The following is a 72,089-nucleotide window of genomic DNA, read 5'->3' on the forward strand; positions in this document are numbered from 1 at the left end:
TGTCTGTATGATCCACATGGTGGCCAGCTTGATTGCTGAAGCTTTGATGATGGTTCAATGCACACATTCTGCATCAACCCAAATCTCTCAGTAATGTGCCCTCTCTCAGGCATACTGTATCAACAGACATAAACTGGAAGCCTTCGAGAAAAAAATTTCCACAAAAACCAAACTGGCAGCGTACTGAAACATCTCCATTATTCCACTAATTCATGTTATCATTCAGAAGTGTGCATGCTGGGCCTTCATGCCTGCAAACGTCTTCACTGCATCTTCTACTTTAGCTTTCTGTGCCAGTTCATACTCTAGAAACTGTAGTCGGCCCATTGCACCAGTGCTGTGTTGTTGCCCTGCTGGGATCTTTTAGAATGTCCTCCTCATTGTAACGTTAGCTGCTGGTCAGTATCTGTTGTGGATGAGACACAGCTGCTGTTGCTACCCTTTGGAGCAGAGCCCCCTATGTCAACAGTTGGCTGCAGCGAAGCAAAGTTTCTAGCGGAATCAGTGAGTTGATGATGGTGGATTCTAATGCTCTCTAGCTGAGTTTGAGACAAAACATTTTAAGAAAAAGCCTTTGTGTGGTAGAGTTTTATCATTTAACAGTCAACCGTTATTTTTTTTTTATTTGCAGCTGCACCGTTTTGATCTCTTTAACATGATGCACTTCTTCATCAGTGGATAGCCTCTCATGTGTTGATCATAATTGGTGCGAGTTGTAACTGACCCATTCCTCAACCATTGACAGGATTAGAGGGTAGGATGATGTGCGTTGACTTCAAGATTTAATAGGTCACTTAATACTTTAAAGTGATACATTTGGAAAGGGTCTTCACTGTAGGGTGTGAAATGGTGTTCCACAGCGAGGAGTAGTTGGTTCTCACCTTAAATCGTCTGTTTCACCTATATGGATGAGCTGGCCCTGGGAGGCCTAAAATCATTTGTTCCAGATGTGCAGTCAGCTCATGATTTCAGAATATAAGATGCATATAAAACGTCTCAGAAATGTGAGGATCTCGTTGAGTCTGTCAGGTCTGTTTCATCGTCTCAATTTCTCATTCTGATACAGAACTTCTTAAAAGCTGCCATGCGTCCCACTTGTCAACATGACTCTGCAATTCCACAATGATCCTTAGTGTGGGGAAGTGCTTTGTGGCTTCTATCTTGGAAGACTCGCAATCTGAAGTGGTTGGTGCATTTTGGGTGTTTTATTGTTTTGTGTTGTTTACTTAAAATCAATGTTTGTTTTTGTTTTACATTTTTTCTGTTGTATTAATAATGTATGATTCACGGACACATGGAATATATTACCAATGAGTGTGGTAAAAAAAATGGTACTTTAAGGACCTCAAAATCTCCACTCAGTGTTTTTTAGAGAAGTTAGGTGAATTGCATCGGCAAGCTTTTTGAGCTGAATGGCCTGTTTTTATCACATTAATATTCTAATGTTTTAACATTAACATTGTGCTTCTACATAAGGCTGCTTTCTTGTTGCAGTGATGCTGTTGCATCTACATCAGTTTATGACCTGCTACTTTCCATTATTTAAAAGCGTGGAGTTACAGAACCTTCCCAATTTTAGTTTATGAAAAATAAAGGAAATTATTCTTTATGATCTTTAAAAAAAGAATAACAATTAAGAATTTTTAGTTTTCTCAGCTTTGAGTTTTGCTTTTGCCCAAAAAGTCTGCCTTATCGTTTGGCATTCGTTGTTTAGTGTTTTTAATTCCTGGCTTTGAGATTCCAAACTTTTGCTATTCATCTCCTAATAATCCATCCATCCACTTTCCAACCTGCTGAATCCGAACACAGGGTCACGGGGGTCTGCTGGATCCAATCCCAGCCAACACAAGGCACAAGGCAGGAACCAATCCCGGGCAGGGTGCCAACCCACCGCAGGACACACACAAACACACCCACACACCAAGCACACACTAGGGCCAATTTAGAATCGCCAAACCACCTAACCAGCATGTCTTTGGACTGTGGGAGGAAACCCATGCAGACACGGGGAGAACATGCAAACTCCACGCAGGGAGGACCTGGGAAGCGAACCCAGGTCCCCAGGTCTCCTAACTGCGAGGCAGCAGCGCTACCCACTGCGCCACCGTGCCGCCTCTCCTAATAATACAAATGTCTTTTTTTTTTTTTACATATTTGCTGGTGACAGAAAGCACTTTCCCTCAATTTTCAATGTTGTCCTTAAATATATGATTCACTGCTTAGCTAAAAGGTTCCTTTTGGATCAAATTTACAATTAGTTTTCTGAATTTTGGTTTGTCATGTGGTGGGTCTACGGTGGGCTGGCGCCCTGCCCGGGGTTTGTTTCCTGCCTTGCGTCCTTTGTTGACTGGGATTGGCTCTAGCAGACCCCCGTGACCCTATAGTTAGGATATAGCTGGTTGGATAATGGATGGATGGATGGATGTGATGGGTGAGCCAACATGCTGTATCAGCGCATGCTCCTAACCTTTTTGAATTTAGAAGATCCAAGTATACAATTTTTTTCTCTGTTTAAAACTAAAGAGGTTCAGTTCCCTTACTATGTCCGAGAAGGACATTCCATGGAGTTCAGGAATGCATTTGTTTTCTCACTTCTGCACACCTTCTAGTACTGTGTTGTCTGTTTAGATGTGCTGAATGAGAAGCTGGCTGTCACACTCATGAAATTACAGCGTGATGACCACATGTGTTCTGCGGGTTGGAGGGTGATAGCTGATGTTCCTGTGACATTCACTCAAAATGCAAATGACGGATCTAATGGCTAAATGTGTGAACTTGGGTAGTTCAGTTAAGCAGCCTCTGGTTTGTCCTCCACGTCCTCCTGTCTTCGTCTTTTGTCCACATTGTGATCCTAAGTATGCACTTGTGAACACGTTTGCTGATGCCTCTCCCTCTAAATTCAGTGGACATGTCACCTTAGACATTACGTTTGTGCACAATTTGAACTGTGAGATTTAAAATTCAAATGCATTGCTTGCCATCACTGGTTTTACTCCATTTTGCTATTACTTTAAATTGTATATTATTGGAAAGCATGCTTGTATAATGCTGTGTAGTAACATAAGCAAAAAGGCAGCACAAATTGTGTCTAAATATATATATATATTTACCTTGTCAATGATAATAATAATTAGGATTATACACAATAAAACACTTTCATGTGATGTAAACTAATAGTTTTTACTCTTCACTGAAAATTCTATACAGAAAAAAAATCTGTATTTTAAAATATTTAACAGATGACCAGGTCTTTTCCTTAAAGAAAATTAAACTAATTTCTATCTAATCCCAGAAAAAAAGTGCCACAAAAATTGCACAAATTACTGTCAATATAAACAAACCAAAAATAAAAAAGAAAACTCATTTTTGAATGAGTAAGCCTCTTTATCATAAACAGTCCTTTGAATGACAAGACGCTGTGTGCATAGTGATGGCCTGTGAACATTTCCAACAAGTCCTTGCCAAGCCTGATAAACTGAAGTCCCATAACGCCACTGTCTTCTTTCTTGCTATTCCTAAAAAGAAAGAGAGCCATTCACGTTAGAAATTAAATACAAGCACACGCAAACAAACATAAGCAAAGCGTGCCTCTGTAGAAGGGAAGTTACTCATTTAAAAACTCCATTTGCATTTTCAAAATTTGCTTTTTAAAAAAACTGTAAACTTTTTTTTTTCCTTTTTATAAAACTGAAAAAGCAACCCATTGTTCAAATGTGTGACCTTCTGTTAATTTGGTAGTTTTTAACTTTTTTTTTTTTTGCTCAAAAGCACTTTCAAGCAGCTGCTATTTCTACAGATGGCAGGCAAAGAATTGCTGGTTTATTACCAAAGTCTCTAAAAGAGGAAGTGTTAATGTTCTGGAAGAAAAATACCTGTCAATCATGACTCCTTTCCCCTGAGCGCTGGTGAAATAAAACAGCACCAGAGGTAGGCACCCAAAACATAACAAGAAATGGCTCTGGCTGCCAACTTTGAATGACACTATTAGCTTTTACAAAGACGCCACAGATTAAAATGCTGAGCAGCCTGTGGGTTCTCACGCCCGTGTTGTTGGAGCTATAAAGACTGGCGGGCTTAAAGGTCTGAAACTCGTGATGCTCTTCTCTTTTTTGCTCACTTCCATGTAATGACAGATTGCAATTAGCTAGGCTTGCTGCAGTAAGGACACACTCATCCCAGGTCCTCCCTGCATGGAGTTTGCATGTTCTCCCCATGTCTGCGTGGCTTTTCCACAGGTGCTCTTGTTTCCTCGCACTGTCCAAAGATTTGCAGGTTAGGTGGATCGGTGATGCTAAACTGGCACTAGTGTGTGGTTGATGTGCTCATCACTTGTCCAATACAGTCCCCACAGTGAAGCATGGCGGTGGCAGCATCATGCTGTGGGGGTGTTTTTCAGCTGCAGGGACAGGACGACTGGTTGCAATCGAGGGAAAGATGAATGCGGCCAAGTACAGGGATATCCTGGACAAAAACCTTCTCCAGAGTGCTAAGGACCTCAGACTGGGCCGAAGGTTTACCTTCCAACAAGACAATGACCCTAAGCACACAGCTAAAATAACGAAGGAGTGGCTTTACAACAACTCTGTGACTGTTCTTGAATGGCCCAGCCAGAGCCCTGACTTAAACCCAATTGAGCATCTCTGGAGAGACCTAAAAATGGCTGTCCACCAACGTTTACCATCCAACCTGACAGAACTGGAGAGGATCTGCAAGGAGGAATGGCAGAGGATCCCCAAATCCAGGTGTGAAAAACTTGTTGCATCTTTCCCAAGAAGACTCATGGCTGTATTAGCTCAAAAGGGTGCTTCTACTAAATACTGAGCAAAGGGTCTGAATACTTAGGACCATGTGATATTTCAGTTTTTCTTTTTTAATAAATCTGCAACAATTTCAAAAATTCTTTTTTTGTCTGTCAATATGGGGTGCTGTGTGTACATTAATGAGGGAAAAAAAATATTTAAATGATTTTAGCAAATGGCTGCAATATGACAAAGAGTGAAAAATTGAAGGGGGTCTGAATACTTTCCGTACCCACTGTTTATAAATGTGACTAATAAAAAATATGCAAAAATAGCAAAAGGCATCCCAAAAGTGAACTACACTAAAAATATGAGAACCAATAGCCAAAGCCAAGAACAGAACTTCTAGAAACCAGAGAATTAAAAAGAGAGCTTCCAAAAAATCTTTTAAAAACCTTCATCCGTGCAACACAAGCAGGACAGTAAATGTCTCAGTACAGGTCTGAGGCATCAAAGGCTTAATCCTACCCAGTCAGCCCTACCCCTTAGAATCAACATATAAATGGCAAAATAAATAACAAAGGACACTGATATAATAGGAAAAATGAAAAAGAATTATAAGGACAGAGGCCTTAACATCATCCATCCATCATTGTCCAACCCACTGAATAATAACTACAGGGTCACGGGGTCTCCTGGAGCCAATCCCAGCCAACACAGGGCTCAAGGCAGGAACCAATCCTGGGCAGGGTGCCAACCTACCGCAAGACACACACACACACTAGGGACAATTTAGAATCACCAATCCACCTAACCTGCATGACTTTGGACTGTGGGAGGAAACCGGAGCACCCGGAGGAAACACACGCAGACACGGGGAGAACATGCAAACTCCGTGCAGGGAGGACCTGGGAAGTGAACCCGGGTCTCCTTACTGCGAGGCAGCAATGCTACCACTGCACCACCGTGCCGCCCACCTTATCAGCTATATCAAAATAATTCATAAAAAAATAATCAAATCAAAAAAAAAACAATCAAAAAAACCAAAAATATAGAGGAACCTCTGGATAAACTGTAATAACCAGGGCATAAGCAGCAATAATCAAGTTCCGGGTTTTTGTCATGTTTACATAATATAATGTAATTCTTATATAAATTCATCCTGGGTATGACGTTAATCTGCATACAGCCCTGTATATGTAGGCCCTCCGACCTGCAGGGAAAAACCTGGGGGTTGGATTCAGAATTGGCACTCCAGTACCCATAATAAAACCTCACACTGTTCCATTCCATCTGAACTAATGTGGTACTGAGGTGTCACCCATTGCATGGCTACACTTGGGTCGTAATCTGGGGATCCTGAGTTGATTTGTCATATGGGTTCAGCAATGCACTGTATCACCGTGTGCTCCTAACCTCTTTCCTCTTATCTAAATATTTTTACAGACTAGTGACAGTAGTATGATGCAAGCAACAGACCAAAAAGACAGTGACTGACATCATGCACAGAATGTGTGCAAGATCACATGTAGAATACATACTATATATATATATATATATATATATATATATATATATATATATATATATATATATATATATATATATATATACACATACATGCACGCACACACAAAGATATATATACAGTTAGGCCCATAAATATTTGGACAGAGACAACTTTTTTCTAATTTTGGTTCTGTACATTACCACAGTGAATTTTAAATGAAACAACTCAGATGCAGTTGAAGTGCAGACTTTCAGCTTTAATTCAGTGGGGTGAACAAAACGATTGCATAAAAATGTGAGGCAACTAAAGCATTTTTTAACACAATCCCTTCATTTCAGGGGCTCAAAAGTAATTGGACAAATTAAATAACTGGAAATAAAATGTTCATTTCTAATACTTGGTTGAAAACCCTTTGCTGGCAATGACAGCCTGACATCTTGAACTCATGGATATCACCAGATGCTGGGTTTCCTCCTTTCTAATGCTCTGCCAGGCCTTTACTGCAGCGGCTTTCAGTTGCTGTTTGTTTGTGGGCCTTTCTGTCTGAAGTTTAGTCTTCAACAAGTGAAATGCCTGCTCAGTTGGGTTAAGATCAGGTGACTGACTTGGCCATTCAAGAATTTTCCACTTCTTTGCTTTAATAAACTCCTGGGTTGCTTTAGTTGTATGTTTTGGGTCATTGTCCATCTGTATCATGAAATGCCGCCCAATCAATTTGATTGAATTTAGCTGGATTTGAGCAGACAGTATGTCTCTGAACACCACAGAATTAATTCGGCTGCTTCTGTCCCGTGTCACATCATCAATAAACACTAGTGTCTCAGTGCCACTGGTAGCCATGCATGCCCAAGCCATCACACTGCCTCCACCGTGTTTTACAGATGATGTGGTATGCTTTGGATAATGAGCTGTTCCACGCCTTCTCCATACTTTTTTCTTGCCATCATTCTGGTAGAGGTTGGTCTTGGTTTCATTTGTCCAAAGAATGTTTTTCCAGAACTGTGCTGGCTTTTTTAGATGTTCTTTAGCAAAGTCCAATCTAGCCTTTCTATTCTTGAGGCTTATGGGTGGCTTGTACCTTGCAGTGCACCCTCTGTATTTACTTTCATGCAGTCTTCTCTTTATGGTAGACTTGGATATCGATACGCCTACCCCCTGGAGAGTGTTGTTCACTTGGTTGGCTGTTGTGAAGGGGTTTCTCTTCACCATGGAAATGATTCTGCGATCATCCACCACTGTTCTCTTCCGTGGACGTCCAGGTCTTTTTGCGTTGCTGAGTTCACCAGTGCTTGCTTTCTTTCTCAGGATGTACCAAACTGTAGATTTTGCCACTCGTAATATTGTAGCAATTTCTCGGATGGGTTTTTTCTGTTGTCGCAGCTTAAGGATGGCTTCTTTCACCTGCATGGAGAGCTCCTTTGACCGCATGTTGTCTGTTCACAGCAACATCTTCCACATGCAAGAACCACATCTCAAATCAACTCCAGGCCTTTTATCTGCTTAATTGATAATGAAATAATGACGGACTTGCCCACACCTGCCCATGAAATAGCCTTTGAGTCAATTGTCCAATGACTTTTGAGCCCCTGAAATGAAGGGATTGTGTTAAAAAACACAATGCCTCACATTTTTATGCAATCGTTTTGTTCACCCCACTGAATTAAAAGCTGAAAGTCTGCATTTCAACTGCATCTGAGTTGTTTCATTTAAAATTCATTGTGGTAATGTACAGAACCAAAATTAGAAAAAAGTTGTCTCTGTCCAAATATTTATGGACCTAACCGTATATATTCTACATGTGATCTTGAATGCATTCAGAGTATGATGTTGTTAATATATATTGTTTAAAGAAAATCAGATAACTTTACCAGCAAGGATTAGTTGGTTTGAGCATATTGTAACTGGATGGTGGATAATTCATTTGAGAATGTATGGTGGCTGTAAGCAGAAGACAAAAGAAAGGAGGGAAGGGAGGAAGGCAGAGGCTTAGGTGGAGAGAGATTTAATGGTGCTAAACAGGAATAAATGTATGGCCAACCTCTAACAGCTGGGAAGCAGTCTTAACAGAAAGAAGAAAGACTCCCATTTCATCCCCTGAGTGGCTGAGTGTTGCTATGTGAGCTCTGTGATCAACAGGCACCCTGTCCAGTTATGATGCCCACTTAAAGCTCAATGCTGCCATTCTCTATGACCTTGAAATAGATAAGCAGATTAGAAAATGAACGGATATTTTGTGTTTTAAGCACATTTGTAAATTTGTAAAGTTTTTGAATTTTTAAATGGGAAGTACTTTGTAACACTGAACTGAAATTAAACTTTTCTGAAAACTATAACACAGATGGAAAGAAAACAAGAAAGAAGAAAGCCAGAATATATTTAAATTTTCACTTGCTGCCATATGGGAGCTCAGTACTTCATATACATTTGTGTTGAGATTCTTGCAAAAGTATTATGAGCTAATTTTTAACAAGTTGTGTGTGTTATTTTTTTTTTTTTACCACCTCAGGCATTTGTGCAAAAATGAACTGGAGGTCAACCTGGGCTTCTAAGATAGAGGATTTAGCAACAATGCATTTTACGATCCTCCCACAGACTACCAAGTTGGAGGGCAGGCGATGTCTTCCAAGGTTAAAACAGTCTGAGTGTTTTCAAAGAGGTTATGAACATTCCTGAGGTTAAAAACAATGACCACAGCATCATGCTCAGTGTCTGGAATTAATAACGGTGGTACTGACCATTATTTTTACTCCTCAAATGCACTTTCACTTTCCAGCAATCTACCAGGTGACATATTAAGTCATTAGACTAACTTTGACCGGAGCAAGACATTTAAACCCACACTGTTTGTCAAACCTACTCACCAAATTTCTCCAAAGTAAAATCAACTCCGGGTCCCCAAATATTCACAGTGGTGAGAATAACTTGCTCAACATCCACATTTCTAAATCTTTGGTATGATTACTTTGTCAATATATTTCTTTTAAGTATTTTTAAAATCTGTAATCAGTTTTTCTTTTTTAGTTTAAGTAATTCAATAATTAGATGACTCCACTGAGTCATACATAAATTATAATTTGGCATTTAATTTGCAACTAATTCTGTAGAAAACTTGTTTCCTATTCTCACTAAACAAATATATTTTAATTAAGGCTTCCCCTTCGTTTCAATTTCTTTGCATTAATCATTTTCCCAAGTAGCTGATGTCATTAAAAATACCAAATGCATGATAAGAGATAAAACATACCAACGTGTAAGCAGCAATTAATGCAGACTCCGTACAATCCATGGTTGCTTGCTTTAAAATATTAGAATGATGTGTGGGTGTGTGAATAAGTGTGCCCTGCAGTGGACTGGCACCCCGTCCAGAGTGTGTTCGTGCCTTTTCCCTGATTCTGCTGTGATAGGCTCCAGCTATACTGTGACAGAATCGATGTGATTGGAGAATGAATAAAATAGTTTAGAACTAATCTTTTCTCATAATTAAAAAAATGCATGCCTTTTCCTTCCTGTATCTGCAGGACTTTTTTCCATATTCATTGAATTGTTCAGACTGGACTGTGCTGTACCCAGGAATGGACTGGTTTCTTCTTTTCAGTCAAGACTCTTACTCTCCATGTCATACAGATATATTGGCCTTTTCAAAATGTCAGATCAGTTCCTTATTTCCAGCCACATCTCTGTTGCCCACTATTAACCATATGGAATAAATTATCTGAATCAGAACTGAAACTAATGTGGAAATATGATCAGGGTACATCAGGTAAGCTGATTTGTGTTTTCTATTAAATAAAATAAAGTTAGCATTTTAATACATTCTTGTTTAGCATGGCGCCAGAGAGTGGCGACATGTTGGTCAGACATGAAAGTAAGAATTTAATTGTACTCTGCACTCGTGACAATACTACTACTAGAAACTCTATCCAAAAAGAATATTGTTAAGTTGATTTGGATGGCAGAAGCAAGACGTGAGTATAGGAACAATAAAATAAAAATGAGATTTCTCCAAAGAGTTGTTGTTTTATCTTCCATATGATAGATGGAGAAATTTGGCAGTCCTGTAGAACTTCACTCTGAAGAATCTCTTAGGAACAGATGTGTAAAGGACAGCATGGCCAGCTTGTTGCTACATGAACCATACCAGTTCACACAGGTTACAAATGGATGACCTGACAGATCTTTATATTCAGTATACACTGATCAGCCATAACATTAAAAATAACTGCCTAATATTGTGAACAGCAGGTCCCCGTTGTGCTACCAAAACAGCTTTAACTCACCCAGACATGGAGTCCACAAGAACTCTGATGGTGTCCTGTAGTATCTGGCACCAAGACATTAGGATCAGATCTTTTAAGTCCTGTAAGTTGCAAGGTGGAGCCTCCACGAATTGGACTTGTTCTTCCAGCACATCCCACAGATGCTCAATTGAATTGAGATCTGGGGAATTTAGAGGTCATGTCAACACCTTGAATTCTTTGGCATGATCCTCAAACCATTCCTGAACAATTTTTACAATGTGGCAGGGCACTAAAAGAAACCACTGCCATCAGGGAATACTGCTGCCATGAAGGGATATATGTGGTCTGCAACAATCTTTAAGTAGATGGTACATGTCAAAGTAACATCCACATGAATGCCAGGACCAAAAGAACATTCCCCAGAGCATCACACTGCCTCAGCCGGTCTGCAATCTTCCCACAGTGAAACCTACTACCATCTCTAACCCACGAAAACGACACATTCTCACCTAGCCATCCAGATGATCTAAAAGAAAATGTGGTTCATCGGACCAGGCCACCTTCTTCTATTGCTCCATGGAACAATTTTTATGCTCACATGTCAATTGTAGGTGCTTTTGGTGGTGGACAGGGTCAGCATGAACACAGCATAGCTGCAATGCACAGTGTGTCCTGATACCTTTCTCTCGTGGCTGGCATTACATTTTTCAGCTATTTGTGCTACAGTAGCTCTTCATGGGATCATAGCAGACGTGCTAGCCTTTGCTCCCGACAATGAGACTTTGGTGCCCATGACTATGTCACCAGTTCAGCTGTTGTCCTTCCTGAGACCACTTTTGGTTGGTACTAACCACTGCATAATGGAAACACTCCACAAAACCTGCCATTTTGGAGATGCCCTGACCCAGTTGTCTAGCCATCACAATTTGGCCCTTGTCAAAGTCGCACAGATCCTTACGCTTATCCATTTTTACTGCTTCCAATACATCACCTTCAAGAACTGATTGTTCATTTGCTCTTAATATATACCATCCCTTGACAGGTTCCAATCAATCAATGTTATTCACTTCATCTGTCAGTGGTTTTAATGTTGTGGCTGATCGTTGTGTGTGTGGATGTGTCCCTTCAGACACCACTTCAAAACCATAATCATAATTGAGCCAAGGACTCTAAAATACAGATAGATAGATAGATAGATAGATAGATAGATAGATAGATAGATAGATAGATAGATAGATAGATAGATAGATAGATAGATAGATAGATAGATAGATAGATAGATAGATAGATAGATAGTAAATACAGTGGAACCTCGGTTTGCAAGTAACTTGGTTTACGAGTGTTTTGCAAGACGAGCTAAAATTTTTAATAAATTTTGACTTGATAAACTTGCAATACGAGTAGCATGTACATGCTTTGTCTGCTGAGCGTCATGTGATCACAACTGAGCTGATGGTTCTTCTCTCTCTCTCTCGCTGCTGGATTGTGAGTAATCGTCTCCTATTCTCCGTCTGAGTCAGCGTGCCTCACTCATATAGTTAACATCTGTACGAGCATATACTGTTTACTACAGCATTGTGACTCTGTGTGTGTGCGTGTGTGTGTGTGTGTGCGCATGCGTGCTGTGACATGCGAGTCCCCATTTTGCACCCCAAAACACGAAGCTGAGTCTCAGTACTTTAGCAACACCAGCTTTATTCAGCTTGAAACAGCAACAGTGCGGTTATTTATTGTAGCGGGATCTGCCACTCTCATATACACAGACACTGCAGGCAGGCAGGGCCCTGCGCATTTATAATGTTCCTTGTTCCTTGTATCACCCATCGACGGCAGGCGCTTATAGCATGTCCGCGATCTTTTCGGATTCGCTTTTACGGTGAACTGCTACAGTGCTGGGAGACTGCGATTGCTTTGGGACGCTCTTCTGCATGTTGTCCCGTTGGGTGGAATCCCACAAGAGTTTAGAAACTCACTCACACCAGCCGTGATTCTTTTCAAAGGTAAAGTGCAGGTTAATTTGTTTTATGTATTTTTACTTTATATTTTGTATTAATCATTTTTATATGAATAGTTTTGGGTTGTGGAATGAATCGTCTGAGTTTCCATTATTTCTTATGGGGAAATTCACTTTGATATATGAGTGCTTTGGACTGCGAGCACGTTTCTGGAACAAATTATGCTCGCAAACTGAGGTTCCACTGTATTTACTTTCATTATAAACTAGCCATGCCCTGTGGCTCCACCCACATAGAAGTGAAACAGGACAGTGAGGAGGGCCCTCCCTGGCTCCCTACTCCTGATGTCATGCTTCCCACTCCCCTCGGCCCACAGCCTCTGTCTCAGATAAGTGCGAATATGACGCTCCTGCAAGTGAACTATGATGCTTAGCACAATGAGAGAAGTCACAAAATCAACCGGAATGTTCAAGCAAATTCTAGAAAAAAGCCCAATCCAAATCCGTTAAGTATTTCTCTCATTCACTAGCTAAGCGGAGGTAAGGTATGCCCTAAGGCTGGCGCATGAGTGAGGAGGGCCCCGTCCCCTGCATCTCTATTGGATTTGCGAAAATAAATCAGTACCACAAGCGAACTATGATACTTAGTGCGATGAGAGAGGTCGCAAAATCAACAGGAATGTTCAAGCAAATTCTAGAAAAAAGCTTGATCTAAATCCTTTAGGTAATTCTCTTATTCGCTAGCTAAGCAGAGGTAAGGTACGCCCTAAGGCTAGCACGTGAGTGAGGAGGGTCCCCCCCATCACATCTCAGTGAGATGAGAAAAAATCAACCAGAATATTCAAGCAAATTATAGAAAAAACCTGATCTAGTAGTTCTTTTGTGAAAAGCAGACAGACATAAAGACAGACGTTGGATTTTATATATATATACAGAAGTGACATGCAAAAGAAATAACTCAAAATACAAAATAATTGGTTGAACCTGTTAAAATGTTCCTGGCCATCATTAAAGAGACCTGAAATCCCTTCTGTGTTTTATTGCCTCAACTCTCCTCTTGCTTCTATATCTATTTGTCCTTTAGCATGTAGTGGCTTTTTAGTGCATACCTGGGATGGAGTGTCTCCTAAAGCTTAAAACCAAAAGGCCAGTGCTCCCCCAAGTGGCTCGTGGTGTTCCTAAGACGTGTAGACTCTCCATACAAGATCTTGTGAAGCCTATTTACTCTTCTGGAGAACAACATCTCACATGTGCTAGAAATTACAGCTGTGTTGTCAGCTTCTGACCTGGTTGAATTCTGGTGGTCAGAGCCTATATTTCTTAATTTATAAGTCAGGCCTGAAACTATCTTCTCTCTGTTTCTATGGGAAGAGCAAAATATCCTGCCTCTGATGCCATTATACCACTCTCCCTCTCTTTCTCTGTGTATAAGAATTCCTTATAGGAATTATATATATATATATATATATATATATATATATATATATATATATATATATATATATATATATATATATATATATATATATATATATATATATGATACTGTATATATTCAATTGTATTTCGCATCTCTCCTCACTGAGGTAAAAAGAGGGTCTTGCTTATGGCCTGAACTATTGGCCCCTGCCCTGTCAAATATCATTTGAAGATTTAAGATTCCTTTTTGCCTTTTGCACAAACATACCTAGGAATTCATACTTGATCTGCCCAGTCAGGTACATAAAACATAGTACAGGATACCCATATACAATACCTGACAAATGAGTGCAAGACAATACAAATACAATACAGAACACTGACAAGACTAGGTAGTATGTTGACTGTTGTTGAATGTACTGTATGTTTAATGTAACTTATTCAGATATAACTTATTCAAACTGTAGTGCACATTATTGAGGAGACGGACCGCAGAGTAGTAAAAACTGTTTCTGAACCAAGAGGTGCTAGCTTTGATACCAGCATACTTATGTTCTGATGTCAGTTTGTAAAACAGACTGTGCCATGGGTGACTAGGGTCACACAGAATTGCATCAGTCCTATTTCTGCAGCTTTTGGAATATATGGACTCTGTGGCAGGAAGAGCAGAGCCAGTGATATGCTGTGCCCGCTTCCTCACCCTTTGTAGTGATCTCTTTTTCTGGACTGTTGTGTCCCCATACCAGACTGTGATCCCTCCTGTCATTACATTCTCAGTAGCACTGCGGTAGAAGTTCACCAACATTTGTTTCTTCATACCACACTTCCACAAACATCTGAGGAAATGAAGGCACCACTGTGCCTTTTTGATGATAGCAGTGGTGTTTTGTGACCAGTTTAGTTTCATTTAGTATTTAGTTTCACTTCAGTTTAGTTAATTTTTGTGCAGACCAAGAAATTTGAAACTACCCGCTCTCTCCACCACTGTCCCATCAATACAGACAGTTGAGTTTTTCACCTCTCTCCTCCTGAAGTCCAAAATCATTTCTATAGTTTTATGTTCAAGATGAGTTTGTTGATGTGACACCAGTTCGCCAGACTGTTAATCTCCTGATAGTATGGTGTCTCCACATTATTATTAATGAGACTGTGGTGTCAAATAAGGCTGTGCAGTCATGACTGAAGAGTGAGTGCAGCTTTGGCCTCAGACAGCAGCCTTGTGAAGCTCCAGTGTTCACCATCAGTGGTGATGTTTTGTGGCCAATCCTATTTACATGAATTCTACCCATTAAAAAGTCCAGTAACCAGTTACAAATAGAATTCAGCAGTCACAGTTCCTGGAATTTAGCAACCAGTTTGGTAGGGGTGATGGTATTAAAACCTGAGCTGTACTCAATAAATAGCATCCTTACGTGTTCTGACTATCTAGGTGATGAAGAGCAGTGTGGACAGTCTGCATTACCCACAGATCTGTTTGCAGGGAGTCCATTATACAATATATCCTTGGTGACCTCTTTCTTTCCATGCTCTTAAAATAATGGTTCTTTAATGGAACTTTGTGGTTCTTTAGTGGGTTGTGTGGTTCCTCATAGAACTACTGCTTAAAGAAAGGACCATTTCATTATTGGGAAAGATTCTTTGCATATGAAGTTGGTTCTTTGTGCCTTGAAAAGCTTCCTAATATGTAGAAATAAAGACAGAAATCTTTAATGTTTTTTGGGCTATCTATCAGGAAACTAACAGATTAAGGAAACCATTTACTCATGATTATTTATTCTAAAAAAATAGCATTTTTTTCTGGAACCTTCATGTGGATGGGTCTTTTGGAAACCAAAAATGGTTCCTGTATGGCATTACTGTGAAGAACAACGCTGTTACCTTTATTTTTTAGAGTGCAATCCACTACAATGTATGCTTTTATAGATCATATAGTGATTGTGTGTGTTCAGTAATGTATTTTATTTTCTGGTTTTGATGAATTAAGATGCTCATGCGATAAATCCAAAAATTCATAACATTTTTTTATAAATGAACACAGCAAATTAATTGCAGAAAGGGGAGTTGTAAAGAATTATGGCATACCTACAAAATCTATCTATCTATCTATCTATCTATCTATCTATCTATCTATCTATCTATCTATCTATCTATCTATCTATCTATCTATCTATCTATCTATTCAGTATATTCACTATGTATAATATAGGCAATTTATGTGTACTGTATGTATATTTTAAGCAATGTAAAATTAATAGCAAAGCTTTTCTGACAAACCTCTGTATAAATAAGTCAACATCAAAAATGACATATTTTTAAAAAACTAAATCAGCTTCACTTCTCTAACCGTTTCAAAGTGCAGCCCCAACAAAGGGATTTTTCATGATGGGACTCCCGTCCCTCCCGTCTCCTTCATCCCTCCAATCCCGCCTAGAACAGCTGCTTTCAGTGTTGTTGATGAGTGCTTTTTATTTCAAAGTGTGTGTGTGTGTGTGTGATTTTTTTTTTTTTGAACAGATGGCCAGGAGAGAGCTGGGGAATGTGCCAGCAAGAGCTGGGGAATGTGCCAAGTCCTGCAGTGACTGAGCGCTCTGGGCTCCGGCTCGCGTGCCTTTCCCTGCCCTCTGCCCTGAGTGGCGCCAGCAGGACTTCCCAACGAGCGCTCTGAACATCTGGAGTCTGGGACTGCCAGGAAAAAGCCAACGAGCGAGGGAGGGGAGGAGGGGGGATCGGGGAGGAGAAGAAGTTGGGGAGGGGGCTACTACCGTTAAGTATGAAGGCACGGAGCTCGTGTACACCCTGTAATACTGGATAATGACTTCTGTAATTTTATAAGGCGCCTTTCACCACGGGCAATAGAACAACGCGTTTATAAACCAAGCACGAACACAGAAGTTGACACTTAACATTGTAAACAAATTCGAATGCAAGCTAACCTTGAGGGACGATCACTACCGAGCTTCCATTTGTTTACCAATAAGGCTGCGAACACAGACAGCGTCACAGGTGGCATCAGATGAACTTAAGTAGTCGATAATACGCCACAAAGCCAAGATCGGCAGCCGCCCTGCCCGCACAACACGTCTCGTCCCGCGTGGGAATTCGGTGCTGCTGCACGTCAACTTTACTGCCGGTCCAGTAAAGCCCTGGTAAATACATGAATGATTGTTACGGGCGTCAATGCGCACAGAAACAGCGCTCCTGTTCTGTTAATCAAATGGAAAGTCTCTTTCCACACATACGCTTATTAAAACCAATGTAGCAATTAAAGATCTTAGATTAAGAATAATTAGAGCTGCTGAACCGATTACAGTCTGTGTGGAGCTTGTTTTTTATGAGGGTGATCATTTACTTGTACCAGTACCATGATATTACCTAGCGTCCCGTCCAGGGTTGGCTCCAGTTTTTCAGTCCATGTTACTCGAGTGAGATTCGACTGCCAAAAAAAGAATGTCTCACATTGATGAGTGAATGGAATTTAAGTTCAGCGACAGAGCACTAATAAATAAAATATAAAATGGTACTCAGCATTATCAGCAGGGTGGCTCACAGACTTTGTGGTACAGGGGGTTGATGAGCTACAAAATATATTTTTAAAAAAAAAGGTTTGAAACTCAGGTTGTTGTAAGAAAATATTCTTAAAGTTTTGGCGACCTTCTTTGCAAAACTCATTATTTAATTTATTTATTTTTTATTCAGTTCCCATTATGGTGGGACAGGAAGACTATTTTGGCAGCATCCCTGGACTGAACACGACTTCATTATAAGGACACACTCCAGCATATCCCCATATTCACTCACACTGGGTAAGTCAGTCATGTACTGCATGTGTCATCTGAATATTGGGGAGATGGTCCAGGAAAAAGAATTAGAAATGGCAGTGCAATTCCCACTAGTCAATATAAGCCATACCAATATCTCATCCAGATAATAGTATAGCCTTCAAAACATCTCACAGAATCAACTGTTTTAAGTCCATCTTGATAGAAAGGTATGACGAATGAACACACAAAAGCAACTTTTACAGTGACATGGATAAGAATAAATCTCACAGAACTGTTTTTTAAATAGGTAGCTTAACATTTCTAAGGTAAAAACAAGAAATGTAAGGAATAATTATTAAAGAAAAACACTTGAGGAAAATAATCACCATGGGAAACTGTCTGTAAGTACTGAAAAGCAGAGAAAACTGAGTAAGAAGTTAAAGCAAACAGGAAAACAATGTATCAAAAAGACAATGGACGGCCAGATGAGACGACTGCACAGCTGGCAAAACACCTGGACGGCAGCCAGATGTTCTACGATTTATTATTGCTGGTGGACTGCTAACATATGAGAGCGAAAAGCAAAGCAGAGGCACAGTAGCATGAAGCCAAAAGAATGCTACACAGAGAAGCAGAAGCACCAAAACATCAAATAAGGCAGGAAAATATGGAAAAAATCAAAAGCGCATTTTGCTTTCCACATTAAGCCTTTCTCTTTGTGTTTTGTAGTGCTATAGTTAGAATTTTAAGTAAGACTGCTGGATTTGGTAGTGCTTTAGACTTCAACATATACTGTTGGAAGATGTGAAAAAGGCTTTCCAGATTTGTAGTTTGAACATCTGGATTTTGGAACTGCCTGATGTTCTTTTGAAACAGCTTACATAAAACCTGACAATGTATATAGCTAACAATACTAAATAGTATACGAGCAATATTTCAGAATCTTTCCTAATTAGTCACATAAACATCTGGATTCTTGAAGGAACAAACACATTGTTATATTCACAACACAACTGTGATGCATGCCATGTGCTAGACAAGGTTGCCTCTAAGATGGATGGCTCTGATGCACTATAGCATGGGTTACCTAACATCTGGCACTCTTGGTACGCACTTTATGTATTTACATTTACTTATGTGGCTGATGCCTTTATCCAAAGTGACTTACAACATTTTATGATACAATTGGTTACATTTCTTTTGGTTTTCCAATTGGAGCACTGGCAAGTATCTTCAGCATGGTCACACAGTGTTAGTAGTGGGATATAAACCCACAACCTCAGGGTTTGAAGTCCAAAGCCTATTTATAAGTCACACCACCATGAAAACACATCCATTCACTTTTCCAACTCTCTTTCTCCTTTACAGAGTTTCATGGATCGAAGCCTAACTTGCTTTGTATTCAGAGTGGACATAGACTGGTTGTGTACTGATACGGTGGCAGCCCAATGGTTAGCACTGCTGGCTCATTTACATTTTTTTACTTGGCTGAGACTTTTATCCAAAGCGACTTACAACATTTGAGATACAATTGGTTCAATTTGTTTTCTTTTTTCCATTTGGAGCACAGGCGGGTGAAGTGACTTTGAACCCACAACTTCTTGGTTTGAAGTCCAAAGCCTTAACCACTGTGCCACACTGCCTGACAAAGTCTAACATTTCATGTACACTCGGTTTCAGGCCTATCAAAATATTCCCCTTATATCCAATGTCAACAGAGAGCCACTTCCCATAGCAAGAAGGTTCTACCAAGATTTGACCTTGGATCGCTGGATTCAGAGTCCAGAGTGCTAACCATTACACCATAGAACCAAGATCATGATTTTTTAGCAACGTGAGATTGAATCCCTCACCCAGTTCTCTTCTGTCTGTGGAGTCTGCATTTTCTTCCTTGTCTGTGTGGATTTTCTTGGGGTATTTTGTCTTTCATCTCACATCCTCAAAGGTGGGCTGTGCAGGATAATTGTAGGTTCTAAGCTGGCCTTTGTGCACACGTGAGCGTAGTAGGTGTGTGTGAGTGTGCACTAACTGGCATCCTGTCCAGGAACACTGGGATTGACTGCAGTCCTGCCACAACCCTGAATTAGATCAAGCAGGTTTGACAATATTATGTTGTTATAAATATGGTACTGTTCTTTATAAAGATTAAATATATATGGTATTTAGGATGCACAGATGCATGAAAATTTAGAAAAGTCATTTAACTACTGTATATTCTCACCTTGCTTTTTTCATTATAGAGTCATAGGGAGCCAAAGCTTTCACCTGGAGGAAAGGAATATGTTCTGGACAGGATGCCATCCATCACATGGGACGGGCACCGTTACCTGTGATCATTATAAAGCTCAAATGGAAATGTTTGATGAGGGAGGAAGCTGGTGGACCCAGCATGTGGAAGGATGTGCAAATTCCTTAGGGACAATAACTGGGTAGGTCTGGTTGTTGAGCTTGGGCTCCTGGAAAGGTTGAAGAAGCTTCATTAACCATTGTGCCATCTTGTTGCCAACATGAAAATCATCATAATGGTATTTGTAGAGAGATTCCAGTGAGGAATAGGAAAGCATTTGATAATTCATGGCATTAATGACTATAAATTTGTTAATCCATGTGACTCTTTGAACAATGTCAGAATCTGTATGCCCATTTTATAAAACCCACCTTTTAAATTCTGGGAAAATATCAGTTTTATCAGTTCATTTCCATCCAGGCATCCTTCTCTAATACAAGGACTGCAAGGCTAGTGACATTGGCCTCATATGATTGAGTGTAATATATCTATGGCTGTGCCTTTGAAGATGGTGTTGGTTCCCGCTGTTCCATCGATGATCCTGAACTAATTACGTGGGATGGAAGAAGGATGGATTTAACGATTTAGAGTTGCTGGCTATTGGAACCTAACCTTTTCCCTATGGATCCAAAGCAGGAGCAAGCCCTGTGAGGTCTGTCAGTCAATTGCAAGTCTTGCATTGGGTTGATTCAGCAAGGATAAGGAACCCAAAATTATGTCTTTGAGCTGTCAGTGGCAAACTGCATTTCATTTAGGAGGAACCTCACGAAAATGTGTAAGAAAGCACCTCTGGTCGTAAAGTGGCACCTTCTCAAAAGTGATAACTGCTTATTTATTTTGATATATTATTAATTTTCAATTTTATTTTAAAAATGTATATTCATTTGTGTATTTATTTTCTCAACCTGCCAATTCTAATACTATTATGGAGGTACTGGAGCCTGTTGTGACAACATTGGGTGTAAAGGAAGAGTCAATCATGGACAAGATGCCAGAACAGATCCACCAATTAACACAAAGTAAATGAATTAGCTCTCTGGTGTTTGTTCTAATGAGATTCCAAATATATGCGACCAGGACGTTGCTGTCCCAAGGTCAGATTTTCATATTGTATTTTTACTTGCTTTATAAAGTGCTGTTTGCGTGAAAATGTTTGCGCAAAACAAAACACACATTTTCTCCACCCTCCCAAAAATGTGTTTATTTCCTTCTGTTTTAAAGACTAAGTCTCTCACGCTTGCTGAAACACAGAAAGGCAGGCGAGCAGCCGGTGTTGGTTAAAGCGTTAATGAAAAGATGAAGCGTCCCCCTGACCCGAGTTTTAATCATCCATTGAAACTCCTGCTGATTTATAGTGAGTCGTGACATGTGGATCCAGCAGAATGCAGGGGGAAGTTCAGTTCAAGTTTACAGAACTCCCATTGTCATAAAAACTCCATGCAAACACATGAATCAACTCTTTTATTCACCCATGCCACTTCTGCAGAAAGTTGGACAAGCAATGATTATTTTTGTCTTGCCACTCTGTTTTCCTAAGAGATGAAGGAACACTGTTTGTACCATTTGCTGGATCTAGTTTGATTCTACAGTTAATATGACATAAAATAAAAAAAGAGTAATTATTTATTATCTAATATTGACTCAAACTCTGTGGAAGGATTGTTAGCTCTCTTTACCAGATATTTCAGAATATACAATGAAATATTTATTAGGTAACTAAAATTTAGTTTATAATCATTCAGTGCTGTTAAACATAAATTGGTAACTACAGTGTGCAAAGCCCTGTAGCTTTTTTACTCCAGTTTTGCGACATGACGGATACTGTAACAAGGCAATGTTACAATGTACTGTACAAGAGAACAGTGCAATGCAACACCTAAAAGAGACTGGAAATCACTTATAGTTCAAATAATATACACTGATGACTGCAAATATATAATAAATATAATCTATCATCACAATTTATGGTTTATATTTCAAGACCATAATATAAATTCAGTGATGGTAATTTGACTTCATTGGCCATTAAAGTTTGTGCCCCACTTGTCATTATGCTCACAGCATCCTTGTAGGCCACAGACACCTAAATAAAAGATCTGCTCTTGCCTGGGTGGGTAACATCTCAGTTATTTGTGAGGGTGATCTGGATAGTTCTGTTACAGAGAGTGACACTGATGAAAAGCAAAACCAGGAGTCACTATTTATATTTTAAATATAAAGTTATTATAATCACAATAATTTCTATTGTATTATTAGTGATATTAAGGATACCAAAGATACTTATGCACACTGGCTATGAAACAGGGGATTCATGGGATGTAGAACTGATCAGTTCTTAATTAGAAATTGATTATTGTTGTTAATTAAACCCATTATTCAATTCCATGGCAAGATGGTGCTCTCATTCCACCACAGCAGACATTTCTAAAACTCTTGATTTTCTTTTTTCTAAGAACACCATCAAAATGTTTTGCCTTTCTTTATTTTCAGCTATTGTATGATGGACACAGGTTGCTGGTCATGTGGTGGATCATTTTGTATTTCATTATTAATCATTGAGGGGCTGGAGTCTTAAACAGAAAGACCATTACAATTAAGTGAAAAAGTGAGAAGCAAAAACTGGTTGCTAATTAAAAAAATGGTTAGAATGAAAACCTGTAGCCACGGTAGCCCAGCGTGATCAGAGCTGGACATCCCTGAAATCTGTGATATTGGTAAATTATATATACAGTATATATATATATATAGTGAACTAGACGCTGTATAGCGCCTGACCTGGCACAGACTCACTCGAAGGCACGTGTAAAAACACAAAGACTTTTATTTTCTTCAGTTGGTGGGCACGTCTTCCCCATAATCCCTCCAGCTACAACACAGTCCCAAAAGCACTTAAATCACACAGCACAGTCCTTTTCCTCCTGGCACCACCACTCCTCCCGTCTAGCTTCGTCCTCCACCTCCCAACTCTGGCTCCTGAGTGGTGGTTGCTGGCCCTTTTTATAGCCCACCCGGAAGTGCTCCAGGTGCTTGATCACCTGTTTCTGATTGCACTTCTGGGCGGGGCTGTACAGTTGTCCAGGCCGGCTCCGGGATCCATGCAGCACCCCCTGGCAGCCACCCTAGATCCCAACAGGGCTGTGGAGAACTCCATCTCCCATGGAGCCCTGTGCGAAACTGAGGCACCGTCACCAGCCAGGGAAGCTGCCACCAAGCGTCCCGGGGGAGAAGCCCATGGTTGCTCCCCTAGAACATATGTAGAAGGGGCGTATATATATATATATATATATATATATATATATATATATATATACAGTGGTGTGAAAAACTATTTGCCCCCTTCCTGATTTCTTATTCTTTTGCATGTTTGTCACACAAAATGTTTCTGATCATCAAACACATTTAACCATTAGTCAAATATAACACAAGTAAACACAAAATGCAGTTTTTAAATGATGGTTTTTATTATTTAGGGAGAAAAAAAATCCAAACCTACATGGCCCTGTGTGAAAAAGTAATTGCCCCCTTGTTAAAAAATAACCTAACTGTGGTGTATCACACCTGAGTTCAATTTCCGTAGCCACCCCCAGGCCTGATTACTGCCACACCTGTTTCAATCAAGAAATCACTTAAATAGGAGCTGCCTGACACAGAGAAGTAGACCAAAAGCACCTCAAAAGCTAGACATCATGCCAAGATCCAAAGAAATTCAGGAACAAATGAGAACAGAAGTAATTGAGATCTATCAGTCTGGTAAAGGTTATAAAGCCATTTCTAAAGCTTTGGGACTCCAGTGAACCACAGTGAGAGCCATTATCCACAAATGGCAAAAACATGGAACAGTGGTGAACCTTCCCAGGAGTGGCCGGCCGACCAAAATTACCCCAAGAGCGCAGAGACGACTCATCCGAGAGGTCACAAAAGACCCCAGGACAACGTCTAAAGAACTGCAGACCTCACTTGCCTCAATTAAGGTCAGTGTTCACGACTCCACCATAAGAAAAAGACTGGGCAAAAACGGCCTGCATGGCAGATTTCCAAGATGCAAACCACTGTTAAGCAAAAAGAACATTAGGGCTCGTCTCAATTTTGCTAAGAAACATCTCAATGATTGCCAAGACTTTTGGGAAAATACCTTGTGGACTGATGAGTCAAAAGTTGAACTTTTTGGAAGGCAAATGTCCCATTACATCTGGCGTAAAAGGAACACAGCATTTCAGAAAAAGAACATCATACCAACAGTAAAATATGGTGGTGGTAGTGTGATGGTCTGGGGTTGTTTTGCTGCTTCAGGACCTGGAAGGCTTGCTGTGATAGATGGAACTATGAATTCTACTGTCTACCAAAAAATCCTGAAGGAGAATGTCCGGCCATCTGTTCGTCAACTCAAGCTGAAGCGATCTTGGGTGCTGCAACAGGACAATGACCCAAAACACACCAGCAAATCCACCTCTGAATGGCTGAAGAAAAACAAAATGAAGACTTTGGAGTGGCCTAGTCAAAGTCCTGACCTGAATCCAATTGAGATGCTATGGCATGACCTTAAAAAGGCAGTTCATGCTAGAAAACCCTCAAATAAAGCTGAATTACAACAATTTTGCAAAGATGAGTGGGCCAAAATTCCTCCAGAGCGCTGTAAAAGACTCATTGCAAGTTATCGCAAACGCTTGATTGCAGTTATTGCTGCTAAGGGTGGCCCAACCAGTTATTAGGTTCAGGGGGCAATTACTTTTTCACACAGGGCCATGTAGGTTTGGATTTTTTTTCTCCCTAAATAGTAAACACCATCATTTAAAAACTGCATTTTGTGTTTACTTGTGTTATATTTGACTAATGGTTAAATGTGTTTGATGATCAGAAACATTTTGTGTGACAAACATGCAAAAGAATAAGAAATCAGGAAGGGGGCAAATAGTTTTTCACACCACTGTATATATATATATATATATATATATATATATATATATATATTCCACATCCAGGTAACAAACAAAACACCTGGTATTCTCTTCTCCAGGGCAAAAAATAACTTGATTTACTTGCACTTGGTTTCACAGTATTACAGTTTAGTGGAAGAATCAATGAAAGTCAAATATTCATTCAAGACCAGCATATAAATTGTTGCCACTGCTTTGAAACTCACAATGTCATCTGATAATGCTGTCCTGGGTTCGTGAGTGCCTGTTTGATAGATTAATGAATCAGTACATGAGTGTGCAATGCAACGGACTGGTGTCTTTTCTTCTTGTGCCTTATCTGGTCAGGATAAACTCTCGATAGCCTGTGACTTGGTTCAGAAAATTGGTGTGACGATGGATTCCTTAGATAAATTAATAAAACCTGCCATGTGGATTCAGGTATATGTGAGCCCAGAAGCAGCACCAAGAGGACACCACAATTATGTCACCAATGAAACACTAAAAAATAATGATAAAATAAGTGAACACAGTTTAAATATTCATAAAAAAAGTTTGAGAAGTAAAATTCCGTATTATAACAGACTGATTGACCAGGCAAGGATTATTACCAGTAGTCCACTTTTATACCTTTAGGCCAGGTAAGTGTTTCCTTAATTTTTACATATAGTACAGGTGGATAGTTCTTTCAGCTCTTCATTCTTTTATAAGAAGATGTCTGATGTCTATACTGCATGAGCACTAACCTTTCTGCAATGGGAAAACAACTCTGGAAACCAAATGCAGAGATGTTTTCAGGTTGTTCAAGATTCTTCTAACCAACTATAGACATGTCATCAGGTCAAATGGCCTTGTGTAACAGTTTTGACCAGGTTAGGCCATTCAGCCCAACAAAGCTCTGCTGCTGCCTGGTTGGCTAGCACTCTTTACCATACTTCTTTACATTTTATTCCATATACTGTACTTATGGCTCCTTGTGTGAAGAAAAATGTCCTAACATTTGTATTAAATCTACTCTTAACAAGTTTCTATCTATGTCCAAGAACTTAATTTAAAGTAATAACAGGGATTCACTGTACTAAGTCCTGTCATAATTTAAAAAAAAAGTATAAACTGACATCCCATGTTGAGTTTTGTTCTGGAATCATTGATTGATTTTTTGCTTCCTTGCTTTTGAATAAATAAACTAAAATTGTAACTACACAAATCTTATATCTGATATAGCAGTTTTAATTCATGCAGTTAACTGGGACATGATTACCCAAAGAGTGCAGCAGAATTAAGTTTAGTATCACACTTGTTTGCATATGACCCTGGCAATCTGAGGGGTTCAAGTTCAGCTTGTTAATTATCTCTACTTTTTAAGTAATGATGAAAAATGAATATCTGGCTGTGTTTTTTTTCAGAGTTTCTCTCCAAAACATCTAAAACTAAAGAAAGTGAAGTCAATTTAATAAACAAATGAATCCCATGAAACTTGGTTCATCGACCACACAGTTGAGTAGATTATTGGCAAAATGTTCCCTTCCCAGATGTGACTTAATTGTCAAGAAATAAATGTCAGGATTAAATCAAGTACTTTATTTGCAACAGTAGGACAAACATAACTTGCTTTTTATTTTACTACACATAGCATTTTGCTGTGTAACCTTTGCTTAATTTACTGACTATAATGATATTCTCTGCACTACAATAATTTGGTTTGTTATTTTAGGACAAGTTTTTTCAATAGTGTGACCACTGTGGCTGGTGATTTTCAATATTTCCCTCATTCTACTGTAATAAAAGGGCAGTTTGTACAGATGGTGGAGCACTACAAACCACAAGGAGCAATCATTGATAACAGGCTTCTGGAAGAAGGGGCAAAAACTGCTGTTCTTCGAGTGTAAACTCAATTGTTTTAAAGTTGACAAAACTATAATGATGCTCCTATTAAATCTATAGCCATATTTGATTTTATATAGAGGACTATCCAAACAATATTGTCATAAATGATATGAGAAGTGTGCTGAACGCTTTCCCAGCCAGCATACCATAATGGAAGGACAGTATGGAAGGAAGCATAACCCGACCGGGATGGAAATGAAGCAACATTTCTTACAAAGGGATAAATTAATGGATAAGGTGGAGGAGTTGGTGCATCCAGGGCAGTTCCTCCCCCAGTATGATAGATGGCAGTGTTCCACTAGTGTGAACCCAGTAAGGACAGCTGCAGGGATTGATGGAAGTAGCAGTCATGAGGGACAACCTGTCAGGGTTCTTGGGTGCCTTCAGAGGCTACTGCAGGGAGGACTCCCTGCTTCAGGAGACTTCCATCTGACCTGGAAGTGCTTCCATTGGGCTATGCCCCTGTATTCCCGGGTCTGATATATAAGAGAACTGTCAAGAGTCTTGAAGCAGAAGGCACTGCTCACCCAGAGGAGGAAAAGGTAATTTATTGAAGGATTGTGAAATTGCTCTTGAAAAAATGTATTTTATGCAATAAAAACCTGGGGCTCTATAGTGTGGTGTGTCTGGGGTTTTGGGGCACCGTGGCACCCCCTGTCTTTTATAATAAGCATTGAAATTATTGATTTACAGCAGACCTCTCTCACATACAAAGAAGGCCAACTTGATACTGTCAGAAAATCACCTTCCTCTGTTTCCTAAACCCCCATCACACTGCACTGAAGTTTCCAGACATATTTTAGTGAATTATGGACAGTGGCAGTGCGTACCTGTGACTTCCAGAAGTGTAGTGTAATATACTCATTGACTCAGCTATGCAACAGAATCAGACACCATTCATCCATTATCCAACCCGCTATATCTTAACTACAGGGTCATGGGGGTCTGCTGGAGCCAATCCCAGCCAACACAGGGCGCAAGGCAGGAAACAAACCCCGGGCAGGGCGCCAGCCCACCGCAGGGCGCACACACACACACACACACACACACATACACACACACACACATACACACACACACACACACACACACACACACCAAGCACACACTAGGGACAATTGAGAATCGCCAATGCACCTGTACTGCATGTCTTTGGACTGTGGGAGGAAACTGGAGTACCCGGTGGAAACCCACGCAGACACGGGGAGAACATGCAAACTCCACGCAGGGAGGACCCGGGAAGCGAACCCAGGTCTCCTAACTGCGAGGCAGCAGCTCTACTGCCGACACCATTCATTTTGTCAAAAATTATACTGGTGTGCTGTTGTGACAGTTGACAAGCAACTGGAAGTACAATGCACACAATGTCCACAAAACTGACTAACAAAAACGTAGAACTCAGAAGAGCAATGGTACCCTCAAGAAACAAAGGGTGTTTCTGGGCTGTGCAAATGCAGGACAGGCTTGTGGAACTCTGCAGCCAGCACAGATGTCTATTTGATGTCTCATACTTATGTCTGTTTTGCTCCACATTGATGGGCTGTCAAAATATGATGTTCTTGTGAGAAATCAAGAGGGAGAACCCATGTAGTTGTGTAAAATTACTTCCTCGAAGCAAAGAGATCCATCAACCGCAGTCACTGAGTGTGACATGCTTTCCAACTTGAAGTTATGTAGTGTGACACTGACCTAAGTTTCATTTCTTGCCAGATTTAAGATCCCATGGGTCAAGAACAATATATTTAAGAATTGTTTTATCCCCAGAGCTAAAAGTATTTGAAATTCTAATAATTGTAGGGATCCTGCTGAATTCTGAATTATTATAATGAACAGAATATACTTCAGTTATCTTTCTGGGAAGTTTACTTCTAGCCTTCAAATGCAAACTAAATCCTAGTTTTTCCTATAAAATAATCATTATTTATTGTTTCTTCCATTTACTTTAATCACTCTTCTCTGAGATAATTGGCATTTAGGCAACTAAAATATATTTTCTATGTTTCATTTCTTACTGCACTGTAATGTAAATTATCTTGTGAAGCAGCCTGTACACATAATAGACAATAAGACCTGATTAAAGCAATACAATCCCCTTATGGTCAAAAATAGCCGCTGATACAAGAAGCAAAAGCTTTAATGGACTATCTGATGACAGGTTTTTTGTTTTTTTTTCTGAATAATGCCACCAAAGTGCTTACCTTTCTTTTCTTTGACCTGCCTTCAGCTTGGAGAGTTCTAGTGCACTGATCCACACATTCAGAAAAGCTTAAATTGCTGTGGTCAGATGTGTAATCCAGGTCAGCAAGTTGAGCCAAGGACAAAATGTAGTTACATGCTATCCTCAGGATGGCCAGTTTAGACAGTTTCTGCCCATATGAATAACAAGGTACCTAAAAGGGACAAAATCAAAATTTAGTGATCTAGGGACTGAATTAAACCTTTATTAATTTTAGCTGATGCCTTTTGGCTGAGCACACATATTGAAAATGCCTGCTTTGCTGCCAATGTGGAGTTAGTAAAAGCCAACACAGAACTAAAAAGAAAGCATTCTGTGCTTTATGTGTACATCCCTTGTATACATCCTTTCTTGTTTCTCCCAAGAAGCCATAATACATAAGAAGTAAAACCTTTCCAGAAATCACAGCTGCTTACAACCGTCTCAGCAGAGCCTTGCCATCAAGTTATGTCTTTGGGTTACACTGCAAAGACATCTGGGATTGTGGCTTCATTTTGTAGGTCATTAAAACATAATAATTGGGTTATGGTCAACAAAATGGAATAAGGCTATGCTGGAATATGTAACAGCTCAAACAGTTCATCTACAAAGCTAGTCTTGACTGGACTGATTTCTTTACCATTGATTGCTTTAAGATTTGGGAAAAAAATATATATAAATATGAGTGAACTATATTCTTTCCAGAGAGCATCTTTTACCGCTTCTTATGTGAATCTTTATTTTTTTATATATTCAATCCAGATAAAATGTAATATGAGTCTACAGAAATGAAAAAGCTTGAAAAAATGTTTCGAAGTAATGCTCTTGTTTTTTCAGTTCATTTTGAACATACAAGCACAAATTGATCAACTGTATAAATGAGTACAGTCTAGTGCTTAAGAAGCCGTCAATGGCTGACTGTGTGCATTTGTCCATTCTAGTTAACTTTCCTGTACTCCAATTGGAAAAATGTACGTGTAAACAATTAAAGCACAGCATCATACCTATGAACCACCTCAGGCTGGAATTCAGTGAAGGAAGACCCTATATAAAATGAACAGTGTTCTTTGTCTTGCCACAGTCACTTGGTATGCATAGTGGCATGGAGCAGTCTTTTTGTCATTTTGCTTTCTGTACGGCCATATATTCCCTATTTTACTTATTCATTTTATTTTGATTGAAAAGTGATGAATTCTAAACCAACAGCATCAGATGCCAAATAGGAATCAACCCCAGACAGGGCACCAGTCACTGCAGGTGGGACTCAACCATTAACCACCAACCAGGCAAACTTATAGCATTCTATTAACATAGGCCTCACGTCCTCGGGATATGTGATGAAAACCAAAGTCCCTGGATTGGAGAAGACATGCCTGGTTTGCGATGGTCCTGTATTTACTAAGTGGTATAATCTGTTCTTGCATATTGTCTTGAGAGTTGTCACAGCGTTTTATGCCTGCATTTGGTGAGGAAACCTGTGTAAGAACAAAGTCGTTTCTACTATTGTATTGCATTTCTGAGGTGGCAATGATAGATGGCCTTCAAGCTGAGTGAAGATCATTATTTGTGTTCTGTTTTGTGTATTGTATTTACCCCATTTTTGACACTCATTGCATGCCCAGCCAACCTGAAAGGGGGTCTCTCTAAGAATTGCCTTTCCTGAGATTTCTCCCAACGAGTGCTTTCTTTTATTGTCTTCTTAGGAAGTCGAGGCTGGGAGGTTGTCAAATATATTGCCTGTTAACGCCCAATGAGGCATTCCTTTTCTGTCAAATTGTTGTTGTAGTTATCTCCTCCAGATAATAGTCAGGTCAGAATATTATCTCAGTCTCATGGAGCTGTAGGTAAACAGCACTAACTGCACTGCCTTTCTGCTCTGTTTTGATCAATAATAAAATGTTGTTTTGAAGATAATTTCAACACCATTTGAAGCAATGGTCATTATTGGCTGATATTATGATCTGGTAGATCAAACCCTAAATCTTCTTACCCTCCATCTGCTTTGTCTCTACAACGTCTGACAAATGAAGTACTTTGAGATGATGGTGACCAAGAATCATGTTGTTTAAAATAACTCTTGATTGATTTGTTCCTGCCAAGTAACTTGATACCCTTTATTTATTGACTTTTGCAAAATGATGATACCAGTTTCTGAGGCAAATGTAATGCTTAGTTAGCTATTTTAACGCACATTTTTAACTCTTTTCCTTTGCAATATAATAGACACTTGGAAGCTTACACATTCAAGGATAAAAGAAACAAGTATGAAAACTTGATCCTGTAGATAAGAAATAAAGAGGAAAAGAACATTCAGCTCATCAAAGCTCATTTTTCAGATACTAATTAGACATTTCCTGTTTTTGTTGAACAGGAGGGCTGTAGTACCCAGTTTCATGTGATCACAAAGGCAGCCATGTGATTATATTCTTTTAAGTGAAAAGGTGGAAAAGATGTTTGCTTTTTCCTCCTGTTCTGCATATTTCAAACTTTCACTCTGAAAAATGAACATTGACCGAATTTTTGCATCTTTTTTTACCTTTAAAATAGTAGTAAATGTCATGATGTAGCATTATAAATATATGGTATTAATGTGCCCGTGTACTGTATATATACATAGGAATATACATACAGTATGTTATACATTCACATTATTATTGTATATCTGGCTAACTTACAAGATCAGGATATGCTGCAACTATTTTTTTTTTTACATGGACCACAAGAAGATTCATCGGTGGTTTAAAGTCCAGTACCTTAGTCATTACACCATAAATATGGATTATTCAGTACATACTTATATAGAGTATACAGCATGCACATTATGAGAATTTGTTGTGGAAGGCTTGGTTGGAAAATGGATGTTTGTATCCATATACACTTTACCATTTACATTATTTTTTAAATTTGGAGCACTTAGTATTAAAACATATTTTTATATACAGGTTGCATAGTATTTTTTTTGTTTTGCTGGATTTTATTTTGTGTTTTAATTTAACTATGCTATATATGCAAACTAATATATTATTCTGGGCATGTAAAGGAGGGAACATGTGCTGATAGCGAGTTGCTGCACCCACTACACAATAAACCACCTGGACTGGGACCCGAGTGCAGTGGGTTACACCTCAGTGCCACACTGGAACAGTGAGGTTTGTTACCGTGGCTGGAAGGAGTACTGTATTAAAACAAATTCAGAAATTAGAGATAATTAGAGGATAATTAACGATTATGGTCTTGTTTCTTGAGGTTAAGGGTTGAACAGCTGCCCCAAAAGCACCATATAGACACCTCTTTTTGGGACGAGTTTAGCTCACATTTTTAGAAATGCTTCTCCTGCATCTCCTGGCAAGTCAACCTGGGCATGGTGTTTGAATGGATCCCGTTCAAGACCTCAGTGGAGGAGGCAACTATAAGGAACGGTGGATGAAAAATGTACAGTGCCAGCCACAACAGCAAATGTAGGACCTGTTGATGAAGACCAGTGTGATTGAAGCATCTATTCATTTACTGAATTTATGGTGTCTGTTCCTGTGATCAACTTAAGAGGCTGCTTTCTACACAGATCTAGCTGAAGGATCTCCACCTTTGATTGACAGGTACTAGTGCTGAGGAGGCAGTGGCAGAGGTTCAGGTGGGAACAACTTTGAGGCTGCCTCAGAGATATACTTAAGGAACAGTCAATGAGTCAGAAATGTTAACTACAGTGCCACCTAGGATGTTCCCACCGGAAGCGAGGAAATGCTGGCATCAACAAATGACATCATTATGAGGCACATAAAGCACTTTAAGGAATTCTCAAACTTAGTGACCATGTTTGCCTCTTTGGAGGCAAAGTAGAAGAATCTGATGGAACTGTAACCATTTCTGTGGCTGAGGCCAGTGTGGTGGCTGGGAAATTCAATGGTGGGGATCTTGGTTTGCAGGCTATTTCAAAAACTTGAGACAATGGGACCAATATCCCTAATTTATTAAATCTCTAAATATGGCCAAAAACTGGACCTCAGATCTAGGAGAAGTAATTTGGGTTCTGGAACAGTAACATAATTCTTTGTACTGATTGGCATGAATGTTTAATGGACTGCTTACATGTACCTGTATTTACAATTTCTGGAGAAAGCTTATAACTGAACATCCTGCAGAACAGAATATAAATAAGAATATAATGTTCTGTTCGCATAAAGGTTAAGATGTTGTATTGGAAAAAAAGGGGAACCAAACAGGAGCCCTGGAACATAACTGGTGCTTAGCAAGTCCCTCTTAAAGCCAGTGTTGGTAAACAGAGTCAGAGTCCACCACAGAGTGGTAGATTCAACAGTTTTCTCAGAAAGGAATAATCAAGGCGATTGCAGGTGACAGCAGAGTGTAACAAAGTACCCCTAACCATAACCGATAACTTTTGACGGGCACTTGATCATTTCAATAAGAAGAAATGCTCATAAATTCATTATAACCATGGCTTACATGAAGCACTTTGTCCATGTGGTCCTATTATTTTATCAGGTATTTCATGACCCTGTGCATTTAATGCCTGTGTTTTTTACCCTCTTGTGCCTTTTGTGTTAATTAAATAATTTGTTTAATATTTTGTACTACTACAGAAGCACTTGTTTTCATATCAATAGAGGTAAGTTTGCTCTGCCCCCATTGAGTGCTTCAGACACTTGAAGTTACAACGTCATATAAACAAGCCAACCACTCTGCTTGTTGAACTAGAATTAAGTTATTTCACATTAAAATGTAAAGCCTCTGATAGAAATTCCGGAGGAATTCTACTATGTGATATGCTCCTGGTGAGTATGTGTTTGTGCCTCCCACAATGGACTGGGATTTTAGAACTTCAGAACTTCTAGGCATGGCCATTTGGTTACCATTACTGGCTTACAGCACTAAAGTTCTTCCTTTCGAGGTTTGGCACAGGTGCTGTCTGTAGAATTTCTGTATATTCCACATCCCAAACATGTGCAGGTTACCTGGACTGACAATTTTAAACTGATTACTGTATATAGTATGATGTGCGGAGTCCAGGTTAAGGGGAGGATATGCCATATAGCAAGCTGGTTAGACCTCATCCACAGGTGTTCAGTTTTGGTTTCCATATTACTAAAAAAGACAACAGTGCTGGAGAAAGTCTAGAGGAGAGTGACTAAGCTGATTTCAGAACTAAGAGGTATGAGGTGTGAGGATAAATTGAAGGACCCAAACCGTTTTAGTTTAAGCAAGTTGTTGAACAAAGATGAAAGGAATCAGTACAGTGGATATCAGTTGTTTCCTTAAACTAAGTTCTTCAACATGAGCACACACATGGAAACTTGTAAAGGGTACATTTCGTAGAAACATTGAAAGGTTTTTCTTCACACAGACAGCCACAGACACATAGAATAAATTATCAAGTAGTGTAGTAGAGAGTAGGACTTTAGGGATCATCAAAAATCAGCTTGATAATATTATGCAAAAAATAGCTGAAAATAATTGACAAGCTATGTTGAACTGAATGATCAATTTTCTGTAAAATTGATCTAATATGTATGTGCGTGTGTGTTCTCCAAAGCTCCACCACCAAATGAATGTCTGAGCCTGCTTCGTTTTGGATCTTAGCACAGCAGCAATGGGTTCAAGGCAGGCCTGAACTATCTGTCTCTGGCCTGGACTAGGTCTGTCACTACACTGCTAAATATGTTTCTATCAACCAATACCTTTCATATTTTTTCATTAATATATATTTCTATGAATTTAATCCTACAATTCTTAGGATATATTTTATTGTAGTGGTGAACACCACCCTATCGCTTGCACAACAGCAAATAACACATGTCATTTGTCTCAATGTTTGTTTCAACACAGAATGGGATTCGTGCCATGACATCTTGTAGTCCAAGTTCAGTATCATATAGACTGGCATTCTGCTATTTACTGTTTGTTAACTATACTTAACTACGTAATATTTCAAATAATATTTCACTTTTAATTTAAGCTTACATCACATAACCTTTGGTTTGAACTTCTAATCATTTGACATTTTCAAAATATTCATTTACAAACTAGAACATTTCTCTGTGAAGTTCAAAAGTTTATTTATCAAGTGAGTGAATCAAGCCAGCTAATCTTGGTCCTAATGTATGGTTGAGGTTATTTCCAGAATACAACATTCATAATCTGAAGGCCTGAAGAAAATGTAATACAGTCGATTCCGCTTAATTGGGACACCGGTTAATTGGGGCAGCCGTTTATTTGGGCCAAATTGTAAAGAACAAATCCGGACAGAGTAATCGTACATGTTTTCTGTTCGGTTATTTGGGCCACCGTTCCGCTTATTCAGGACAGGAGTCACTGGCTGTTTTAAAGCCGAGATGGGTAAGATGAAAATGAAAGAGCTCAGTTCAAAGTAAATTTTCCAAGAATCGCACAAATTAAAGATAAGATAAGGAGTCCCGTTAAGCGAACCACTCGGGGATGCCCGCAAGGAGCAAGAGAAGGGTTGAGCCAGTGTTATCTTTAGGAGCTTCTTGGTCATTTGCTTCGGGAGCTCTGAAAGTCGTGTTTGAAACATGAAGTGGTGCTGAAGACATTTTGTGTGCTGAACTTCGACACCGCCTTTTTGGTAAGTGATAATAAGCAGCAATTTTTTACCACTTGGTTTAAATAGAGTCATGCAAATCGCCTGAAAAATTACGAATTCCATGACAGTTGATAGAATTCTTTTCTTATTTTCATTTATGATAGGGTGCCGCTGTTAGGATGCCACAGAAAGACCTAACGCTCTCGGATAAAATTGACTTGCTTGATAAAATCAAAAACCAAGCGCCTAACACAAGCACCCGTATGCTGGAGAAGATAACAGGCGTTCCGAAATCAACAATTTCGCGTGTTCTAAAGAATGAGCAGAAATTAAGAGGTGAATGGGCATTGCGAGAAAATACACAGGGAACATCCCGTAAACGGAAGCGTGAAGGCAAGGAACCGGAAGTTGAGGATGCTCTCAATCAGTGGTTCGCTAAAGTGACTACACGTGACGTAGCTGCACGAGGCGTGCATATCAGGGGGCCTATTCTGAAAGTGAAGGCAGAGGACTTAGCTAAAAAGTTGGGTCATGAAGAATTTAAGGCAACAGATGGATGGTTGTCTAGATGGAAATCTAGGCATGAAATTAAGTTCAAGAAACCAAATGGCGAAAAAGGCAGTGCTGATGCTGACTGCACTGAAAAGTAGAAGTCCAGTAAATTACCCGAGTTGCTTAAGCAGTTTTGTGCAGATGACATTTACAATGCCGATGAAACTGGCCTGTATTATCATGCAACACCTGAAGGTTCGCTGTGCTACAAACACAAAACGCTAGTGGGTTCCAAGAAAGAGATGGATCGCGTAACTGTGTTATGCTGTTCTAACATGTTAGGAAGTGATAAAAGGAAATTGTTACTTATTGGTTAAAAGCTTTAAGCCTCGATGCTTTAAGGGACTTAGAATGGACGGATTGCCAGTTCTGTACCATGCAAACAAAAATGCATGGATGACTTCTAAAATTTTTTCAAAGTGGTTGTCAGAATGGGATGTGGAATTGCAGCGCAAGTCAAAAAAAATTCTGTTGCTTCTTGATAATTGCGCTGCTCACCCTCACTTAGATTCTTTGAAAAACATTCAATTGGAATTTCTGCCTCCTAACACCACATCCATCCTGCAACCAATGGATATGGGAATCATAAAAAATTTGAAAACTTGTATCGAGGCAAATTGGTGAGCTACATTCTGGAAGCAATCGAAGAAAATCTGCTGCAAGAAAGTTCAAAAGCTACGGATGTTAGTGGAAAGATTAACATAGTGCAGGCAATATAATTTGTTGCTGACAGCTGGCGAGAAATAAGCCAGAGCTCTATCCAAAACTGTTTTGCCCATTGCGGTTGGAAGAACTCTGAGCAGTCGGAGACACGAACTGACAGCAACTATGTTGATGAAACGACTTTGCAGGTGCAAAGTGTGGAAAATTACGAGGAATTTATCAGCATTGATGACAACATCGAGTGTTACAACGAAAATGAAGATTGTGACGACGCGATCGTTGAGGAAATTGCTGCGAAACGCGAAGAGACAACAGATAACCAAGAATCTGATGAAGCTGATGCGCATGAAGAAATTGAGCAAGTGACACATCGGGATGCCAGGAAATTTATCGCTGGATTGTGATTGTATTTCATGCAGACAGTCAACGAGGGCAGTCCTTTATCTGCATTAGATGCATGCACTGATTTTGTGCAATGCCAGTCCATAAAGAGAACAAGACAAACAAAATCAAGGGCTTTCTTAATAAACAGGATTAACTATCAGTAACCACATGTATGAATCGATTTACTACCTTTCTCTTGTTATTTGGATAGAAGGGAATACTGTATTATAATGTTTGGATGACAAATTTGTCAAGTCGTTTTTAAAAGAATAAATGGCAATTTATGGTGTGCAACATATATTCAAACGTATGTAACGTCTTTCTATTACAAAATTTTACCTTTTTTTGCGAACTTCGCATAATTGGACCAGCAATTGTGGCAAAACGTCTCCATCCAGTTGTGTCCCGATTAAGCGGAATCGACTGTATTTGTTCCCTTTGTTTTTAATAAGAAATATTCCAATATTTATTATTAATTTTGCATTATGTGGCACAACGTGCTTTATCTAATTCAGTGTTGCAGGGCAAGGAAATATGGAAGCTTTGAGCCTATCATGGCAACACCAGGCCCAAGGTGGGCCCCATTCCACCACAGGGCCCATCCGTAACACACAGTAACACTCAAATTGACAAAGTCAGTTTAGGGTATTACTATATTTAAATTAGGCTGTAGTACCTGTAATATTTGATGTAAAAAAATAAAAAATAATACAGAAAAATCAACCAAGGATTTTTTTTTTATTTTTGTTTATGTAAGCTCAGCAAAATAATGAACAGGAGCTTTTTTTAATGGCTTTCTGCCACTATGAGCACAACTTTTTCCATTTAAATGTTAAAAGATTTACTGGCGCTGGATTCCTTCATTTCATCATTTTCGGACCTTCCTCTTGTAATGGGAACTAAAATATTTTAGAGTCCTTTTGGGAATGGCTTTTGGAATGATGGGTTATAGATAAGCCTCTTTTGGATGCATACCGAATCTTGACTGTATCATTCTTCATGCTGAACAGTTTTCCAGAGAACTTCCTTAAGGCTATTAAAATGTGGGTGGCCCACGTCCAAGAAGACACAGTTTGTATAACATTAGCTAATCCTTAACTTTATCAATAGGTAACACTATTTCTGTTTATAAAAAATGAATTCATCCTTCATAGGTAATATCCTTCCATACATCGATTTTATCAGTGGCTTATTCAATTCAGAGTTGCTATATACTGGTTCCTAACCTGAGTTAAGTTCATTATTAAATGTAATGAATAAGATGATGAATTAAAATGATCACAATAAATTCACCAGTTGTGTCAAACGTTTAACAAAAAAAAAAAAGAATTCTCTTGCCAATGGCAGTGAAGAACTTGACAAGAAACAGATAAGAACATTCCTACTGCATTTTGATATTAAATGCTGAGTGTAAAAAGAAGATAACTAATTCAATATGATATATCAGAGAAACTAACATATACATGTAAAAGTGTTGATTCTGTATCTACAAGACCACTGCTTCTATACTGTACATGCATTTCAAGCAGTTATTAAACTCAGACAGTTTTGCTGTCCTGCAGTCTCAGACATCTTCGACACCAACTTTGATTCCAGACCAGACTGCTTTCTATGTGACAATTGCAACGTTTTCCCTGAATTCATAAAGTTTTTATCCCACAGTACAAAAATATAATGCTCTCAGGTTGACCACTTATTTTAAGTTAAATTCATGGGAATGAATGCACGTGTGTGTGAGCCGGAGAGTGAGTGTGATGGGCTGGCATCCCTAACAGAGTTAGTTCCTGCCATGCAGTATTAGCTGCAAGGAATAAGAGTCTGCTTCCTACAACCAGTACTAGAAAAAGCAAGATTAACAAATATAAAAATGATTGCATCCCCAAAGTTAATAAATAATAATAAGAAAAGCTAAAGATTATGATAACTTAAAGTAAGAAAAATGTAAAGAATTATTATTATTATAAGAAGGCAATTAGCTGGAAATTGAAAGAGATTAAGTCAACTGTAAAAGATAAATGGTATGATGTGATTAATATTGTCTAAGGATGTTCCGAAAAATATGGGGGCCAATCAATTCTCTAATAATTGAAGAAAACAGAATAAATGCAAAATTGGAGTTTCTTGAGTGGAGCCTGTTCTCTCTCCTGCTGTTTGAATTGCTTTTCCCTATTTATTTTCCATAAATCCTCCAATATCCCAAACATGTATACTGTATGTGTTAAGTAATAAACTAAATTGGCCCTGCAGTTGTGAATGTGAGCATATGCACAAGTGTGCCCTGTGATGGACTGCACCCACTCTGGGGGTAATTGCCAATGCTGCTGAGACACTGAATGGACGCATGGTTTACATGTAATGACGCAGTGGTTAGTGAGACAGCACCGCTGACTGGATCTGATTCTCATGCTTGGACGTTGTCTGTGTGGAGTTTGTTCTCTCTGCATTTGAATGGGTTTTCCTCTCACATCCCCACATTTATCTAAGTTAGATTACTGATTTAAAATTGGTCCTTGGATTCACTAGTTCCTGACTTGTTCCCAGTCCTGCTGGGATAGGCTCCAGTTCTCTATAAGCCTTAAGCCTCAACTGGACTAAGTGGGTATATATATTGGTCGCACACATGTGCTTGGGAGGCACTCTAAAGGCTCAACTAAGGGTAAGATGCAGAGTCAGGGGTTGACAATGTGCACTAATGTCTCTTCTCCTTCTCCTACAGATCGCCAGAAGGGAAGCCCAGCTAAAACACTTCCAGCTCCTGCACTCCCTTCCTGACCACGCCTCCTTGCTGACCTCACTTCCTCCCCATCCCTCCTGAACCTGCTTCTTACTGCCCAGCACCTATAAAAGCCATCAATCTTATCTTACGAGTCAGTCCCGTTCTGGACTCCACACCAGCCATTACTCTGCCATTTTTTGAGAGACATAACTGCTGTTGACAATATACGGAGTGGATCCCCAAACTTTTTCCTGTTTGTCTATTTTCTTTCTATATATATATGTATATATATAGAAAGGGGGGGGGGGGGGTTTAGGGTGGCTGAACGCATGCAAGGAGAAGCGGTCGGATCATCTGCTGGCTTTCTGCTGCTGGCGAGCTGCGTGTTTTGCTTGTCGCTTGTCATTGTTTTAAGAGCTGGGAGCAAATTAAAGTGACTCATGTGGGACTTTAAATTGTCTTCCAAGAAGATCACATCTTGTCTCCCTAGTCTCCCTTCCCAAGATTTTTTTTATAATAGAGAGATAGAGAGATATACACATATAAAGGGTGAGTCAAAATTATGTTAACAGTAATGGTACTGCTATGTATACAATTGTATGCAATTTTTGTTGACAATTTATGTGCCACATATGGTACATGTGTTGAACATGGTAGCAAACAGGTTGAGACATTCCTGTAAATCATCTTGCACATATGAAGTATGTTTTGTGAATAAATTGTTTCCGCCATTCAAATGTTAACATAATTGACTCACCCTGTTTATACTGCATATATATCTCTATATACATTAAATCCAAAATCTGTCTGTCCACTTTTCATGAGACAACTATTTAATGGATTTAGATCAGGTGTTTTTCTATAATTTGCTTGAACATTCCAGTTGATTTTGCGACTTCTGTCATCGCTCTAAGTATCATAGTTCACTTACAAGAATGATAAATTTGTGCTAATCTGAGACAGAGGTTGTGGGCCGAGGGGGGAATAGTGTGCTGGGCAGGGCCCTCCTTACTCACGTGCCAGCCACCATTCTAATTGGTCTACGTCTGGCCACGTTTTGGAGCATAGCTTGCCTCCGCTTCGCTAGCGATACATGTTAGGTATATGTATGTGTGTGTGTGTGTGTGTATATATATATATATATATATATATATACTGTACTGTATATATGTATATATATATATATATGCACATACACATACACATAAATATACTGTATATATAAAGATAAAAAAGCGAATGTTTCATTACAAAGAGGTCATCAGTGAAGTTCACCAGGGGGTCTGTCCTGGGTCTATTTCTTTTTCTGACTTATTTTAATGACACAGATTTTGGTACAGCTAATAAACCTGTGAAATTTTCAGATTATATTAAAACCAGTGGAATCCCAGACACTGAGGAGGCAAAAACAGTTCAGAAAGATTTGATGAAGTTCAGAAGTGGGTGAACACTTGAAAAATGCAGTTTAATGTAGACAAGTGCAAAGTGTTACATGTGGGGAAAGGAACATCAATTATACATACAAGATGAGAGACACTGTCCTTACAGGAAGAAACAGCTGAAAAGGACCTGGGGGGTTTATGTTGACACATCATTTTCATTATCTAAACAATAAGCAGACGTGATTAAAAAGACAAATAAAATTTTGCATTATAACTGTTGAATATAAATCAAGGGATATTATGCTTAGACTATGTAATGCACTATGGAGACCACATCTGGAGTACTGTATGCCATCCTGGTCACCATGCTACAAAAAAGAAACAACAGCACTTGAGAGCAACCAGGTGCATTCCAGGATTTAAGGACATGTCCTACTCTGATGGACCCAGAGAATTAAACCTGTTTAGTCTTGAGCAGAGGAGACTGTGTGGGGACCTAATCCATGTCTCCAAAATCTTCAATGGCATTAAAAAGTATCTAGCAGAATTATTTCATCTTAACAGTGAATCCCTTACTTAAGGACACCAGTGCAAATTAAAGGGGAGTGCATTTACAATTGAAGTCAGGAAGCATTTCTCTACTCAGAGAGCTATGAGAATCTGAAACAAATTACTGAGAAAACAGAAAACTTTGACAAATTTGAAGAAGTATTTGGATGAAATATTGGGACAGCTTAGCTATAAGGTAAAGAAATGAGCCTGGTGCATGGGATGTTCCCCTCTCGTTTGTCAAATTTCTTATGTTCATGTATGTGTGTAGAACATTAACATCACATACATACACATATACTGTCGACACTGTTCTCCTAGCATTTAGCCGAAAACAGTTCAAATATATAATTGAAAAAGGTTGGGGACTCCTGATCTAAACTATATAATCACACCAGCCGTCAGCTCTCCCCTGAACTGTGACAGCTGTTCTTCTCTCATGGCAGTTAAACACTGTGTGTTTTGTTAAGTAAGCAGTCCGGGTCGCCGGCCACCCTCCCTTGGCTGAGAGGTGACACACTCCCGTATCATGTTACATGCATGCCGCCGGTGGTGGTACCTGTTTCCTTAGCGCCTCGAAAGCCGCACTGATGGTGTGCACCCTGGTCCTCTCACGAGCGTTAGCTAGCAGCCTTCTAGTCTGCTGGACTGCTTTGATCTCGCCCACATTTTCCCCGAGTCTTTTCCGCGGCGATGCGGCGGAGTCCCCTAAGCTGCTGCTGCCGCTGCTGATGTAGGATGCCTGCGGAGGAGACATGAACGCATCTTCTGGCGGGCGTGAGCAGAGTCCAATGCGGGAACGCAAGTTCGACTCCGATATAACAGACTGTTGTTGCTCCCCAAAACACACGACTTGCGCCGATCTGCCTGGCTTGTCAGCTGGGGCTGACGGAGACGTTAGCGATGTGGACACTGACTGCAACGTAGCGCTCCTCACGTGAAGCGTGCGTCTCCTGATGTCCATTGTGGAATCGGCAGCAGCGGTTCTGTCCAACGTCCCATCGTCATTCAAAGTCCGAGCGGTCCTCTCTGTCACGACGCTCAATAAGCGCTCCTGGAAGTCGGCGTCCTCCTTGAAAGTCTTGACGCTGTTGGGTGGCCGCAGCGCATCTTTGCTTTTCCTTTTCAGTCTCTTTATGCTGCTGATCTCGGTCTCGCAAAAGTTTTTCCAGCCTCCCTCCAGGGCAGTTTGCGGATTCCTCATGTTTTAGTGATGCGCGCTTGTTGTGAATCGGGAAGGTCGCGTCTGATTCCTGCCTCCCGAATTGCAGCTCCTCTCAAGCCAGGTATCCGAGCCTGCACTGAGAAGTTCTATTGCCTGAGAAACAAGCAGGGCGCGAAGGCTTGTGTGTGGCTCGCATGTGCTCAGACTGTCATCTGAAATCCGTGCCGCATTGCCAGCATTTTTGTGAATGTGCGCGGAGATCCATCTGTGTTTGCTTAGCCTCAGCTTACACAGAAGCCCCTGTTGGTGAGATCAGTCAACACGCCGCCTGCTACGGTGAGAGTGCCTCCAGCAGTCACAAGACTTCGCGGCTACTAGAGGGACAGCGCAGAGTGAGGCATTTAAAGAAGTTGAGTACACCCTCCGCTGCCCCTTGCGTCATCTCAAGCGGAGAGACAGAGGGGGCATTCAGCGGCTGTTTGTGCACATGAAAGAAATGAAAGTGTAAATATTAGCAAACGAACAGTCGATGCGACGGCAAGAGTTTCGATCTGGTCTGGCATTTTCTAGCACTTTTATGGTGGGTCTCGTTGTCTTGTTTACCCATTAGCCTACATGGGACTTTTAATTGTCTGATTAAGAGTCATGAGTGTGATGCCACGTTAGTCTGAAGTTGATCAAAGTCACTATAAAACAGAGATGTTTTGTCATGAAAATTCTGTTGGGGCCATGGAAGAATTTATGACTAATTTCCGTGCACTGTTTGCGTCAATCAATGATTGGGATGCTGGTGCTTGGTCTGTCTTGCTTGGTATCAGATTTGTGAAACCCTCTGAGATTGTCATCATCTGACATAATTCAGGAATATTGATTTAAACGTTAGACTATGAACCATCCCTTGCACCAAGGATATATTGTAACAACCCAGGGGCAGGCAATAAGCAAAGGAATGGACCGTGCACTCTTGACAACATTTGTGGTAAGTAGCCCCTATTTGAGTGCTGGTTATTCTATGGATGACACCACCATCTGCTTCCTTGTCTGCTCTTCAATGCCATTCAGAAGTTTTGCAGCACCACACACTCCCCTCTGCTCATTCATGCCATCTGTTCCACCCCACATTGCTAACTTGTGGTCAGTGGCAATACCATCTGCCACATTTGCCCCAGCCAATCTAAGCCAGGGCACTTCATGATGCTGACTGGCAGCCATGCACCAAGACCAATAGTGTCTAACAGTACAGACGTGGTTGCCTTCTATCCATCTCAAGCCACATGACTCAGGCTAGATTTTTACTTGACTATCCTAGCAGGCTTCACCACTTTCTGACACCTGAATCTTATTTCTCCCTCAGGTCCAGCCCTCAGATGTTACAAAATGGATATGAACTGACTGCTTACATTAAAACAGCAGAACCTCAAGTTTAGAACTAAATGTCATTGAGGTGAAAATGGACAAACCACAGTAATACAGAAAGAACACTCAAACAACAAACACTGTCCAGCATGAACACAAGACCTTGGGTGTTTGTTGGATAGCACAAGGCAACCAAAAGTTTGAAAAGACTCTTTTCTATATATATGCTCTTTCCACAGCAGGACTCTGTGCTTCCCTGAAACAGGTCCATCCCACTACTGTCTCAATCTTCCCCAAGTAAAAAGAGCTCAAGTAAAACTTCCTTGGTGGCTTTTTCAAATTTACCATTGTTAGATCATCCTCTTCCTCAGCAGTGGGTGAAAATCAAGATACTGTCAGCCCTACTTTGAGCCATTTAATGTTTTATGCTAAGTACATTCCTCATATTGATCTGCTTTCTGGCTTTTTCAGATTACTGTTGTCGTCTTTAAGGGCTAGTCTTTTTGAACCTTTTTGCTGGCTTGAGCTGCATGACTAAAAAATAAAGGTGGTCCTCATTTTAATGCAGAGAATAAGGGACCCTAGCTTTCAAGCTGCATCTCTCAGTTGGAAAGTTCAGGTTGGACACCCACCCATGGATAAGATTAGAACACTGCGGGGCCAATAGATTTAGCTCCATTAGCTGAAAACAGGCTTGCAGTACCTGGAATGAAGACAATTTCACATACATCAAAAAGCAAACATTTTTCTAGATAAGAAATTACTTTGAACATAGAGTAGAAAATTAGTAGACTTATCTTGCTCAACTGGAAGAATCCTAACTAACCTCTTTTAAGTCAGTGGGTAACTGATGTTATAAATTATTTGAAATTGGAAAAAAAAATCAAATTCTCACTTAGAGGATCTGTACAAACCTTTTCAAAACTTGGCAGGATCTAATCAATAACATTTTAGAATAAGCATTTAAATTGAGGAAGCAGATTCTCTCTCTCCTTTTTAGTTCTATTTATTTTTATTAATTTATTTATTTACATATTGTTCCTATTATTAAAGTTTTACTTTGCTGGTCTAGCTCTCTTTCTCATGGATGGGGGTTGATTTGTTACTAACGTAGTTTTGTTAAACTTGACTTGCTTGTATGGAATATTATTTGATTTTAATAAAATCAATAAAATGTTAGAAAAAGGAAAGAAAATTAGAGGAGAAATCTGCATAAGAAAGCAAATTTGAGTGTTGTTATAAACATTTCAATAACAAGTTAAATTAACAAGGGAAACTTATCACTTATTTTGCACAAAATCTGGTGGGGTTGGGCCCAAATGACCCTTAAAGCAGAAAAATTATGTTTTATAAATATAAGGAAAATAGAAAGGAATCGGAGATATCTTAATGTTTTATCTAAAGCCAGGTACAGGTTATAGCATGCCAAGGCTTCTGCACCCATATTTCTTCAAACTGAAATCAGTCAGCAAGTCAAAGGAGCAGTCAGAATTGTAGTTTAAAGTCCATTGTTCTTGATCACGTCCTTTTATTTTATCGCCAAATGTGAGCATAACCGTCTCTAAATATGTGCCCATATTTCAAGTGCTGCCAGGTTCAAGGGCATCAACAAGCAGGCACAGCACATGGAATAGTCCTCAGACTAGACCCTCAGAAATGGGAGGACGCTGGTGAGAGGAAGGGAACCAGCAGCATATGTAGCAATAAACAGAGATAAGCTGCTAAATCTGTAACTTGCCATTCAGCTGAGTGGTAGAAGCCAGTGTTTGTAACTCCTGTAGTGTCCTAAGAACACCTCCCAGCCATTCCATCTCAGAGAGTATAGCTGTCAGGAAGGTAGGTGACACTCTGCGACATGTAAGGTGTCTCTGCTGAGGGATCACTCAATTGTCAGTTAGTGGTGGGTTTTCTTGCCATCATTCTGCCTTTTCCAATTCTATGAGGTACTGTACAATTGAATGTTGAATGCTTAAGCATAAGGTCAGCATACTGTACCTACTGTACCTGTAGTCCAGTTAGATTAAATTATTTGTGTTTTGTGGTTTGAAGTACAATAATATATTTTCCCTGTCATTTTATTAACACATTTGAAACTTTCTCTGTAAAATCTACTATATAATAAAAAACGAACTGCCTGTGTGTGCATGTGTGTGTGTGTCCAGTTCATCCAGGCAATCTGACTGATCACTTTGACCTTGGTGATGCAATTGACAGATGAAGTGCCAGACAAGAGATGTTGAGACACAAGAGAAGTAGTCAAGGCAGAGGAATCACCTTCAAAGATGGGAAGTATTCACAAGAATACGAATGGTGTTTTTATAGTGGGTAATGGTGGCCCATCTACCAATGGTGGTAGTCAAAAAGCAGACAAGAGGTGAACAAGGTGCTATGAAATGACAGAGACTGAGAAGCAGGCTTTAAAGGAACACACTCAAGAGGGTGAGCCCCAGATAAGAGAGGTTTAGACACTCATGGATACTGAGGATAGGTGCTTAAGGTACATGCAGGGCAAGATATAGGAAATAATTTTAAATTTATTCTATTGCCTATAGGTAAAATAACTAGCAAGTAATAAGATAATTTGCAGATTTTCCAGTAACGACATTTTCAGTGCAAGTTTTGACTTGCATACAGATTCTCCACCATTGACATAACCTGGAACCTGCCAGTACCAAAGACCAAGTAAACAAAACAAAAGATAATCCAAAAATAGTTAAACAAGTCAGCAAAACCATGAGATAAATCTAAAAACAAGTGCCAACCAGAAACAGAAAATCCAAAGAGTTAGTTACCTGAGCATGGAACCACGGAAGCAGGTGATTTTAAATAGGATTCTTCAGGTAAGACCTGGAAGCTTTGATTGACAGATTGGGAGAAGGAAATGGGGCTAAATTACAGATAATACAGATAATAATAATAATATAAAGAGTAAAAATAGAGAACAACCACCAAAGCAGTGAGGAGAAAATTACAAAATTTACAAAAACATAAAATATAACAAACCAAAGACACAATTTTAACTTCCTGTACGATTCCTTAAGTTGCCGAAGACACCGAGAAAGAGAAAGTAGTGTAACCCTAACCTTAGGCTCTTCTCACTATGTTGCCCAAGTGTTTCTGCACACTAGACACTAGAGTAGTGTCTTATGTGGGTCTCTATTTGCGGGACATTGGGAATGGCCCAACAGCTTTGAATTTCATGAAAATCTTAATTTAATAAAGGCTTCTGTCCAAACCTAAGATATATGACCACTATGTTTCAAATATTACTTTTTGGCTCTGTAAAAGTTCTCCTTGTTCATCTGTTTGTCAGTAGCCTACTGGAGTGATCAAGCAAGTTTTCACAGTGACATTTCTTTGAATTATTACTGAAAAACTAACAAAGTTTTTAAACCAGCACTAGCAGCTAGAGATGACCCACCAGGTAGGTAGTGTACTGTACTAAGAAGAAGAGTAATGCATAGTGAAAGAAGAGTTCATTTTCTCTATCTCTGAGGCATTCCAGAAAAGGACATAACCAGAAGCCTCTTGCTCTGCCTTCTCCTTTGAAGAGGTTATTCCCACTGTGGATCAGAAATTCTTCAATGTGTTTCTTCTACCTCTCAGTGATATTCCCAGCTGAGGTCAGATTTCTCCCAACCTTGCCAAGGGCAGCCTGGGAAACATCCCATATACCATTCCTGAGTTGTCATGTGGTTCTTTAGAACCTTTTCAGGCTGCCAGAAAATCAGTGCATTCACTAAACTTCCTTTAACTTGGCTAATGTCACAGCTACCACTGTCTTAGGCCATTGGTACTAATTAATCAAGTCAGGAGATCCACTTGATAACATTGCACAGATGACTCTTGGTTTAACTTGGTAGCTTTCCATAATTACAGTGCCCAGCAGTGAGTCCTAGGGTTATCACCACACAAGGTTCTGTCAATTTCTTTTATCACTGTTATCTGGTCTTTAGCTGGTGATGTTAAGCAGTGTCATTTTAGAATGAGTTACTAAAACTCTGTACAGCACTACAAACTTGTTTGTCTTCAAGGTGGCCAATTTATTTAAGAGTAAGCCACATTCTCAGAAAACTTCTGCACTTTGTTATTCTAATAAAGGAAAACCCTAGAGTTAGAAAACTAGTTTCTTGAAGGATTCTGTTTCATGTTTTTTTTTTCTACTTTTGGCTTTGGTTGTCACTTTTTCATTGACTTCGAGCCCATTTTGATCTTGTCGATTTGGAAACTGATTACAACCATCTTGGTAACAATCCGTATTGAGCACTGACAATTCTAATTCCATATCAACCACATAGTCAATCCTTTTCATTATGGACATTATCACATCAGATGGACATTTTGCCCGACCCCATCCTTTACCTTCTTAGAAGTAATTTTAATTCAACTACATGTGTCTTCTGGTCACCATCAAAGATCATCATGCTGAGGTCTGGCTCTAAAAGGAGAGTTCAGGTATGTACGTTCAGGAAGAGGTTCAGTTTGTTATGATTGGAAAAATAAAAAAATACTCTTGTAACTGAAGAACTAGCTAAGTGACACGCTCTTTAATGTCTTGTTTGACACAATCTGTCAGGTCAAGTTAGTTTGCAGACAAGCTTTCTTTCAGTGAAAAAGGAATCTCCGTATTGTTCTCCTCCAAACTGTGTTCAAGCTTTTTAATCACTGCTTTGATTTGATCATGGATGCTAAATATATTAGTGGCCCAGTCCTTCAGGTCAGTATTTAAGTCATTCACACAAGGAATAAATGTCAGAAAGGCAGTCTAAGCTCAAGAGTCAATTTGCTTTATGCAAGCAGTCTGAAGCATTATACCAAACGCAAGGAAAGCCACAATAGTATGAAAGAGTCAACCAGTAGAAATGCAGAAGAATTAGTTAGAAATTCCTAACCAAAAATTTGTCCAATCATTCACCAAAAACATAAACACCACCCAAAATCAGCAGTCATTTGTCAGAATCCTAGAGGCTAAATATTGTGAGAAGAAATTTAAACACCAACCACTCAGTCTCAAGAAGTTTTGTTTTTATCTACAAACTCAGATGACCGTGAAGTACATGACAATGACCTTTAACCTATCACAATGATGATGTCACCACAGCATATTTAGATTAGACTTTCTCTAGTGACATCTTTAGTACCTCTACATAAAATTGTGGCACCATAAAAAAAAAAAAAAGCTTTACAAAAAGAACTCAGGAAAACTCAAAACAAAAAAAAAATAATAAACACAGTTCATACCAAAAATGGCTCGGCACTTTTAACAGGCAATCACCCATACTGATACAGATAAAGCACTGCTCTATGAAGTTGTCATCACATATAAGTTTTTGTGTCACATTATGTTTATTATTTGGTCACTTACTTGGTGATCATGGTTTTCCTGAGATGTTGCCACAAGCTAGTTGGAAGCTTCCAGATGAATGGTTGGCTTCATCTGCTGGATTAGGCTTGCTGCAGGTAACTTCACTAGAACATTTACTCTTGGCCAACTCTAACTGCCTTATTCATCCTATTTCTGAACAGAAAGAAACAGCAATAGAATGCCAACTTCCACACTAAATGTGGGGCATATGAGCACATGAGAGCTGCAGAACAAAAATAATAAAGGTAATTAGCATTAGCTGTCATAATCTGAGATGTTCATATGAAGTAATGATTTATGTCACTCAATAAACACGAATATTTGCATCATATATTTGAAATATTAAAATGTGCAGCTTAATTTCAATGTTTAACATTTAAATATTCTGGATTGGAAAAGAAATTTGTCATTTTTCACCCTCTTTTTGATACACATGGAAGGCTTAATCTCTAGTTAAGAATCAAAAATCCAAAATACATTCATATTCGTAATCACTGACCTTGAAGTGTCTACAATGATACACCACATGCTTTTATTTAAAGTGTGTCATTTTAACCTACTGGAAGAGGCTCTTAGAGGGCTAATGAATCAAATATGAAATACTGAAATAACAAAAAGCAATACTCCACATGCCTAAATTACCAACTCCCATTTTTTCAAAACGAGAAACTTTGGCCCCTCATATTCCTTTAGTGGGGTAAACCCATGGGGTCAGTTGATGTGGCACAGACAACTTCAAGCTTTTGCTAAAGACAATTATTGTTTAACTCTTTATCATAAAGGTTGTAATTTTCCTGTACAAAATTGTCCAAAAACGACCCAAAAATTAGTTGTTTTTTTTAGGGGTCTAGCAGGCCAAAAACAGAGGGGAACCCCAAAAAGCTTGACGTCTTGCATAACTAGACATCAACACACATTGAATGGTATATCATTCAGTTTATGGAGGTTTTCTCATACTGGTGAGTTAAGACACAATGGGCGTTCATAAGTAATTCTTATGAACATATAAAAGGCAGGGAGAGAAGAACATTGCAGAAAAAGTGAAACATCACTTGGGGGTGGGGGAGGGGGATTCTTTTAGCTATTTAATTGGAAAAGAACAGTCAAGGAGTAGTTTAAGTATATTAAGAAAGGTAAAGATGAACTCAAATATAGTGAATGCTCTAAATATGTTTTCTGAATAAGTTTTACATATGAAGAAGTCAATACCCTCCTAAAAGATGCACAAATATTAGGGAGGTCTTGAAAAATTTGGAGATTGTAGTGAGAGAGAAGTGCTGTTTAAATTAAAAAGAATGAAATCTAATAAATTGCCAGGACCAGATAACATTTATTCATGAATGCATAAAATATGTTAATGAATAATGTACTGTACATACAAAATTATTATTGCATACTTTAGAAATTCCTACAGGTTGGAAGCTAGTAAATATTATCTTAAATCTTATATTATAAAAAGTGATTTGGAAACTCCAAGCTAGTAAGCGGGCGACACTGTGGCGCAGTGGTAGCACTGCTGCCTTGCAGTTTGGAGACCCTCGCAGTTAGGAGACCCTGCATGGAGTTTGCATGTTCTCCCCGTGTCTGCGTGGGTTTCCTCCGGGTACTCCGGTTTCCTCCCACAGTCCAAAGACATGCAGTTTAGGTGCACTGGCGATCCTAAATTGTCCCTAGGTTGTGCTTGGTGGGTGTGTGTGTGTGTGCCCTGTGGTGGGCTGGCACCCTGCCCGCGGTTTGTTTCCTGCCTTGCACCCTGTGTTGGCTGGGATTGGCTCCAGCAGACCCCCATGACCCTGTAGTTAGGATATAACAGGTTAGATAATGGATGAATGGAAGCTAGTAAGCTTAAGATACATCATATGGCGAGACCTGGCATATTAATGAATAGTCAACATGTTTTTAGATGGGAAGATATATTGCACTAACATGCCGAAATTCTATCAGGAAACAAGAAAGTCATTTATTTATCTTCATTTTCAGAAGGTTTTTGATAAGGCTTGTGATCAAACTAAACAAAGTGGGAAATCAAGGTCTAGTGTGTAAGTGGGAACAAAACTGACTTAAACACAGAAGGAGAGGGTTATGATATGAGCCACATTTTTAGACCAAGGTGATATTAAAAGTGGCATCTCCTGGAGATTAGCACTGGGGCCACTTTTCTTGAAATATATTAAAACATCCTTGATAAGAATATAAATGGCAAACTGGTTATGTTAGCAAATGATACTACGCTAGTGGAACACTAGATAATCTAGAATCCGATTAATTATTACAGGGGAGACCAGGACAAAATTCAGGCTTGGGTAGATTTGTAGAAGATGATATTTAATGTAAGTTTATGTAAAGTATTACACATAAGAAGTAAAAATATTAGATTTAAATATCTAATTGGAGGTGTGAAACATAGAAGTACACATTATGAGAAGAACCTAAAAGAACATAGTGGACTCTTCACTTTCTACAATCACATAGCATATTGAAGTAATTGAGAAGGTTAAGAAGTTGTTTGGTTATACAGTATAGCGCCATGTGTGGAGTTCAAGTCACTGGAGCTTTTGTCTAAGCTGTATAAGTGAGGACTCACCTGGAGTACTGTGTACAGTTTTTTTTCTCCATATTATAAAAACAAAACCCATAGCAGTGCTGGAGAAACTGCAGAGGAGAATGACTAGGCCAGTTCCAGGATTAAGGAGTATGACTATGAAGAAACACTGAATGAACTTGACCTTTTCAGACAAAATCAAACACAGATTGACAGGAAACCTGATTATGTCTTCACAATTCTGAAGGGAATTAATATGTTGGATCCCAGCTGTTATTCTAAAATGAGTTCTTCAATAAGAATACAAAGACATAGAAGGAAACTTTCCGGCTAAAATTTGTACAATTGATAGAAAGTTTTTCTTCATTCAGACTAGTAGACATATGGAATAAGTTGTAACCAAGCAGTGCCATAGGATTCCCCAGCATTGTTCTCGTCAAAATTGTTCTAACGTACCCTTGGCATGAAGTGGTCTAGCAAGAGGGAAGTTACACTTGTGCTTAAGAGAATCACTATAGAGGATGACTAAAAGAATAGTGAAAATGTTATGTTTTAGCTAGATTGTGTTTCCAGGCTTCTGTTTTTTGTTTTTTCTTTTATATCTTGGTTTATTTTAAATTACTTTTAAGTATTTATTTTAATGATGTATTTTCTGTTAATATTGTTATATGTAATTATTTTTTACTTTCTCTGTTTAAGATGTTATTCTCTTATGTCCCTTGTGTTTGGTGGGTGGTACCCCAACAGGCAGGGCCATGCTGATGTAATCACTTCTGAGACCACCCTCTGGAGGTATGGAGCTAGTGAAGAGATCTCAGGTGTGGTACATTGTACTGTATATGAAAGGAGTCATCATATATTTTTTTATTATTATTATTTTCTGCTCTGATTCCTGGATACTGATTATAGATTGTGTTTTGGAACTTCTTCTTTGTGGATTGCCTTTCAGGCAACTCCTTTTTTGCTTTTTTGAGTATTTTGATATGTTCCTTTTCAGTTTTGACTACATTTTCTTATTCATAAGGATTATTTGGTTCAAATTGTCTCTTCAAGCCAACATTTTTTTAGTGTTTTTTCTCTTGAGCGATAGCCAAGGTATTTTAGAACTTTAGAAGAGTTTTGAATTTTAAATGTCAGTGTACCCATTTCTACGACTAGGTAGGCCGCAGGTAGTAGTGTTGGGGCTGGCTGGTTTGTTTTGAGGCTATTTTGAACATGCCATTAAAGATACTGGTGGATTATTTAAAGGCCTCACACTGTTTTTGGTATGGTGCAGACTCTTAATCATAACAGATTATATTACTAAAATATTTTCTCAGCCTCATAGGGCAAAGCACACGACTGAGGTATGGCCAACATAAACGATCAAAAACCTTTTTAGGCTTCAATAACATGGGTTGTAAGACAAATCTGTAGTGGTATATTTTGTACTTGGTCCATGCTAAACTTGGTTTATTGTGTTGGGCATACTAACATTGTGTATGATTTGGTTAAGCTGTCACACCAAAATTCTTAGACTAGCATAAATGTTTATTAATAATGGGTTTAAAAATTTGGAGAGCTGTGTACTGTGTCTTTAACAAGCATCCAGGGCTTGATTGAATCATATGATTTAATTTTTACACAAAAGTAATTTTTACTTTACTTATATTAACAATATTTTTGTGATGTCATTATAGCATCTCTTTTGTAAACATTTTTTGGGGATGCTGTCATTTTGCTGTATTGCTGCTGTTTCTGTATTGTTTTTTGCAACAAAACACTGTCACTTGTGTGCACTTGGGAGGCAGATTAAGGGCTCTGGTGATGGTAGTTACTTTCCAAAGCAAATAGTTGGTGCCGTGTGCTAATGTCTCCTCTCTTCCTCTCTCTGCAGAATGGAAGATTCATGGCTATTCCACCCATGATGTCACTTCCTGGACCTGCCCCTTCCTGTCTGGAGGCCATATGTCTATTAGTTCAGCCATCTTTGGGTCAGTTTATTATTGGAGTTCCTTTTGAAAAGATGTCTACTCTATCTATGTAAAATGATTCATTCATTTTTGTTTATTTTCATTATACGGGATCACAAAAAGGCACTACACCATTTTCTGTGTCTGCTTCTTGTTTTACAGCACATTACCAGCCATTGTGATTGGATGTTACATAGTGCACCATATCGTCATGTTGCTGAAATTTAAAATGGAGGCATGCCTTACTGAAATACTGATATTATTCAATAAAGGAAATATTATCTCAGAAACAATCAATTCCATTCTTAAAAGAAATTAGGAACAACTCTTAAATCTGGTTATTGTTTTAGCTTTGTTGTTTTGATATTACACACTCTGATTGCCAACCTTTTCTAGTCTAACAATTCTTTCCATTATTCCTTTAACCTATTTGCATCTCTGCCACTCCAGATTAAAAGCTCTCACATTAACTAGTGCAATCCCAGCCATGACAATGTTGGATGAAATTCTTTATCTCTCAATAGCAGCTTGAACTCAGATTTAATAATGTGTTAACTACAGTAAGTCATCCCAGAAGGTCAAATACGCTACTGGTAATTATCTGCAGAGTCTCTGCAGTTTGTCATTCTTCATTAATAAGACAGACACCTTCCTCCTCTGTGGTTACTGGTGACAGATCAAGAAGATCTTATGGGCTGGGTTGATTTTGGTACAAGAATGGAATTTCAGACATTTTATGCTAGTTTTCCCACGGTCAGATATGTTCTCCACCCTGGTTTTAATTGATGAGCCTGGATTGAATGATTCATGATTTCTGATTTACATGGTACTCCACTTGAGTAGTAATATGTAGCTCTCATGGGGTGTATTTGGAACTTTGTTCTTCTAAGCAGCAAATTATTTAGCATTATCTTCCTTTCAAATTATTTATCAAAAAGAATTTGCTGTTGCTTTATTTTGGAGAGCTTAGTTTCTAAAGTAGCAATTGTCATTAACTTTAAACAGGCACTATGAAATGCAAATAAAATCACAATGTTCCTTATAAATTTCTTTATTGCTTCCCAGAGAAGAAAAAAGGTTCATAGCAGAGCCCGTGTTAAGAGCTATAAATGTTTTTAGTGGATTTTAATTTGATCATAGAACTGTTTATTAGTGAGTAAGGTAGCATTAAAAGCTCATTTTTGGCAAGTAATTTAAACAAGGAGTGAAATATTTTTGTGATCTTTATTATGATCATATTTGGGTTAAATATAGCACAATAGTACAAAAGTAGATAGCAGGCCCCAAAAAGGGCAGCTGGCTGTGAAAGTTCACAAAGACTCTAAAAGTCTCCGAATATGCAAAAATGCTTTACTAGAGGGAGAGACTGTGAAAACCGTGATTAGTAGAGATAAGTCCCACAAATTATCTTCATAAAGGAAAATATTTATTAAAAAAAATAGAAAAATGTATCATAACACTGAAAAGAGCAAAAAAGAGACAAGAAGAATCTGCCTACAAAGGCAATCCAAGGTATACAAGTCCCAGTATGAAAATCACAAGTGACATCCAAAAACAAAAGCAAATACCGAGAACTAGAAAATATCAAATATCAAAAGAGAAAAATACTTATAAATTCTCCAAACAACAACCCACAATGATCCACTGGCTGGCTCTCTCGCCCAGTCCTCTGGATAAAGGCAGAGGTAGCAACAGTGATGTCACAGTGGCTCCACCTCCTGGGGCTCCACCCACAATGTGGATGGAAATAGACTCACATTTAAAGACACAGTACATAAAAACATAACAGAAAATGCATCAAAATATAAACAAATAATAATTCAGAAATATCAATAAAACATTAAGTACACATAAACTAGGATTGTTACGTTACACCACCAGTCATTAATGTAATGCCTGAACCTATACCCTAGAAAACAATCCTCATTAAAATTCTGGAATTTCTGGAAGAAATGGAACAAAAGATTAATTGTATGAAAGGTAGTTAGTTTCCTGTGTCTGCCTGGCCAATCTTCAATCCATCATCTGAATTTATATGTATATTGGTGAAACTCTGTTAAGACCAGGGATTCTGAATTCATGCACAGCAAACAGTGCCACTGGTTACTCATTTTGAGTCACTGGAATATAATAAAAAGCCTGTTCCTATCCTATGAGGTTGACATAAAGAACATAAAAGTAGATTATGGATGGAGTATATGTAGATTAAATTCAGCCTCTTTCTGTAAAAGAGAATTGAATTCAGTAGTAACCATATACAATATATGTCAATTTCAAAGCCTGAATTTTATTCAAGAGGTAACACTATTTCCAATAATGCAAACTGCCCTTTAGGTAAAGTTGTCATCATCACATGAGATAACAGAAAAAGTAGTGTATCATAAAGTTCCACTCTGTAAGCGGGAAGGAGATAGGTTTTTAACTGATGGAAATAAAGTCGTTTCAGTTTGTGAAATATTTTCAAAGCAAATTGTTTATGTTAGGAAAATACATTGAAGCTTTATTTTAAAATGCACAGGGAGCAAAATAATCAAATTGCTTTATGCTTTGAAATGTGCATTGATGGTAGTATGATCACCTAGGAGAAAACATCAGTGGAGTGATAGAAAAGTGACCACAATCTTGGTCAGGAAACTAGCTGAAATCAAAAATCCAAAAGAGCCATTCATCAAAATCAAAATGTAAAATCAAAGTCCTGATTGTGACTTGAGTATTTGCCCCTGACACTTATAAATATTTATTGTTTGTTCTTTTGACTTCAATCTAATATTTGGATGGCTGAAGTTATGTGCCGCCATCTTTTATAGGTGGAACAAGATGACCTAATGAATCACATGTTGTACACATGACATGACCAGCAACATGTAACATGGCCATGGCGTTCTGAAAAATAAGAACTGTATAAAATTAAAAAACAAATTACTCTGAGGAATCCACAATTTTACTTTAAAATTCTCATGCCAGGAAAGCTATAAATATAAACATTCCCTCATATATCATGTGATTTATTATAATGTAAGATTCATAGCATCAATGACATTAATTTCGTCTGGTCAGCCTAGCTATCGTTGTGCATTTGTGTAACAGGACGTATGATCAGTTTACGTAAAAATGAGCAGTAAAAGTCAGGTTTCATTGCTAAGTTAGCTTGTATTTCAAATTGAATCAAGCAATCAGACTGTGGAAGGAAGGACTGAGAGCAACACATTAGTGCAGCGGTTAATGGTGCTGCTGCTGTTGCTGTCTGATGGTTCATGAGATCCAGGTTTGAGTCTTAGACTGGATATTGCCTTTTTAAAGTTTAGATGTGATCCCCTTCTCAGGCTGACAACTGTAAACTGTCCCTCTTTCAGTGTGGATGCATGTGTGAGGGTGGTCTGCAATTGACTGGTTTCAGTTGCACACCCTCCATCCCTAACCATAACTTCTCACCCTGCTCATGAACTGCATAAGCATGTCTAATAATGGCTGGATGGACAGACCAATAGTCAAATGGAATGGGGCCACATGCTTACACTAAAGCAAATTTACTTCTTCATAATTCTGCAGTGTCCATTACACCAACAGAAAATGTTGCAACACGGTATTAAGAATGGAATGGGAAAACATATATATTTGCATGGGAAAATACTAAAATTATTTTTGCAGAACAAATCAAGATTGATTGGAAGACAAAGAAGACTGAATAAAAGTAACAGATGCAGGGTCTACTAAGTAGAAAAATATAAGAGCAGCCCACCCCCACTGAAACCACAAACCTCAGCCCAAACCCACACCCACTCCTCATGCCAGAAACTAAACAAAAAGAAACTTAAAACAGAATAGTATAGTTGGATTGAGCTGTGAAGGCTCATAGCAGAGAATATTTTCCTGCTCTATTTACTGACTATATGTGAGAAAATCAAGTTCAAAGCCAAAATTCTCCCTTTCACTGCAGTACCATGAGAAGAGAAGCAAGAAAATATATCCATCCATCTTCCAACCCTCTGAATCCGAACACAGGGTCACGGGGGTCTGCTGGAGCCAATCCCAGCCAACACAGGGCACAAGGCAGGGAACCAATCCCACACACCAAGCACACACTAGGGCCAATTTAGAATCGCCAATCGACCTAACCTGCATGTCTTTGGAATGCGGGAGGAAACCCATGCAGACACGGGGAGAACATGCAAACTCCACGCAGGGAGGACCTGGGAAGCGAACTCTGGTCTCCTAACTGTGAGGCAGCAGCGCTACCACTGCGCCACCCAAGAAAATACATTCTGAATACATTTACAGACATACAGTATATATTTCCATTTCCATGTATAATATACACACAAACAAATATACTGTATATATGCATTCAAATTGACAATTGTGTTCAATATTATTATTACATTAACAACCAAAAAAAGGAAATTCATGAAAATGGTATTCAAATACAGGTAGTCGTTGACTTAAGACCTGTTTCTAACAACCAATCAACTTACAATTGCTACTGCATTTCACAGGCAAATGACAGTTTTTGCCATGCCAGCTTCATATGCCATGACTCATTCATGTCAATCTCAGTTTATTACCTGCAGCGCTTTCGACTACATTGAGTTACATTTGTCTTACAATTACAGGACAAAAGGCAATTGATCTCGACACAAAAATAAAGGTGATCAAGCAATATGAGGAAGGAAAGAAAGTGAATGCAATTGCATGTGACTTTAAGTTATGCCACTGTAGTTGGTGTTCCCCGCATGCGTTGTACTGCTGCGCTTTGGCTTTGAATCCGCTTAACCTCTGATGCTTCTGCGTTGTGACTCACGATGTGCCGCTTTGTGTGAACTGCCACGAAGGGGTAATGCAACCACACTGAACTCCTTTATCTGTTAATGTTTATTGTTAATAGGCTGAAATGTCCATACAGAAAACATATGAGTGTTCAGACTCTCCTGGTACAATTCCTCCTCTCACATTGAACACAATGAACATTAGGAGAGGTGAACACTGATGATGTAACATAACACTGTGAAGCTGTCAAAGGTTCGGCACCCATGTGAGCAACAGTAATAATGAAGCAAAATAATAAAATAAAAAAATGATAGAAAATCTAAATAATTTGCTAAGAATGATTATAAAAAAGGATATAAAACAAACAATATGACTTATGGAACTTATTATACAGTACTGTACATACAGTCAGGTTTGTATAAATATACCGGTCCATCTTGTGTCCAGATGGACTTATGATTGGTCTGTTGGAACTGAACATTATCATAAGTCAACAACTATCTGTCAAAAGTTTACATGACACATTAATTGACAACCTTTTAAACAATTCAGATCAATCGGATTGGAAGAACAAGATTTCCACTGCAGTGAAATTAAACCTACCCACAATAAATTGCCAGTACTCACGTGACATGAATTAACCAAAAAATGATGATTGCAATGTTTAAAAAAGGCCATTTATATTCTCTTTTCGTTATTGAACGACCAACAACAACAGAGCTGTCTGAAACCATCAGAAAAGCTATTATCACCAAACATAAAAATGCAAAGGAATACAAGGTCATCTCCATTGCTGCTTCCACAATTCACCATGTTATTAAGACATTTGATGCTCATGGAACTACCAAAACACCTCCTGTGATGTTGCAGAAAGAAAAAAATTGATAAAAGAAGTCTTCAAAGGGTAGTGCAAAGTGCAAACTGTTGAAAAAACACTACAACAAATATCCCAAGAGCTTATAGTTGACCTGGAGTGATGGTTTTAACTTGTACCATGCACCACACACAAAACCAAGAAGGACTATTTTGGTGAAGGCCAACAAGGACACCTGTTGAAAGACAAATATAAAAAAGGCACTGATCTTTGCCCAAACCCACCTGGAGAAACAAATGTTTTTTTGTTAAAATGTCTTGTGGAATGATGAAGCATAAGAAGAGCTCAGTGACAACACAGGATAGTGATTTGTTTATTGGCTAAGAAATTAAACTTATAAAGAAAAATACACCCTACCTACAGTTTGCTGTTTCTGGTGCTGAAATTCTTGAACATTTGAAAGGAGTCATGAAATCAAAGGATTACCAGGGAATTTTAGAGCAGAATATGTTACCCAGTGTCAGTGTCAAGTCAAGTGCATTCTTAGTTTTAATCCTCTTTGTCTGTACGGTTAGCATTCATTTGCTCAGAGGTTGATGCACTGGCTGCTTCCTGAGCAACTCTTCTTTTCTCCACCCTAGTGGCCTGCTTCTTCTCTTCTTCACGTTAAAACTGATTAAGTCAGTGTCTGTGTTGCAATTACTTATTACGTTTTCTTTCATTTTTCACTTAAGCTGGCACTTAAGTCTTCAATCTGCCTCAAGAATGATTTAAGATATGAGGGGATGTGACGGCAAAGCTGGTAGGGGTGAGAATGGCACCCGTACACATGCAGCACATGGCCGCACTACTGGCCGCTGCCGAGAGTTGATTCTACAATAAAATAAAATAAAAATAAAAAGAGGATTCACCTTGGAGGTCAATCATCACCCATCACTACCTCTTGGTAATAATGTGAAGCTATCACACTCCCAAAGCAAAGGCATTCCCACAACTCTTACCTACTTTTAATAATTTAACTTTATTATAACAAGTTCAATTAAACATGTTTGTGCCTTTTTTGTGAGTTTTCTTTAATTGGGGATTGTGGAAGAGAGGTGAAAAAGCGAGTGCAGGCAGGGTGGAATGGATGAATAAGAGATCAGCAAGAGTGAAAGGGAAGGTCTACAGGACAGTAGTGAGACCAGCTATGTTATAAGGGTTGGAGACGGTGGCACTGACCAGAAAGCAGGAGACAGAGCTGGAGGTAGCAGAGCTAAAGATGCTAAGATTTGCATTGGGTGTGACGAGGATGGATAGGATTAGAAATGAGTACATTAGAGGGTCAGCTCAAGTCAGACGGTTGGGAGACAAAGTCAGAGAGGTGAGATTGTGTTGGTTTGGACATGTGCAGAGGAGAGATGCTGGGTATATTGGGAGAAGGATGCTAAGGATAGAGCTGCCAGGGAAGAGGAAAAGAGGAAGGCCTAAGTGAAGGTTTATGGATGTGGTGAGAGAGGACATGCAGGTGATGGGTGTGACAGAACAAGATGCAGAGGACAGAAAGATATGGAAGAAGATGATCCACTGTGGCAACCCCTAACAGGAGCAGCCGAAAGAAGAAGAAGAAGAAGAATTTAATTAAAAACGTGCATGTATTCTTTTTTACTGTAAAAATAAGTTATTTGCATTATTAATTATTTATTGCTACAGTCATAGAATTATTTATTGGTCCCACAAACCACACTTCACTCTACAGTTAACAGCCAATGCAACCAACTAATGCATTTTGTCTAGGGTAAACAGTGGATCATAAAGAGATTCAGCCATTTTTTTGGCAAAGTTGGGATGTAATGCCACTGTTTAACTTCAGTGACAGTGAGTTCACAATACTTGTTTATTATTTGACTTGCCTCCTTTAAAGCATGCCCTAAGAATTTGTATTTGGATGCACTGACTGACATCAAGAAAAGAATGAAGTAGTCCTCCATTTTTAGAGTGAATGAATTCCTGGAAATATTGTCTAAAGGATAATAGAATATAAGCATATATGCTATACACTGTCATATACAGTACATGCTCATAGGGGGGACCCTTACGATTCTAAAAAGTTAAGCGATACCATTGTGAGAAGAGAGGGAGTGCTGTATCTAATGACTTTGTCTTTCCCTCAGCAACTTTGAAAGACCACTGTCAGAAGTGGCCTGACCACAACTCACAATTCTGAAGGGATAAATAAAGGCCACCTGACAGAACTCTGAGTTTTTGTTTTGAACCAGTTTTGAAACAAATCAGAGACAGAGAGTGCTGCAATGACACACTTTGTTAAGAGGACTATATATTTGTTAAAGGCAGTGGTCGAGTATTTTTTTGTACAATTTGCTCTTATTATTTAAACAAGGAGCACTGGGGTGGTCTGCCAACCTTTGAGCCTATTTGGTCTTTATTCCACAACACCCATATTATTTTCACACTTTGATCTTCCAGGAGTGAGAACTTGACCTGCAAATGCAAAAGGAAGAACAGGCCCGGTCTTAGGTATTATGGGGCCCTAGGCGAAAGGGGGGTCCAGGGGCCCCCTGAGGGGGGCAGAGCCCCCCTGAAAGCTCTGTGAAATGCGTGAAAATTAGACCAAGGAGTCGATCCGGGGCCCCTGGACGCCGGGGCCCAAGGTGGTCGCCTACTTCGCCTATGCCTAAGGCCGGGCCTGGGAAGAATCAGATTTCATCAGTAAATTCTTAAAAATTTTTGGTTTTGATTGGGAACTAACCCAACTAGTTGGCACCCTGCCCAGGATTGTTTCCTGCCTTGTGCCCTGTGTTGGCTGGGATTGACTCCAGCAGACCCCCGTGACCCTGTGTTCGGATTCAGCGGGTTGGAAAATGGATGGATGGATGGACTAACCCAACTATCAGGTATGAAAACATATACTAACTTTGAGTTAGTATCATTTTAACTAGTGGCGAAGTGACAAAAAGATCATCATACCCTGTTACAAAAGCTTAAGAGACCCTACCTGTAACAATCTAACATTTAACTAGCCCCTAAAGAGCTGAAAAGGGCAAAATAAGAAAAAAAATATTCACAAAATCTATACAAATAAGAAAAGATGAGTCTGGCTTACCTACAAATATCAGAAATGACAACCTATCTTACCCTTTTTATAGAAAAATAGTTGTTGGCATCAAATGACTATACTATCCATCCATCCATTATCCAACCCGCTATATCCTAACTACAGGGTCACGGGGGTCTGCTGGATCCAATCCCAGCCAACACAGGGCGCAAGGCAGGGACTATACCTTTATGACATAATATACTGATTGTCTTTTCACAGCCACTGCACCAAGTGACAACACACATGATATGTGCCAGGCAGCTTAAAGCCCAATAATAACGTCTTCCAGCAAAACATTACAATGAATGACAAAACATAGAAACCAATCCATCATAGGCAAAACCTGACATTTCTTTCCTATAAAACACCAACATTTTATTTTGGTCTTTTATAACAAACACAATTTATTCATATATGATCATTCAATGTGAAGCACACAGAGTTTTCACAGGCTTACGATGCCGACATAAATCTTTTGATTAAGAAAACACACTTCCTTCTTTTCAATCTCCTTGTGGATTAGTTCTTGTAATTTATTCTTTTTCATAATATAAATTGAACTAGGGGGCTCCGCCCCCTGCTCGCTTCGCTCGCCAACCCCTGGCGTTGGGGCATGACAAAGAGTGAGATGTATGAATTAGATATAGAATAGTGTGCAGGTGTGGATGATGCATATAGAAAGCCAAAAATACAGTGTTTGGTACAGAGTAATGGTTTAGTGGAATATTTCTTTGTACACAACATTAGTAGTAAAGATGGTGTCCTGTCCTTGAATGAGTCTTCCTTGGCATGGAACATTTATAACTTTAACTTTAACGTCAGATGAACGTCGAACACGTGAGAAGGCAACATAAAGTTGTCCATGTCCAAAAACGGGCTCAGGGAGGTAGATGCCAACCTTGTCCATGGTTTGTCCTTGTGATTTGTTGATGGTCATGGCAAATGCAGGTTTAATGGGGAACTGTCTGTGTTTCAATGTAAAAGGTAATTCTAGGTCAGAACTCGTAAGGTCAATTCTAGGAATGAGAACAGTATTGTTAGAATGTGATCCTGTAACTGTATTGGTGAGGGTACAATGTTCTAGTTGTAATAACCAATTATTATATTCGGGATCTTGAAATCGCATGTTTTGTACCAAGTGTATGTTTAGAAAGCAAAGCCAGTTGTTCGCGTAACATTTTTTGTTCCGCGGTTTTAGAAGTGCGCCGAGGTGAATTTTTTTGTTTGATGCGGGTTCGTGTTTGTGGTCACGTTACTCAAGCCGTCTAGTTTTGTATCCGTGATCGTGAATTGATGACTTGTTTGATCTTTATCGTGAGGAATATGGATAAGTAATAAGTAGGATCTAACTCACTTTTAATATGTGGACTGTTCGTTTCTTCGTATTATCACCAATCAGGTCTCGCGCCTGTATATGTATTGGAATTCGGTCTCGTGTTGTTTATATGACGTCGTCGCGTATTTTAAGGTGGACTGAATAATAGCTGAGCGCACGGTATGTGGAGCAATAGCTAAGCACTGTCTAAAATCTACTCCTAGTAAAAGTACCTTTACTCCAAAGGGAATATTATTATTCATCAACGCAATGCCAATTGTCCGCGTATTTTAAGGTGGACTGAACAATAGCTGTGCGCATTGTAAGTGGAGTAATAGTTAAGCATTGTCTAAAATCTCCTCCTAATAAAAGTACCTTTCTCGCAAAGGGAATATTCTTATTCATCAACGTTTGTAGAAGTTTATCAATGGTGTTGAGTAAGTGACTGGATGCCATTGTACATTCATCTATAATTAGTAGTGTGGCAAGACGGATGTCACGTGCATTGTTACTGTGAATTGTCATAGTGGATACCGATGTTTCTGTGATTGGGACCGGTATTTGGAATAAGGAGTGACATGTGTTTTTGGAGCCGAGACATTTTTTCTTCCGTGGTTTCAGAAGCGCTTTGTAGGTGCCGACGTGATTTGTGCATATTTGCGTTCTTGATTTGTTTCAGGGTGCACTGTTCCAATGCGATGTAATATTTGTCCACATACGCGAAAGCAGTATGGGTCATTGCCTTTTGGTGACATGATATTTACTCCGGTAGATGCAAAATCAAATGAAGTATTGTAGGATGTAATGCAGATGAGCCGCCGTGTATTTTTTTTTTTCATGCGGGTTCGTGTGTTTGGTCCCGTTATCCGAGCCGAATCGTTTTGTACCCGTGAGCGTGTATTCATGACTTGTTTGTTCCTCAGCATGCGAAATATGGATAAGTAATAAGGAGGATCGCACTCACTGTTAATATGGAGCCTTTTCTGCAGTTGAACGGTTAATAGTGCTTTATTGTAAGGAGATCCACCTATGCTGCCTAGTGTGAAGGTGTTGAGATGACGTATGTTTAATATGGACGGTTCCTTTAGAAATGGGGCTTTGGGTGTCACTTCTTATTGATGTTAGTGTGTTTGTGGGTCTGATTCGTCGTTGTTGTGAACGTTTCGTGTGCCATGTCTCGTCTCTAATGGGCCTGGCGTGGCGGTCACGGCTTCTTTTTTTTGTTGCGTTAGGAGCTTGTTAAATCCTCCTGTTTGTGTGGGTCCCGTTTCGTGTGCATTGTGATTCGTGCGGCGCCGTGTGCTTTTTCGGTGTCTGAGCGGGAGGGGGTGGATTGGTGGTGCGCGAGCTTCTTCTTTCTTTTTGTGTGCCAGGGGCTTGTTGAATCCTCCTCTTTGTGTGTGTCCCGTCCGTTGCTTGTAGGGTTGGTGGGGTGGTTTTGGGTTCTTTTTTTTGTGTCCCAGGGGCTTGTTGAATTGTCCTCTTTGTGTGTGTCCCGTCCGGTGCCTGGGGGGGGGGGGGGGTCTGGGTGGCTTGCAGGTGGGCGCGAGAGGCTTCTTTTTTTTGTGTGCTAGTTTCGTGTGCAATGGGTTTTGTGCGGCGCTGTGCGTCGCCTTGTGTTTGACTCCTTTTTTCTGTGCTCACTCCCTTTTTCTGTGGTCGCGTCCGCCTCTCACGGAGCCTCATTTCTTGGTGCGCCTGCGCAGTACGTCTTTTTGCGGCTACGGCCCATGGCCGGATGTCCCTGCGTCCATCCGGTTTAGCATTCTCGGTTAGTAATATGGATAGTATTATCATAATCTACTCATTTAAAATCCAAAATCTGAAAGCATTAATTCTTAAAGCCAATCCCATTCTAAAGGCTGCCACCAAAGTACAGTCAAAAAATACAAATCTATCCTTGAATATATAGTTTGTAGTGGTATCTTCTAATTAAACTTAAAGAGTTTAGCTGCATGATACATTTAAAGGTCATCCTTTTATTAGAAGTGGTCCTGATTTGCTTAATTACTGTATAGAGGGGAAGGAGGTACATGCTCATGGGAAAGAAAGTGGAGGAAGAACAAAGGCAACTTTTTTTATATTTTATTTGCCATTATTTACTTGTTTTATGCTTCAGAGGGTGTAGTAACACAGTCTTAGATACAAACTTAGATACAAAGTTTAAGATACAAACAGGGGGTTTTTAAGTAATCAACAGAAGCTGGGGCACCTGTGAAAAATGTTTGCTTCATCTTGCAAAGTTTAATTTACTTTAATTGCAACAGAACACCATAGGTTGTAAACTATTAGTTGTTCCCTGAAGAAGGCTCATTTGTAATATTTTGAAATTTCCTTTTTTCACTTTTTTGCTAACCTGAGCTTTAAATTTACAAATCTGACAGTTTATTGTTTATGTTTTCACCATTTTAGATTATTCATTGCATTTCAGTTTATTAAATCTAAGACAAACTTGTAAAACTGAGACGTTTTAAAACTTTTGACCCAAAGTATATATCTGTTGTGGCAAAGGTGCTATATAGGCATCGTCCTGACACAGACTGACAACTGAGGCACAGGTAAAAATAAACAAAAAGATTTTATTTTTGTCTTCAGCCATGGGGCACATCTTCCCCGTGTCCCACAGGCCCTACACAGTCCCAAAAACACCAACAGAAAAACACACTCCTCTTCTTCTTCTTCTTCTTCTTCTTCTTCTTCTTCTTCTTCTTCTTCTTCCAGGCAGCTTTGTCCTCCTCCTCCCAACTCTGGCGCCCTGAGTAGTGGCTGTGGCTCCTTTTATAGCCCTCCCAGAAGTGCTCCAGGTGGTAATTGGCCTAATTAGGCTGCACTTCCGGGTGTGGGTTGCATTCCAGCCCACGGGCTCGTTAAACTGTGCAGCTCCTTCCGGTGGTAGCCATGGAGCCCAACAGGTCTGAGCCATGAAGTCCCACACCTGTGGCCCCGATGTAACCCAGGAGGACTGCCACCATGCGTTCCAGGGGACATAGTGTGCATCCCATAGCTGCTCCCCCCATCCCAGCATCAAAGGGGCGTCCCGGCTGTCTGCCACACTGTATTTGGATCCACAAATAGTGTTGGGGAACCAATGGGCCCCCATTTAATCCAGACAGTTGTTTTTTTTTTTTTTTGATTTTTCAAACATTTACTGAATAAGGTAAGATGAGTTATGTTTTATATTTAAAAAGATTTCAGGTTTTGACAATGTTTTTGGGTGACCGTGTGCATTAATGTATATACATACATGCATATACTGTAATATTGACAGCAGACTTTGTTCTGCATGGTTCATTAACATTGCATTATTTCAAGTTTATGTCTAAGCCTAGCTATCCATTTTCAAACCTGCTAAATTTGGTTCATAATTGCCAGGCTTACATTTAAAATTCTTAGGATCAAAGGAAAAATCAGTATGAATGGGTAGATGAGTGTAGCTGTAAATTCAACACTGTATTAATTTACTTCAGGATGTTTGAAATGTTTTTTGCTAAATTCTTAATAATTTGCAAGAAACATATTCCAGTGGCAGGTTCTGGTGCATCCAAAATCCAGGCAAACTTTGTGGCTTTGGAGGTGTATGGTTCGATAACTGTAAACTAAAACAGACCTACACAAAAACATTCAGCGTATAAAGAAAAAAACATATAAAAGTTTCATCCTGAGGGCTTCCCTAATTTCCAATGGCACCCAGCCAAACCACAAGAAGGCTAAGCCATTTTATTTTTAGGCTCTCACCTCACCTCCAGCAAATTGTACCATCACTATATCAGCAGGATACTTTTTCTTCTTAGGTCATAAAATGCCTTGGAGCCAACCTGTCTCTTTTAAAAATGTATTACTCTTTATTTATGACTCTTATTGTCTTAAAATTATATACATGAACTGTGTACTAGGTAATGAATCATCAAATAAGACATTTACCAAGGATATTTGGATTAAAGAACTTTTTATCACTTGTGTCCCATTGGTTTATACTAAAATATTTTTCTTCTAAAATATCCATCTATCCATGCCCTGACTAATCATTTTAAGCTAATTATACACAAATGCAGTTGATGTTAATAAAGGCCTTATATTATGTAATGCAATTTTTTAAAAAGTTGGTAGATTTTTGATAGAGCTCTGATTTGCTAGTTTTGCTCCAATTTCTTAGTACAGTTCTAAATATTTTCAGCATTAAACCTATTCAGTCTGTTCTCTGTCCCCTTCTTTTTGTCAAATGTGGCCGAAAGTGCACAAATGGACAAGCAGTTCAAGTTGGTCTTTATCAACCCGTCAAGCATAAAGTAAGTAAGAGTACTCTAAACAGCTGGACTTACTCCACATCTGTTTGTAATGTTGTGCTCACATAAATCACAGCCACAGTGTAATTCACACCGGGTGCAAAATAAAAACTAACAGTGGGAGCTTGGCATTCTAGAGATCTTGGAGATGTAAATTTTAATTGGAGATACTCTGTCAAAATGTTGTTTTTTTCCTTATTCTCTCCTGTTTCAGCCTTCCTATTCTCTTTCTATATATATATTAAACCTACTAAGAATTAAACTAGTTTTGTGTTTCAATATTCATTTGCAAATTAAAATTCCCTGTTGTGCTTTGTAGCTGGAAATCAAGCCTGCGCATTATATAAAAACTGAATTGAATTTGACATTTTATATCACGCTTAATGCAGTCAGCTGCCACATTTAATAAAATGACCTTGCCAGTTTTGTGCCTTTGAATTTTCCTTAATTCATTCAGTCTGTTCATTAGTTCTCATAATCAGTGAGAAAAAGAACCCAAACAAAGTGCCATAGCAGGGTGTGCACAGTGCTTCAAAGGGCAAGGATAGTGTGGAAGAGGGCGCCAGCTGGGCTAGAAAGCGCTTGTGGTTCACTTTGCTTCTTGAAATCTGAAGTGCATTTCAGAACGTCTGTTAGGCCCCTCCATTTTTGTGCATCTTTGGAGGTTAAGTGTGTTTTCCCTTCTTTTGCACCTGATCGGTGTTCACAAGATTATTGGATTTTTACTTCACTCATATATATATAGCTGTGGTGAAATGAATCCAGGGCAACACAGTGATGTAGTATTAGGAACTGCTATGTCACAGCTCCAGAGTGTTGGTTAATGCTGGTCGGTGAAATTTGCCAAAGCATTTTTTGGAGCAAATATGCTGTGTGGAAAGTTGCTGTGTGGTCAGCTTAGACACATTTTTTCCCCAGTGTCCAATGATGCTTTGCAACGCCAACATGACATCACAGAGCTGTAGCAGCCAATATTGGATAGACCAGTCCCCCAAGTATATAATGCTAGTCCTACTACTGGGCTTAAAATGAGCAGAAAACTTAAGAATACATTTAAACACAAAAAGCACACACAGAAGGAAAATGGATAAGTACTTTGTAAGGACTTCTACGTGACCTGTGTGTAGTACTTGAGCCTACCCCTTTAAGAATATTACAAAGTGTGCTAAGCAGTTAACACCAAAAGGAAGTGGTGAAGAATCCATATGCTTATGCTAATTTGGTAGCAGTGAATGAGCAAAAGTGTTGGAAAAAAAATGATTTGAGAGAGTACCTACTATCAAATCTATGACGGGCAAGCCTTGGTGAATGTATGCTTCCTGTCTGCAAGAGATGGTACTGTTCTGATACTTGATTTTATTTTGGGTCAGCACAGTGACAAGATGGTTAGCACTGTTGCCTCACAGCTCGGGTTGCATTTTTGGTTACAATAATTAGTCCAGCATAGTTGACAGACACTTTCCCAGCCCTCAGGGAGACTTAAAAGACCATTGCACCATTATAACACACTCAAAACTACTTCTCATTCCCTATTGACTTCAATACATTTTGCTGATTTTTGTAAAGTTCCTGAACATTTTCCCAGGTTTGCCTATTTCATGGCAAAGGACTAAACAGACAGCTTCAAATTTGGTTAAACTCAGCATGTGTGTGTCCATTTTGTCCCATCTGTGTGGCTCATGTGTTTCTCCTGATAATTCCAGGTGGGTTCCTGTGCCTTCCACAGTCTTCAACTGAATTAAGTGGGTATAAAAATGAATAGATGCTTGGAAGAAACCAAGCAAAGTAGGGTAAAAAAATATGTTTGGATAAAATCAAACCAAGGTATCTAGTCCATCTCATGTTACTTGAATTATCAACCTCTCACTTTACTTTTCCTATCTTAATTGTCTGTTACTCTCTCTTTCTTATTATTCTCCTAGTAGAGTGCTTAGATTTGAATATTTCACAAAGTTTTTCAAACCCGAAGTGGCCGAACTGAAAATGCTTTTATGTGTGTATAATTTTTTTTCTCTTTTATTTTTATTGCTCAACCATAAATAAAACATAACTACATCAAAATGTAGCACTGATACCTTATATTTGCACATTAAACAATCGTGCATTTACAGATATTTTCATTACTTGCTGTATTCGCATTGTGATTTGCCAAAGAGGGAGAGGACAATCAAGGAAAAGCTGCCAATTGGGTTACCCCTTTTGCCTGCGGTGATGCAACAGAAATCAGGCGTGATATATGCCTTTTTAGCCTCTGTGACTTCTTAATATTATCAGCTCGCTCGAGTGGGTCTGGGTCAGGGAGCTCTGTCCTATGGGACTGTATTCCTCAGACTGTGACACCGTCTTCCAGGAGCCCTCAAATTTTTGTCATCCTGACCAGAAGATGTGTAGTTTAGTTGAGCGAGATGTGGCTGAGGTACCCTCACTGGGCTACGGAGGAGAAAAGAGATTATATTGTTAGCCTTGATGTTTTCTCTTGCCCCAGTGGGGTATTGCATATGTTTTCTGAGCCTGGAAGGTGATCCTCAGGTGCCCATGCATGACAAATATAAATTATGCCCATTTCTTAGATGGTGAATGCTCGATCTGAGAGTTTCAGGGTTCTGTTGTTCTAGGACTGTCATTCATCTGTGACATATCAGTTAGCCTCTGACATCATTAGGCAATGACTGTATGCTAAAAGACACATGATTTTGCAACTTTTAATAAAAAATAAAATATTAGTTCACCTTAAGGATTTAAATGATGACAGATTTTTTAATTCCAATCTCTGATCATCATACAAAGGTTTTTTGAATAGCAAAGAAAGGCTCTTTCTTGCTTCAAACAGGGGACTTTGTCTACCTGTTTGTACAGTTCCTGCTTTAACTAGCTTAAAAGCGTGTGTGTGGCCCTCTTGTTTGTGAATTCATCTATTTCACATATTTGTTTGAAAAGGTAATCTTTTCCTTTCCTAACATACCTTATATAAAGTGACACATGTCTTTAGATCTCAAACTCTACCAGACACATTGCATAATACCGTCTTACATCTTACATCTTGCCTGAAGAAGGGGCCTGAGTTGCCTCGAAAGCTTGCATATTATAATTAGTTAGCCAATAAAAGGTGTCATTTTGCTTGGCTTTTCTCATAATACCGTATGTAATGCTAGAGAACCAAGAATGCATACCTTTATGGGACAGCTGTAAGTATTATATCTAATAGCTTGTTTAGAAGTAAATATTCTAGTCGAGTGCTTGATCATCTTTTCTGCTTTTTTCTTCTTTGTTTTTTGATGGAGAATCAAGTTACTTCTTGATGCAGTATTTGCTGTCAGTCCTGTTTATAAATGCTGTCGTCAACACAAGCCTGTCGTTGTATGAGGGCAAGCCAATAATTATCTGCAATTTTGTGATCATTTTGTTTGGGTGGGCTATACAGCTTTCCCCACACACATGTGAAAACATGGTGTGTCTGTGGTCACAGTGGTAAAGTTTCAACCTTGATCAGTCAGTTACACTTATGGTTTGCCACGAGTAAACATGTCTGCTCCACACTCCATTTGCACCAAAGAAGTGCAGCAAACAGTGATACGCTTTTTATCGACTGAACCTTGTATTAATGAATGTCTTCCATAAGCACCCTCTGTATCCTGCTCCTGACACTGTTTGAGGAAAAATTGGCAAATTACTAGAATTGCAATCGTGAAGGCATATATATTGCTTAATGCC

The 72,089-nt window shown here is 39.1% G+C and overlaps 1 protein-coding gene and 1 non-coding gene across 2 annotated transcripts; both read right to left on the bottom strand.

Annotated features, from left to right (window-relative positions):
• Positions 1-3,078: 3,078 nt before the first annotated feature.
• On the bottom strand, positions 3,079-43,282 carry atoh8 (atonal bHLH transcription factor 8). The gene is made up of 3 exons (XM_028801582.2): positions 42,285-43,282; positions 28,907-29,098; positions 3,079-3,515 (listed from the first exon to the last, which is right to left on the bottom strand). The coding sequence occupies exons 1-3, from the start codon at positions 42,927-42,929 to the stop codon at positions 3,510-3,512; spliced, it is 843 nt and encodes a 280-aa protein (XP_028657415.1). The 5' UTR covers positions 42,930-43,282; the 3' UTR covers positions 3,079-3,509.
• On the bottom strand, positions 19,362-19,433 carry trnaq-cug (transfer RNA glutamine (anticodon CUG)). The gene has a single exon. It is a non-coding gene; the product is annotated as a tRNA-Gln (tRNA).
• Positions 43,283-72,089: the final 28,807 nt, after the last annotated feature.

Source organism: Erpetoichthys calabaricus, chromosome 5 (assembly GCF_900747795.2).
Source record: "Erpetoichthys calabaricus chromosome 5, fErpCal1.3, whole genome shotgun sequence".
In the NCBI taxonomy this organism is placed as follows: Eukaryota; Metazoa; Chordata; class Cladistia; order Polypteriformes; family Polypteridae; genus Erpetoichthys; species Erpetoichthys calabaricus.

What these genes read in the sequence shown, in the direction of transcription:
- atoh8 (XM_028801582.2), bottom strand. Translation starts at nt 42,929, where the DNA reads ATGAGGAATCCGCAAACTGCCCTGGAGGGAGGCTGGAAAAACTTTTGC. An exon ending in TCGAGGCGCTAAGGAAACAG is followed by an intron (nt 29,099 to 42,284) that starts GTACCACCACCG and finishes TGTCCCTTTTAG; the next exon opens with GTACCTTGTTATTCATATGG.